The sequence below is a fragment of the Tiliqua scincoides genome, chromosome 1 (assembly GCF_035046505.1).
Source record: "Tiliqua scincoides isolate rTilSci1 chromosome 1, rTilSci1.hap2, whole genome shotgun sequence".
NCBI lineage: Eukaryota > Metazoa > Chordata > Lepidosauria > Squamata > Scincidae > Tiliqua > Tiliqua scincoides.
This window is the reverse complement of record NC_089821.1, coordinates 14,007,855-14,079,943: the sequence shown is the minus strand read 5'-3', so window position 1 is coordinate 14,079,943 and position 72,089 is coordinate 14,007,855. Positions and strand designations below refer to the sequence as shown.

Here is a 72,089-nt window from a genome sequence, read left to right as displayed (position 1 = left end):
TCATAATGAATGGTTCAAGCAGCTTCCTCACGAGGAAGCCTACACCATGGCTTACTATATCTCCAAACTAGATGTGATAGGGCAAAACAGATGCCATTTTTGGAATCAGCACCCCAAATTCATTTCAAACCACCATAAAGTTTGGGAAAAACTTTTCTGACCCTCAATTTTGTAGGCCTATGTTACCCAACTTCAGCAGAATTTATGAACATAAACTGAAATCAATACCCCTCGAAGAGAAAGGGGGAAATTGGATCTCATCATCAATGACAGTCGACCTAGTCATACTTGTGCTGGAACAGGCAGGTCAGCAGGCCTGCGCTGTATCCAGTGCAAGTTTGGGGCCAGAATCAGCGCAACCTGAGGCAAGGGGAAAACTTTCCCCTTGGCCCATGTCATGCTGCACTGGCCCCAATGGGACTACTCAGATCTGCGATACCTCAGGAGGTGGCGCAAATCCAAGCAGAACAGAACAGCCAGAGGCCACTTTGTGCCACCCAAGAACAGGGTCAATTATGCCAGATCCTGGCACTGCCTCCCACTCACTGCCCGCCCTGGGAACACCCACCGCCCACCCTCCCCCTGCCCTGAAATGCTTCCTCCCCTTGAGTGGGAGGGGCCGCTTACACAGCAGGTTGCAGTGCCTGCAGTCCTTCGATTCCACCCCCAGCTACTCTATGGGTGGAGCTACTCTATGCAATGCCTCAATACACTTGAGCTGCTCTTGCTAAATAGTTGCACAATAAAAAGGCTCTCAGATCAGCTTTCAGATTCAGTTCTGTCTGGCAGAATTGCAAGGACAGAAACTTGGAGTTTGGTAAGATAAGTAACACTTCCAAATTACTGAAAGCTGCTCTGAGATCCTTTTTATTGTGCATCTATTTAACAGGAGCAGTTCAAGTGTACTGAGGCATTGCACAGCAGCCACGAGGGCTGGAAACTTATAGAAATAACCAAGTTCAGATCTCAAGCTTCCTCTGGCAGTGTCCAAATTCCCCTTGTGTCTTCCATGGTGCAATGAACGCAGCCAGGCAAATTCCAAGGTTCCCTTTGTGTTTACGGTTAGCCCAGAGGGAATTGAGAAATTTGCCTGGCTGTGATTATCGGTGATCATGAAGAGAATATGGCATTGAGCCCTAGTGGCCTTATCAAAATGTGGTGGATGAAGCTCAAGACAACTCCCCACTTCTCCAAAGTTGTTGTGAAGGACCATGGGGAAGTGGGGAAGCATTGCAGACTCCCTTATACGCGGCAGCAGTGACTAGTCTCGGGTACCGCTGGCAGACTGGGAAGCTATCCCAAAACAGCTCACCTTCATCCTCCAGCTCACACAGCTGGCATGTCCCGTCTCACACTTTCCATCCACACAGGAATTCCCTCTATCCTGCTGATTAGCGCAAAAACCGGTAGTCAGCCATGTGCTTCTGGGAGCTATGGCTAAGGCTACAATCTTATACACATTTTCCTGGGAGTAAGTCTCACTGAACACACTAGGACCTACTTTGAGTAGGCATGCATAGGATTGTGCTGTAAGACCACCAGAAAGGCAAATCAGCACATGTCCATTTCGATTTCATAGGCATCTTTGTGGGAGACCTTAAAAGGAGGGTGTTCTCCCGCCTTCTTGTTTGTGTGGAGATATGCTGGCAGCTCCATGGCTGGCAGCAGCACAAAACCGTGCCAGTTTACGCAACTCAGTTTTTAATTGGACAGCTAGGAAACAAAATATAAACAAGTTGATCCTATAAGCAAAGCCTGAGCTCTGTCTCCTGGAATGCTATTTATGAACAACTAGTATAAATACTGCAGCAAAGCGAGTTGAGGCTTGTGGCCATCCCATGGAATTTGTGGGAGGACATTCCCTTCCGACGCATATGCAGGGGTTCGCATTTGCGTGCTAGGCCTGCACTGCACAGTGTAACCTCGCTCATTTTTCTCCATGTGCGGGGAAAATATCCATGACACACAAGACTACTTCTCTACGTGTGGTGAATAGGGGCCCCTTCATCCTAGGAAAACCGTTGGAGAGGCTAATTCACAGCTGTAGTATTACCACTGAGAAGACTCTGTCCGTCCTACCCACCAATCAAAGTTGAGCGAGAGGTGGGCTCGAGAGCAGAGTAGCCCTAAGATGTAGAACTGCCAGACCGGTTCTTGAGATGGCCTGTGTACACAACACATTTTTTCCCTAGAAAAACACAATGCCTGCCCAGCATTGTTCCCTGTTCACTGTTCGTGGGGTCCCAGCACTGTTAAAATGTGGTGGCATGAATGTCACAGGCAGCTGGCTCTATCTGTGTGCTTGCTGCTGTGCAGTGGTGTCACTAGGGGGGTGCGGGCCACAGAAAGAATGACACCTCTGCTGGGCAAAAAAATTTTAATGTTGGTTTTTTCAAATAATACCAACATGTTACACATCATTTGATGCAGAACCACATGCAGAGTACAATGAAACAAACCATGTTAAAATAACTCTACTCTGCCCAAAGTTATACCCAAGAAACCAATGGGGGCGGGGTGATGATATGTAACCATGCCCACAACCTGGGGCACTGCCACACCCACTGCATGGGAGGAGGTCCGTCAAGGGGATGACGTGCTGGCCTCTCACACTGGGTGATGCAGATGACACCACTGCTGTGTCCACCCTGAAATACCCATTCAACAGGATTTTGAGTAAAACTAATGAAAGCAGATCTAAGAAGGCAATGGTAAGAATTTGGAGCTGGCTGGCAGAAACAATCCCCTGAAGCTCCAGGGATTCTGCTGTTGCCTTGGGACACTGCTTTGAAACTAACACCCTGCTTAGCTGTCACTTCCCACTCACCATGTATACTTCTAAATCTATGGTTTGCTACAGAAGCTTCCAATGCCCTCTTCAAATCAAACAGCAAAAAGATGCCCTATAATTTTCCATCATTCAAAATAATGCAGAGTAGTGGTGCAGCTAGAGTGGGTGCATAGCACTAAGTTTTGCAGGGAGCCTCACCACAATGTGCAAGCGGCCCCTCCCCCTCCCCTTTGGAGCCATTCCAGGCAGTGGGCGCAAAACTGGCTCCAAAGGGGAGGGGGAGGGGCCACTTGCACATTGCGGTGAGGCTCCCTGCAAAACTTAGTGTTTTGCACCCCCTCTAGCTATGCCACTGACGCAGAGAACAAAACAGAGGGAACCAGGCCTAAGAGTTAGTTCCACACTGTTTTATGGAGGTGTCATATTTTCAGACACGAGACTTTCCTCTAAAAATAATCTTCAAGCCTATAAATCTTGCCTGACTCAAGTCATTTGTAGGCAACAGATTCAGACCCGGATACCCCCCACCCCGGAGGATCTCAGTTTTCCTGAAATGCATGTCCAAAGCAGCAATGGTCCATTGCAGTTGACTCCAAATTCAATTCTGGAAAAGAATTCCCTAGGGAAATGCCAGGGAATCCCAAATACCATTTCCTATGGAAGGGCTTAAATATGAAAAGGGTTTTGACGACTAACTGCTCCCAAGTCCCTACCATTTCCTCAGGAAATGAAGATAAATGGGATCACAAAGTCTGCTCAGTCCCTCACTTCCTTGGAACCGGAACACTGGTTCCTTTCTGCTTTGTCCAGAGCGTTGTGAAACTTTCAGCATGAATCATACCGGTGCCCAATAAAAGGCATTACCCGGAGCCATTGAGGTTGGTTCGCTATTGAGGTTGTTTCAACTGACTGAAATACAAATGTCACAGCTCCAGTCTAGAGAAGTACAAAAGACAGCCTTAATTCCACTATCAAAGCTCATTGGTTTGCAAAATATATGGGACTGAGCAGATCCTGCTGTTGGCTGCATGTAAGGTGATGAATTCTTAAGGGGCTGAAAAACCCTGTGGAAAGAACAGAGCCCTTATCAAATTAGGCTGGCCCTTCCACTTCCTAATCCTACTCTTAGCTGAAGCAATGAGGGTCTAAGGTAGGCCTAAAAAATAACAGGCATAGTTCCTTTCATGTGGGTTGGAGCATCTCACATTACTCCAGTGGCAAGAGAAGAAGCTGTTCCAGTAGCTCCTGCGCCATGCGTGGTGAGTGGGGAGGTAGGTGAGGCCAAGCCTCCCCACCCGAGTCCTGCAAAAAGCACCACACAGCAGCGGCACTTTTTGAAGGACTCCGGTGGGGAGGCTCTGCTTTACCTGCCTCTCCACCCACTGCACATCCCTGCCACAAACATATAAACTGGTCTGGTCTGCACATTTGTTCATTATGGAAGAGGGGCATTTGTAATGTGAGCCAGCATTTTGGCCGTTTTAAAGTATTGCAAATTGATTGAAGCAAGAGCCACATTAAGGCTACAATCCATCCCATATCCACTTACCTGGCAGGAAACTCCAATGAATAAAGTGCAACTAAGTTTCAAGGAAGCTTGGGAGCTTCTTGGTAAAAAAATGCACAAGAGTTAGCCAAGTCCCTCCCATATCCACTGTTGAGCCTGCATGTAGCATTCATTGTCAGCAATTCTGTGAGCCGAAGGAGATCATCCCTTGGCACAATAATACAAATCGCCCTCAGTTTGTTTCAGGTGAAATAAGAACCGCAGTTTGCTTGGAAGGCCACAGGAACGCGCCTTCCTCGGTAGCAAAGGGATGGCAGTTGCAGAAGGAGCAGCTCCTCTGCTCTTCCATGGGGCCTTGCATAGTATTGGCAACCTTCAGTCTCGAAAGACTCTGGTATCGCGCTCTGAAAGGTGGTTCTGGCACAGCGTCTAGTGTGGCTGAAAAGGCCAATCCGGGAGTGACAATCCCTTCCACACCTGGAGCAAGTGCAGTCTGTCCCTGGTCTGTCTCCCTGGCTATGGGCCTTGCACAAAACTGAAAAAAGCCATCTTACAGAAACATGAATCACTCTGATAACTTATGCAGTTTGACCCCAAGCCTGAGACTCAAGTAGGGGAGGATGGGGTGGGGCCGCAGCCATGTAGCGCAGCTCCTCTGGCCACTAGAACCACCTAGTGGTTAAAAATCTGTCACTGCAATTGATTGTTCATATTCTGGAAGCAAGGGCAGGGTGGGATGATGAAGGCCTTTTCTGCATAACAGGCACTCCACTATTTGCATACAATTCTTAAAATTCCCCTTTCTCCATTATTATTCTTTCAGTTTTTTTTAAATTCACCTTCCTTCCTGGAGAGACTCCAGGTGGCTTACAAAATGAGGCAACAATCAAGGGCATCTCTGAGTATGAACGCAAAAGTATCTCGATTGCTGGTGTCCTAGGGTCATCTGATTGGCTGAACTAGGACCACTGGGCATTCCATCCCACTCTCTTTAACTAGCCAACAGCCCAATCCTAAGCCTGGTTGCGCCCAGCAGTGCCAAATGACTTCAACTGGATCCTATGGGTGCTGGGCTAGCACCAGGAGTCTCTTCGGGGTAAGGGAGCATTTGCTCCCTTGCCCCAGGTAACACAGTCATGGTGCCAGTGGATCTCCTCGGATTTGCACCCATGTCAGGCTGCCTGGGACAGGAGGAAGAGTAGGATATGTGCTGTCTCCACCCCCTCCCAGGCCCAATCCTCCCCTCCCTCTGTCCTTCCTCAGCCCCCCTCCCCCACCGGCCAGTGCTGGAGGAGTGCCAGCTGTCTGTCCACACAGTGCTGAGGCTCAGCGCTGACTGGCCCAATGCCAATGGCCCCTCTTCCCCGGATGCCGCAGATGTACGTTATAGCATGTTTGTGACACACAGTGACAGAACTCAGTGCCTGCACTAGGCCTGGTTAGGATTGGGCCCTACGTGGAGTTGGCTGCCCAACTGGTGGGCTCATGACATGTTCAACAGGACATGGTCCTGGGGAACTCCAAGTAGGAAGACAGAGAATACGTGTAACATGTCTGGGCATGTGGCCAATGTTCCCTCTAATTTGGTGGTGATGACATCACCGCCAAGTTCTGGAGCACAATCAGTGATTGTACCATTTTAGGATGACAGCAGTCTCTGAGGAAATGAAATAACAACACTCTATAAAGATAATATAGGTGATAATACAGGTAAACCTAATGGTAAGTTGCATCTTTCTCTGAAAATGGACACAAAATGCCACACTAAGAACACGGGGCTTGGGAGAGGACTTGCAGGGGGGAACTGATGTTGGAGGGAAGCAGTGCCAGGTTGCTAGGGATCCTGAGAGAGGGCCCCACAGTGGGCCCCCAAGTGTGTGTGTGTGTGTGTGTGTGTACACGCACACATGTACACATGGGGGTGCAGTAGCTTAGCCACAAGGTGGCAGCATGGCAAGTATTGCAAGCACCACAATGCACTGTGTAAGTGGCACCTCTCATTTGCTATTGGAGCCATTCTGAGCATCAACCTAGAATGGCTCCAACAGCAAGTAGGAGGCACTGCTTACTTGGCATGTTATGGCACCTGCAATAGTTGCCTTGCCATTCCCTACAGCTATGCTACTGTGCACTTGCACTCTCTCTCCCCCCTCATTTGGATGGTACAATGGACGCTGCAATTACCACCAATACTGAGGTTTGAAGAATTGGCCTGGACAGGTCATTGATTTCTGACACCACTTCCAAGGGAAGCATTAAGCACACCCCTTGCTACTCACCAGTTCTCTCTTGCAAATCCCTGGCCACATGACCATTAAGCAACCAATCAACTGTTTGGGAAACATCTTTGCTAAGGAAATGTGTTCTTCCCCTAGGACCCTAACCTAAAAGCATAAGGTCCTTCTGCTCTCAAAGAAAGAGAGAGGTGGTGGGATGAGAGAACGCTTCTCTGAGATAAGTGGGCTGTGGTGGTGATGGTGACTGGAACATGGACCTTTGTGGGAGGCATGTAAGCTTGGGTTCATGGTGGCCACTTCACACATCCAATCGTTGGAGAACACAAAAACATCTGCTGAACAGCTTGAGCAAAACCCCCAATGGTGTGGATTGACCCTGGCCCTTTGCTTAGTTGTTTTATTCAAGAAAACTCTGACCAGACAAAAAGAAGAATGTACTCTGGCTTAATTCTGCTACACATAATTGTGCTCTAGCACCATCTAGCAAACTCCAGAGGAAGGACCGATCCTTAAATCATATCTTGGGTTTCCCTTATGCCAAGTGATATTTAACCAGGTTATCTTATATTGACTGAGGAGAAAACTGCACATTATGAGTTAAACCTGGAGTCACCAATGCTCAGCTTATCTCATAACACCAATGCAGTGTCTGAGGAGCATCTTGCAAGGGAGGGGGCAGCATTCAATAGCATGTAGCATTGTCATCCTAAGAGAGAGACTTCTGCCCTGGCCAAGTTTGTAAACATTTGTGCTTCTTTCTCAAAGTATGCCCTGTTGCATGAACATGTAGGACAAATGGTGATGGGACCCTCTCTTCACGACCCATACCTTCTAACATTTCATAAGTGAAAAAGGGATTCTTGTGAACATGTAGCACATGAAGAGTCATGGCTTTTCCTCCATATACACTCTTCCAGAAGGCACCTTCTATAAGCTGAATAGATTTACTCTGAGAGTCTGATCCTGCTGCCAGTAGTGCTGGTCGCCTGTGTGCTGCCAAGGCAATGGCCGTAATAAATGTGCCATAAGTCACATCATGGCAGTTGGAAAAGTTGCCAACAGGAGGCCAGCGCCAGTCAGAACTGGGCCACCATGCTGGTCGGATGCTCAATGGGACCTATAAGTAGTAAGTACACCGCTGAGCCCTACTGAGTGGCAGGGAGGCGTTCCAGGGCGTGGGGATGGTAGCAGAGAGGGGGTGTTTCTGGGTGGGGGAAGGGGACTGAGGAAGTTCAGGCCTGGGAGGGGGCGGGGATGGCAGCAGAAGCTGCCACTGCATCCTATTCCCCCTCCCAGGCCTTGGAGTCATACATGGGTCTCCTCAGTTATTTTGTTTAAAGATAAACTAGGGTCAGGTATTACTCTGTGTACAAGTCAGAAAAAATGGAACTTGGGGCATTTGAAATGTGTAGGAGTTTGTTGCTCAGCACGTTCAAAGTGCTGCTTTTAACTTTCAATGCCTTAACTGGACTGGGACCAGAGTAGGACTGCCTACTCCCATGAAAAACATGCCCGGGGCAGCTCGATCCTATTCAGGTTGCTGCCCCATGGTACAGCAGTACCAAAACAGCCACTACTGTATCCTGTGGGGTCAGGGAGGCAGCTGGCGGTCTCCTTGGGGTAAATGAACTTCAGTTCCCTTACCACATGTCAGGCTCCGGCATCCCCTGTGGGTCTTCTTGGATCTCCCCACCTGTGTCTTTCCTTTCCAAGCCACCACAACGTTTGTGACAGCCATTGCCAGGGCAGCACATAAGAGGCCAGCACTGTCCGACAGCAGGCTCAGGCTCTTAGTAAGATCTCCATCAGAAATCTGAATGCCTGAATCTTCTGGACTGAGTGGCTATCACTGAGAGGATCTCTTTTGTTTGGAATCTCAGCTACAGAATATCTTCCTTTTACTAGCTTCAGTTGGGAGCTCCCTCCATGAACAGGAGCATTCTGCTTATGTTTTAGTTGGTTTTGGTTCTTCTTGAAGAAATTTAGCCACTATAAATCTGCTGTTTACATTTTTTCAGTGAATATAAATCAGCAGTTACAGCAAGATTCCACACTTTAAGATACCTTGATCATACGCTATTAAAAGGTGGAATAAGTTTTTTAAACAAATGGACAACATTTTATGTAGAATAGAATACCGCTAGCAGATTGTGCAAACACCTGTTGATCTCAGGCTGCATCATTTATCTTTCCCCATCTGGCTTTCTTCCTTCCCTTTTTTGCCAAGTCTGCTAGGAGCCTCTATGCTCATGAGAGGCATTGCTGAAGAGGAAGAACTGATGACACCAAACTTGTCATGCTGAATTCCTTAGATATGCTTTAACACATCTAACTTGGTGACCCTTATGTGACTATTTACAGAGCACCTCAGCTGTGTGTTTCACTGACCAATCCAGATATGTGTCATTTCCACACTGAACATGACACATATGCGCAGAAGGAGAAGCATTTCAACATTTTGCATTTGGCAGTATGTATGTTTGTTCTCAGCCTGGAATTGCTTGTTTATTTTAAATACATTTTAAAGTGGAGAATGGGGATTCATGAGACTACTGAGTGCTTCACAGGGAAAAGCCCAGGGAAGAGGTGCAATCCTCAAACCATCACAGTGACTCAAGGCTTACTCTAATGCGCAGCTAGGAAAAAATGGTGCAGAGGGAACCCAAAAAAACGCATGCAGCTGGGAAAATGGGATTTGATGAGAGAAAGAACAAAAAATTAAGAGGATTACTATATCCTTTCACTCTTCATCATCTTATACTTAGTATATTACTGCAAGTAACTACCTACATACTCGCAGGATCACACCTGACCTTTGCACCCTCCTTCTATTTTGCAATGTTTGGCAGAGGTTTTTAAAACACCAGGATGTAATCCACATTTCCATCTAAAACAAAGTCCCAGGCTACAATTCAGTGCACCATTACTTATGAAAAACACCCATGGAAAGCAATGGATCTACTTCTCAGTAAATCAGGTTGCAACTAAGTGTAGCTGTGCTTGCTCATGCTCAGTCCTCATTGCTTCTCCCTCTGCTGTGGAATTGCATACACCCAGTTATATGTTATATGTTGTATGTTATATGTAGAGCCTCTGGTTTAACACACTGGGCACCTTAAAGAAGGATTTGATTAATAGTTCTACTGGTATGTTGTTTACAGTGCACTTACTCTGACAGTGTTTACAAATAGTTTGTGAAGACCAGAATTTAAAAAGTTAATGGATAAAAATGTATCTTATGATCTTTTATTAAATTTTTAATAAAATTAAAATTTTATTACTGTACAGTTTTCAGGTAACAATTACTGGTAGGTTATTTTTCAGGGCCTGGCCTCAGGTAAAATCAGACAAAATTATAGTCAGACCCCCCCCCCTTTAACCCCCTGTATTGGAATTGCGGAAGATATTACCGAGGAGATAGGGTATGGTGTCCACAGTGCCCCTTGCTCTGAGTAAATGCAGGATTAAAGCCCAGGTGGTAGCTGGAGGTGTGCTGCACAGCTGCAGTCACTAGAGCATAAGGAGATCCTCAGGTATATAGGGAGCACCTGAGGCAGAAAGGGTTTGGTGGGTGATAGAAGGAGTGCAGGTTGGAGAGGAGACTAACTTGGCTTATTGAATTGGGAATCAGACTGTGGATTGTGACTGGACTTTGGCTTTGGACTTTGATTTGGATACCCTGACGGATTGGACTGACCTACCTGGAACCTGACTTTGGACTGTAACTTGGCTTATTGGCAACTCTGACTGATTGGACTGGTTTACAAGGCCCAGTGGATTGGGATTTGGCAAAACACCGCCTGACTTATCCAAGGGTCATAGAAAATTCTATGATTTTTGGCTCAAAACCTGCCCTCAACTTATCTGTGAGATTGACTTATACTTGAATATCTATGGTATTTGACTAGTCTGAAGCATTTATTATCTCATACTGAACTCTACACAAAAAGAGTCTATGTAGATATACCACCATTACATGGCTGCACAAACACAGAAGACTCTATGATTGTGCCATGTGCCATACTGCCTCACATGACACCAATCATGTTGAAATGTCATAGAATCATACAGTTCAAGGCCATCTCGTCCAACTCCCAGCTTGAAGTAAGAAAATCTTCTCTAGAGCATCTCCAAATTGTGCCTGTGGAGTCAGTGCTTGAAGACCTCCAGCGAAGATGAATCCACCACTTCCTTTGTTAATTAGTTTGATTGCCAACCCGCTTTTACCATTAAGAAATTTCTCCCAATATTCAACCCTCAGATCCTATATCCTCCACCTAACTCTTCGTCCAATAACAACAGCTTCTATGGTAAAGGGCCTGGGCCTATTCTGTGTCATAGTATAATTACCAGAGTCCTTTGGGGCCATGTTCCTGTTTGTCAGTATTAATTTTGTCCTTCACTTCTACCTATGAAATGCAGAATTCTTGAAAAACACTTCTATCACGACTGTTCTTCTAGAAGGTTTAGGATGTAACCCTTTGCATACTTTCGGGGGAATAAGCTTCTGAGCAGACCAGAAGCCTGCCAGACTGAGCTTGGCCAAAGAGCACAAGACTCTTATTAACAATAAGATATACCTTTCTTGTCACACTGCCGGAAAGTTTCACATCCATAACAAACATGGGGGAGGAGACGGAAGGACAAGCTCAGGAGAAAGAGGGCTCCACTGGGACCCAGTTTAAGTGCCATCTCACCACCTCCAAGGACTCAAAACTCAAGGGTATAAAAAACCAAGAGTTTTCATATGTTCAAAACTCACATGGAACTCACAGAATAAAAACTGAAAGAAGAACCTGGCTTATTCTGTGAGAAAACACAGATAAGGAAACCCACGTGGGCTTTGTACATAATGTGCAGCAGTTATTCTGCGGGAAATGTCCATTTTTATGTGGCTTTTGCACATTTGGACTGAGCCTCAGTCTGTTTTGCCTCTTTAATGGAGTCTATTCAGTGGTAACAATGAAGGATGGGAAAGTCCAGTGCAGTTTGAGTCAAGTCTAAAGTCATCGCCCCCCACGACTCAACTCAAAAACTAGTCATAACGGGGGCACTTTCCAAGTCACTGAGTCACCCTTTAGCAACTCGAAAAGACTTGAGTCAAGTCACCCCCTTTAAAAACCCAGCCATGGAAAAAACAGGGATGGTGCCATGTGTGTGTGTGTGTGTGTGTGTGTGTGTGTGTGTCACACACAGCAGCTGCAAGGCTTACCAGGATGACCCAATCCTTTGTAGCTCTGTTCAGAAGCTGTAGCCAGTCATTCAATGAGGGTTCCTTCCCCCAAGTAACTGTTGGAGGAAATTAAAATAGTTTCCTCTTTGGGGAGAAGCAGAGTAGCTGAAGCAGCAGACACCCCCCCCTTTTTAGTATCACCCTAGCGTATCTCCCTCACCCAGCTGACTGCTAATCAATAAAAAGACACAGAGGCAATGGCTTGTTAAAGTTGCAAAGAAGTTATTTACTTACAGTTTCATTGAGTATATATTTAAAGCATCTGATTAGGATCAGAGGTTCAGCTAATACTTAGGGATAGCAAGTCCTAGAGCTGCCTCGCCCTGCATGCCTTGTGTTCAAGATGGCATGGGCGTCAGAGCCCTGGTGTGCACATCTTAACAAGTTGGTGATCAGAGGACAAAGAGGAGGTGCTCAGAGGAGAAGGGAAGGATAAAGGGTTAGGGCCACACCCCACACGGATCACAGAGAGAACAGATAGAAAGTTCAGGGTCACCGTACCATAGTTTGACCCCTTTTTAGACAGCATCCTGCCCCCTCTGGACTGCAGGCGGAGTTGCACCAACTCCAACAGTAACAATGGAGCCATGCCTTGCGGTGGAAAGCATGATCACTATGCACTGTCTCCCCCCTTTCCTGTGCTTCTCCAGCCAATCGTAAGGCAAGAACCCTTTTGGCTCCTCCTCTGCCCTCCCTCAGCCAAAGAAAATATCAAACCTCCCATGCTGCATCCAACGATCATAGGTTCCTTCCTTCCTATCAGAGGGAAAAAGAGCCCACTCCTCCCTCTACCCCTCCCGCTCCATGCAAAAGGAAAACATTAACCATTCCCTGCCTCCTGGCCAGAACTTCCCTGCTGCTCAGTCGATCTGAAGGATGACCCCAGGAGGTTCTTCACGCTGCGGAAAAACAGTAATCAAGCACACAGAAAACAGTAATCGAGCACACCCAGACACAGACAGACTCAACGCTGCATGCATCAAGGGGCCCTGACTCCAATGTTTTTCCAAGCCTTCCGATGAAAGTGATGAAAGTGTCGGCCCAATGTGCGGCGGCAGTGAAGAAGGCCAATTCTATGCTTGGGATCATTAGGAAGGGTATTGAGAACAAAATGGCTAGTATTATAATGCCGTTGTACAAATCGATGGTAAGGCCACACCTGGAGTATTGTGTCCAGTTCTGGTCGCCGCATCTCAAAAAAGACATAGTGGAAATGGAAAAGGTGCAAAAGAGAGCGACTAAGATGATTACGGGGCTGGGGCACCTTCCTTATGAGGAAAGGCTACGGCGTTTGGGCCTCTTCAGCCTAGAAAAGAGATGCTTGAGGGGGGACATGATTGAGACATACAAAATTATGCAGGGGATGGACAGAGTGGATAGGGAGATGCTCTTTACACTCTCACATAATACCAGAACCAGGGGACATCCACTAAAATTGAGTGTTGGGCGGGTTAGGACAGACAAAAGAAAATATTTCTTTACTCAGCGCGTGGTCGGTCTGTGGAACTCCTTGCCACAGGATGTGGTGCTGGCGTCTAGCTTGGACGCCTTTAAAAGGGGATTGGACAAGTTTCTGGAGGAAAAATCCATTATGGGGTACAAGCCATGATGTGTATGCGCAACCTCCTGATTTTAGGAATGGGTTAAGTCAGAATGCCAGATGTAGGGGAGAGCACCAGAATGAGGTCTCTTGTTATCTGGTGTGCTCCCTGGGGCATTTGGTGGGCCGCTGTGAGATACAGGAAGCTGGACTAGATGGGCCTATGGCCTGATCCAGTGGGGCTGTTCTTATGTTCTTATGTTCTTATGTTCCATGTGCGCAACTCACGAGACCACGAGTCAGTGAAAAACACACATTTTTGCAACTCGAATCCGAGTCATCCAAGTTGAGTTCTCAACCCTGGTCAAGATATCTCTGTCTCCCAACTTTATAGGGAAGTGCCTGGCTTCTAATAAGTTCCCTATCCATTTCTGGCAGATTTGTTCCCAAATGTTTTACCATATAATATGAAAATTAATCCCTTTGTGTACAAACCTGATCTACTCTGCTTAGTGCACCAATGGTTCCCAAGCCCTTGCAACAGACTTGCAGATAAAAGTGATTAATGCAATAACGATGCCGCTTTTGAGCAGCTGTTTTGTGAAGATCCTCTGTTCTGGGATGGCTTTAGAACCTACTTTGCTGACCAGATCATACATTCTATAATACCAACAACTCTTGGTTATATACCACTAACTGTCACGGCTCCCCCCCCCCGAATCCTGGGGGTTTTTATCCTCTAGTTCAGTGGTTCTCACACATTTAGCACCGGGACCCACTTTTTAGAATGAGAATCTGTCAGGATCCACTGGAAGTGATGTCATGGCCGGAAGTGACATCATCAAGCAGAAATTTTTAAACAATCCTAGGCTGCAATCCTACCCACACTTACCCAGGAGTCCCATTGACAATCCTTGTTAAAAGAATATACTGTACATAGTAGCTTGTTAAAAGTACAGGTCAGTCACATTTCCCCAAATGCATACCATGGTAGCATCAAGTCTAAAATATTAAAAATAAAATATTGAAATGAATGGGGACACACCTGAAATTGGCTTGCGACCCACCTAGTGGGCCCTGACCCACAGTTTGAGAAACACTGCTCTAAAAATATGTCCCTGGTAGTTTTGCTCAACATTCATCCTGAAAATGAGTACTGGATAACTCAGAAGCATCTTCACAGTGATAGTCATTACTATTAATTACATCTTCATCCTGCCCTTCCTTCAAAAGCTCAGAAAAGTATACAAGGGTCATCCCCATCTCCAATTTTTATCCTCATGACAATATTGTGAGTTATGAGTCATCAGTAAGTCAGACTAGAGGCAGTGACTCACCCAGTGTTAGCCAGCAAGAATTGTGGTTGAGTGCAGACTTGAACCTTGGTCTGTCCAGTCCTAGCCCAAGGTTCTAACCATGATGCAACACTAGGACTGAATAAATATTGGTTTGATAAGCACATTGCTTTGCAGTGTCTTTTAATTTTTTCCCTTGAATTGACCAACATGGCTACCTCTGATTTCTTAGAATTTTCTCTCAAATATCCCTACCCAGATATTATTATTTGCAGGAATCCTTGAGAAAAGGGAATGACTACCAAACCATTTGTAGTGTGGATGTGCTGGCCTAGACAGCATAGATTAGTTCACTTACTAATTCCTGACGAATCTGTAAACAATATTTCCAATCCATCGCTTAAAGCTAAACATATGTGCAACGCACAAAGATCATTGGGCTTTTCCCAGATATTTTAAACCTTAATCAGTTCCTGCTCTCAGCATTATGAAGAGCTGCACAGAATCTTGCCCAATATCTGAGCAGTTTACAAACATGATTCACCAGAAGAAAAATAAATAGGAACTGGAAATGGACACGGGCATGACATGACATAGTCCATATGTTGAAGAAGCAGCTTGGCTTGTTGAAAGAGTAAGCCTGCCACACAAGTCGTTTTAAAAAAATAAGATCTTCTGCTAGGAAGGGATATTGCATAATGGAGTTGGTTGAGTTCTAACCAAAATATCCAGGGACTTCAAACAAGGAAGACCAGATGTCTTGGGGACACATGGAAGCTCTCCTTTCGTGACCAAGAATATGTTCCCAAGATTACTTAATCTGAACTAGAAACAACTACCCCTTAATACTTTTCAACCACTCTGTTGTATTCACAGTCATGGTGGTGAAAGAGTTTTTAAAAAAAGAGTTGTCAGGAAGGTTTCTGACAGTGCAAAGAGGAGAGGTCTACTACAAATAAAGGCAAGCAGAGAAGTGACACCAATGAAGTCAGGCCAGTGGTGTAGTTATGGGGGGGTGACATGATAAGTACTGTAGGCACCGCAATGAGCTGTGTAAGCTGTCCCTCACACTTGCCATCAGAGCCATTCTGGCAGCAAAGGCAATGTACAGGTGCACCTCATGGCTGTCTGGGAATTTGAACCTGGATCTTTCCCCTGGCAAAATCATAGAGAGTTGGCCCCTGCTAACTGGTTAAGAGGCACTTTTTCAAGTGGGTGCTCCTCTTTTATTTAGCAGGGGGAGAGTAACTGGCCCACCTCACCCCAGCAGTGTCTTTTCTAGTGGCTGTCTGCTGGTATTCATTTGCATCTTTTTAGATTGTGAGCCCTTTTGGGACAGGGAGCCATTTCGTTATTTGATTTTTCTCCTGTAAACCGCTTTGTGAACTTTTTTTTGAAAAGCAGTATATAAATACTGTTATTAATAACAATAATAATAACAACAACAGACATCCTAATTAGAAAATTATGATATATAGATATTAGGGCACCAGAACTGAGTGCTTTTTTTAACCTGCTTGATTGCATTTACCCATGTCTGACTTTCTTCAGGGGTTCTGACAGCAACCCAGTGTCAGGTTTCTTCAGCAGAACCAAGTGTTCTGGATGTCCTCGGTCATCTCTCTTTCCTGACGTAACAGTTTTTAAAAATGAACACATGTGTTTGATACGAGACATGCCTAATGCCAGTTCCCACCCACAAATTCATACTTGTTACTTGATGACTACAGAACCAAGAGATAACTTACTTGACTAAAGGGACTGTCACAAATCAAAAGCTACAGGCATAACTTTTATTTCACGTCACATAACCTCACATGCTTTTCAGATGCAAATCATCAAGTGTTAATGTATCAAGCGAGGAGATGCCAAGCGTGTATGTGAACCACTCCAGAATGGTTTCCATTCAAATATGCAATATTTGACAATAAAGCTTTAATTAATTAACAATAACAATAAGGCTTAAAAATAAAGCTTTTAAAAATATTTTTAAAATTAAAAATAACAATAAAGTTTTAATTAATTGAATAACCTGACCCCAAAGTGGCATAACTTTTTTTACCTCCCTATGTTATTATTAGCAGACCTCTCCTGTTTACATATAGACAAAACTCTTCCTGATTTCACTTGCTTACATAGACCAAATTGGCAAAAGGGAGTGTGCAGAGTTTTCAAACAGATTAAAGCTATTGCAGAACATTAACTTTTAGTTAGTCAAATCAATGATAACTACAGTTGCCTTTTTTCATGCCAGGGCTCCTGTGTGTTTAACTGTGTAGCTGCTTCACAGGTAGGAATTTAGCAGGATAAGCTTTTCCAAAAATGATGTAAAATAAATTCTGCCTTCCAACTGGTGGATGTCCCTACATGAACTCAAATATCACAGAAAGTCTTGTGTGTTTGTTTCAAGTGACTGCACTCTTCCAAGGGAGCTCTCTTTCCACCCTTGCTTTGCTCAAAAGCATCTTCCTTGGATGCGGGTGTTTGTGTGAGTGGCATGAGAGGACCTGAACTCTGGGTGAAGGGGCTCCTTGCTGTTCTTTGCCTTTGCCCCTTTGCTGCTGATGCCTCCTGTAGGAGGAGGGGATACTGTGGCATCCTTGTGCTATGTGTGTGTGTGTGTGTGTGTGTGTGTGTGTGTGTGGTGTCCTTGAGGCATCTACCCACAGTAGATGATTTTGAAAAGAAAGCAGGAAAGTTTGTAGGCAAAACGTTAGGAAATGAAACTCTTCATAGCCCATGGCCAATAAGCCCAAACAGTTCTTACTGCAACACTAAAAGCAGGAAAGCATTCAGAAGAGAAGGTGTTGCAACAGTGATAAGAACATAAGAACAGCCCCACTGGATCAGGCCATAGGCCCATCTAGTCCAGCTTCCTGTATCTCACAGCGGCCCACCAAATGCCCCAGGGAGCACACCAGATAACAAGAGACCTCATCCTGGTGCCCTCCCTTGCATCTGGCATTCTGACAGAACCCATTTCTAAAATCAGGAGGTTGCGCATACACATCATGGCTTGTACCCCATAATGGATTTTTCCTCCAGAAACTTGTCCAATCCCCTTTTAAAGGCGTCTAGGCTAGACGCCCATCACCACATCCTGTGGCAAGGAGTTCCACAGACCGACCACACACTGAGTAAAGAAATATTTTCTTTTGTCTGTCCTAACCCGCCCAACACTCAATTTTAGTGGATGTCCCCTGGTTCTGGTATTATGTGAGAGTGTAAAGAGCATCTCCCTATCCACTCTGTCCATCCCCTGCATAATTTTGTATGTCTCAATCATGTCCCCCCTCAGGCGTCTCTTTTCTAGGCTGAAGAGGCCCAAACGCCGTAGCCTTTCCTCATAAGGAAGGTGCCCCAGCCCCGTAATCAACTTAGTCGCTCTCTTTTGCACCTTTTCCATTTCCACTATGTCTTTTTTGAGATGCGGCGACCAGAACTGGACACAGTACTCCAGGTGTGGCCTTACCATAGATTTGTACAACGGCATTATAATACTAGCCGTTTTGTTCTCAATACCCTTCCTAATGATCCCAAGCATAGAATTGGCCTTCTTCACTGCTGCCGCACATTGGGTCGACACTTTCATCGACCTGTCCACCACCACCTCAAGATCTCTTTCCTGATCTGTCACAGACAGCTCAGAACCCATCAGCCTATATCTAAAGTTTTGATTTTTTGCCCCAATGTGCATGACTTTACACTTACTGACATTGAAGTGCATCTGCCATTTTGCTGCCCATTCTGCCAGTCTGGAGAGATCCTTCTGGAGCTCCTCACAATCACTTCTGGTCTTCACCACTCGGAAAAGTTTGGTGTCATCCGCAAACTTAGCCACTTCACTGCTCAACCCTGTCTCCAGGTCATTTATGAAGAGGTTGAAAAGCACTGGTCCCAGGACAGATCCTTGGGGCACACCGCTTTTCACCTCTCTCCATTGTGAAAATTGCCCATTGACACCCACTCTCTGCTTCCTGGCCTCCAACCAGTTCTCAATCCACGAGAGGACCTGTCCTCTAATTCCCTGACTGTGGAGTTTTTTCAGTAGCCTTTGGTGAGGGACCGTGTCAAATGCCTTCTGAAAGTCCAGATATATAATGTCCACGGGTTCTCCCACATCCACATGCCTGTTGACCTTTTCAAAGAATTCTATAAGGTTCGTGAGGCAAGACTTACCCTTACAGAAGCCATGCTGACTCTCCCTCAGCAAGGCCTGTTCGTCTATGTGTTTTGAGATCCTATCTTTGATGAGGCATTCCACCATCTTACCCGGTATGGATGTTAGGCTGACCGGCCTATAGTTTCCTGGGTCCCCCCTCTTTCCCTTTTTAAAAATAGGCGTGACATTTGCTATCCTCCAATCTTCTGGCACCGTGGCCGTTTTGAGGGACAAGTTGCATACCTTAGTCAAGAGGTCTGCAACTTCATTCTTCAATTCCTTAATAACTCTTGGGTGGATGCCATCAGGGCCCGGTGACTTATTGATCTTTAATTTATCAATGAGGTCTGAAACATCTTCTCTTTTAACCTCTATCTGACTTAACTCCTCACTGTGATGACCCCAACTACCTTCTCAGCAACTGAATAAGTGCTTATTCACTGTTCAGGTTGTGCCAGAGACAAAATGTTTATATTCCAGGGATGGCTTTGCCTTAGGGCTGCTTGTTCATGAACTAACTGGGGGTGGGAGGGGGATAACTCATTTAGATTTACCGTAATTGTGTTTTTAATACTTTTGTGCTTTCCTGCATGTGCATTCTCAGAAAGGCAGCTAATACGTTATTTGCATAAACAAACAAACCTGGACTTAATAATAAATGGTGCCAAGGACCTGGTCCAAGAAGTCGGCAGTGTTGAATCAGTTGGGAACAGCAACCACACCACTGCCAAACTCAACATATTTGAAAGTGGGAAAATCCTTGGGAAGTTCAGCACATAAGAAGAGCCCCGCTGGATCAGGCCAAAGGCCCATCTATTCCAGCTTCCTGTATCTCACAGTGGTCCACCAAATGCCTCAGGGAGCACACAAGACAACAGACACAACCTGCGTCCTGGTGCCCTTCGCTGCATCTGGCATTGTGAGGTAGCCTACCTTTAGAATCAGGAGTTTGCACATACCTATTGTGACTTGCAACCTGTGATGGATTTTTCCTCCAGAAATTTGTCTAGTCCCCTCTTAAAGGCATCTAGGCCAGATGCCATCATCTGGCAGGGCGTTCAACACACTAATTACACACTGGGTAAAGAAATATTTTCTTTTGCCTGTCCCAACACTCAATTTTAGTGGATGTCCCCTGGTTCTGCAGTTATGTGAGAGGGAAAAGAGCATCTCCTTATCGGCTCTATCCATCCCCTGCATAATTTTGTATGTCTCACTTATGTCCCCCCTCAAGCGCCTCTTTTCTAGACTGAAGAACTCCAAACACTGTAGCCTTTCCTGGTAAGGGAGGTGCCCCAGCCCATTAATCATTTTAATTGCTCTCTACTGCCCCTTTTCCATTTCCGCTCTATCCTTTTTTGAGATGTGGCAACCAGAACTGGATGCAATATTCCAGGTGTGGCCTTACCTTCGATTTGTACAATGGGCATTACAATATTAGCCGTCTTAATTTCAATACCTTTTTCAATGATCCCAAGCATGGAATTAGCATTCTTCACTGCCACTGCACACTGGGTCGACACTTTCATTGAGCTGTCCACCGGCACCCCAAGCTCTCTCTCCTGATCTGTCACAGATAGCTCAGAACCCATTAGTCCAGTGGTTCTCACTCATTTAGCATCAGGACCCACTTTTTAGAATGAGAATCTGTCAGGACCCACCAGAAGTGATGTCATGACCAGAAGTGACAGCATCAAGCAGGAAAATTTTTAACAATCCTAGGCTGTAATCCTACCCACACTTACCAAAGAGTTAGTTCCATTTACTATATTGTTAAAAAAATATACATAGTAGTTTGATAAAAGTACAGGTCTGTAACATTTCCCCAAATTCAGTCCCATACCATGGTAGCATCAAGTCTAATATATTAAAAATAAAACATTGAAATGAATGGGAATATTAGCTGAAATTGGCTCACAACCCACCTAGTGGGTCCCAACCCACAGTTTGAGAAACACTGCATTAGCCTATATGTGAAGTTTTGATTCTTTGCCCCAGTGTACATGATTTTACATTTACTTACATTGAAAAGCAACTTCCATTTTGCTGCCCAAATGAAATGGAGACCCAAGCGCGCTCTAGACAGCCACCACCTCCTCCTCTGGAGAAGGGGGCTTTTCTCCCCTTCCCCCAGGTAAACTTAGCAGCCCCACAATGGGGCTACTAGCTTCTACAATGACCCGAAGGTCGATGTACGAGAATGAATGAAGAGCCTCCATGTTGGGTAGCCAGCCCGACACGGAACCTCTGGATCCTGTAGAGCAAAGCTCCACCAGTCCCACCTCCCTCTCACCCCACTCCCTCCCCTGGCACATCTCCTCCCCACCCTCTCCCCACCCTTCCTCAGCCTCCCCCCACCCCACCACCTTCTCTGCTGCTCAGGGGTCCATGTGACTGCTGAGAGGCGGAGCTCCAGCGATCCACCGACACTAGCTGAGCTTGCACTGGTGGAGCACCTGTGCTAGGGTCCACAAACATGCCTCACAGCACATTTGTGACAGTGCACGCCTGCGGTGAGCTGGCACGCACTGAGTAGGATTGGGCCCAAAATCTCTCCTTGGATAATTTAAAACTATGATAATATAATCTTATATGTGCTATACCACAGATTTGAACAGCACAAGTAAGCCCAAGCTGGTGCCAGTGTGGTTAATGAGTAGAGTCAAGAAAATTAAAGAGGCTTATGACAGAGAAGTCACATTTCAGACCTCCCATAATAACTGTTTCTTGTACTAACCCAAATAATCAACTTAAATTCTTATGTAATTGATGACCCAGTCCTATGGGGCCTGTCTGTTGGCAGAACTCGAGTTCTGCCAGTGGAGACTGCAGTCATAAAAGGGTCTCCAACAACCTGCAAAGTCGCATACTGGCCAAGTGCCACAGTGGCTCCATGTGCAGTGACATAGTTGTGAAGGCCCACCAACCCGGGTAAACTGGAAGAGGGGGCAGGATGGGGCAGGGATAGGGTGGAAAGGGGTAGGAACAGGGGCTGGGGAGGAAGGCAGGTCAGGTCAAGGAAAGGTTTGGCAGCAGAAAATCCAAACCCCCTTCCCAGACCCAAGCCCACAACCTGGGTCCAGGCAGACCTGTGATTTTGCTGGCACAGGTCTGAGTAGACCCCTCGGTTCTATAAGGGAACAAATGTTCCCTTGCCCAGAGAAGAGCTCTGGAGTTGCACTTAGTGGCTTAGCTAGAGGGGGTGCAAAGCACTAAGTTTTGCAGGTGCCTGAACGCATTGTTCAAGCAGCCACTCCCCCTTCCCTTTGGAGCCATTCTGGGCAGTGGGAACAAAACGGAGGCATTCACCTCCCTGCATTCACCTCCATTTTGCTCCCACTGCCTGGAATGTCTCTGAATGAGGGGGAAGGGGCTGCTTGCATAGATTGTTCAAGCACCTGCAAAACTTAGTGCTTAAATTCTAGTACCTTTTTTACCTTCTCTTGGGTCCAGAGGAGAGCAAGCCTGGCACCTCCCCAAGACCTCTGCAGCAACAGCCCTCTGCTTTAAAGACACAGGTCCTAACACCCCACTGCAGAAAAGGGAGGTCTTGCCAAATGAGGAGAACAAGAATGAGCACAAGCTGCCACAAAACAGATGTATTTTAATGATAAGGTAAGTGAGAAAAGTATTTGAGGGGCCTAGTTCTGCAAACATGACTACAAACAATACGCATATCTTTAAATATGTCAGAAACAGGAAACCAGCTGGGAAGGCAGTTGGACTGTTAGACAATAAAGGAGTGAAAGGAGCACTACCAGAGGAGAGGGATACTGCCAAGAGGCTGAGAATTCCTCACTTCTGTCTTTGATGCAGTAGATGGATAGCTGTGCCGAGGGAGGGAGGATAAAGACCTGAGGGCCCAATCCTACGCAATGCAGTGTTACAAAGCTAAGTTTGTGGGGCTCAGTGCTTGCCAAGTGCCGTTCTAGCCCAGCACCAGCCATAGCTGGTGCTCCACTGCTTGGCAGTTGCCCAAATCGGCAGGGCAGAATAGTAGATGGGGCGGCAGAATAGTAGATGGGGGCATGCGGGGAGGTGGGTAGGAGGCATTCTGTGGGCGAAGGGCGAGGAGGAGGTGTGGCAGGGGAGGCAGTGGGTGGGCGGAGGGCAGGAACTCAGCTCCACCAGATGCTTTGCTCAATGTTGGGTTGCACAGCCGAACCAGGGCTCTTTGATTCTGCGCCAGCGCAAGGGTTGCCACAGAATCGAGTAGCCCCATTGCGGGGCTACTTTCCTTACCCAGGGGAAGAGGACAAACGTCCCCTTCTCCCAAGGAGCCGCTGGTGGCTGCCCAGTTGCTCGTCGGATGCTGTGTCAGCCATATTTGGTGCCATGGCAGTCCCGTGCTCTGGGCAGCTCAGGGTTGGGCTGTAAGTCAATAGAGAAGGTGAGACAAGGCTCTGGGGCTTATAGATCAATTAAAACTTGTCTGATGGCATCTGCCTGAGAGTTCTTAAAGTGCTCTAGTGAGTTCTTAAAGAGTTTACATTGAGAGGGGCCATTGCTTCATGGTACAGCATCTGGTTTACTAAAGAAGGTTCCAGGCTCCAGTAGTGTAGCCAGAGTGGGGTGGGGCACGGTAAGTACTGCAGGTGCCGCAACACAGCCTGTAAGTGGCCCCTTCCACTTGCCTTCAGAGCCATTATGAGAAGTGATGGCAGCACACACTGTGCGTTGACGTCTCTTCCTGGAATGGCTCCAAGAGTGAGTGGGAGGGGCTGCTACACTATGCGTTATGGTGTCTACAGTACATACTGCGTTGCGTCCTCCTCTGGCTATGGTACTGGTCCCAGGTTCAGTCTCTGGAATCTTCTGGAAGGTCAGAGGAAGTTTTTGCCTGAAACCTTGGAAAATCACTACAAGTCCGTGTTGGCAATGCTAAACTAGCTGGACCAATGGACTGACTCAGTATAAAGCTTCCTATGGTTCCTAACTCAAAGGTGAAAATTACATGTCTATGCAACTTGCCTATGCAAAACTATGCAACAACAGGTCCCTGTATACGGCATCCCTATCATAATATTGCTTGCGATACCCCATATGGAACCTTCAGATTCAGAGGAAGGATGTTGCAGTTTAGCAGTTGCTAGGCAACAATTTGCTAGGCTTCCCAGATGTCTCTGAGCACAAGAAATAGAATGATAGACTTGGTGGTCTGATCCAGAAGGGCTCTTCCTAAATTCTTAAGAAGGGCTTGTCTTTGCTCTCTTCCTTCATTAGGGAGCCTTTTAATTTTTTTATGTTGATGCTGAATTGTGCTATTGTATGTTTCCATCCATACACCAGAGATACCTTGCTAAGGTATTTCAGCAGAAGCTAAATCTGGCTGTTTCACAATCTGGTCTCAAGGTCCCTCCTGTTGGAAGAAATTAAAAATAGTTTCCTCTTTTGGGGGGGGGGGGGTAAGCAGAGTAGCTTAAGCAGCGGACCCCCCTTTTGGGTATCACCCAAGGGAACCTCCCTCACCCGGCTGACTGCTATTCAATAAAAAGACAAAGAGGCAATGGCTTGTTAAAGTTGCAAAAGAGAAGTTATTTACTTACAGTTCCATTGAGTGTATATTTACAGCATCTGATTAGGATCAGAGGTTCAGCTATTACATAGCAAGGCCCTAGAGCTGCCTCGCCCTGCATGCCTTGTGCTCAAGATGGCCTGGGCATCAGACCCCTGGTGTGTACATCTTAACCCCTGGTGTGTACATCTTAACAGGTTGGTGGTCAGAGGACAAGAGGAAGTGCTCAGAGGAGAAGGAAAGGATAAAGGGTTAGGGCCACACCCCACAAGGATCACAGAGAGAACAGGTAGAAAGGTCAGAGTCACAGGGTCATAGCTTGACCCCTTCTGGACAGCATCCTGCCCCCTCTGGACAGCAGACGGAGTTGCACCAACTCCAACACCTCCACCATTGCCTATATAAGTTTCATTGGGGTAATAACAGAAATTCATCATTTATTACTGGACACACACACACAAAGAAGTACATATATCTTGGAAAACATGGAAATAATACTGTGATCTCATACTGGAGTGTTGGAGTTTGGGGATCAGTGATGTCCAGATCCAACTACAGCTTTGTCAGGGGTCTTCCTACTGGATGCATCCTTTCTGGGATGCACTCGTACTCAGTCCACCGTTGGCAACCTTCAGTCTCGAACGACTATGGTATTGCGCTCTGAAAGGTGGTTCTGGGACAGCATCTCATTTCTATATTACAAGTGACACAAATGTTTTGTGTGTTTAGTAATGCCTCTGGTCTCCAAGTTCTATTGCATCATTATTCTCCCTAATTTTTAGATACATAAACAGCAAAGGGTGGGTTGATTCTCCCTTTTTCCTTCCTTATTCCTTCCAAGTTCTGCATTTTTCTTGAGCAGAGTCTTTTAATGACTTCCTGCTGTTTGCAGAGTTTCTCTGTAGTTGCTTCTGCTCTGGGCCTTTTCTCTAGAACTGGTAGCATTTGTTTGCATGAGTTATTATGGTGAGTCACAGATCCCACTCCAGATGGGGAGTTTTGTCTGGGACTGTCACCTTTTCATCCATTCACTCCTGGGGGGCAGGCAGGGTTGGCTCATTCATGAGGTGAGGCAGGCTTCTTCAAGCAGTGGATGAATGCAGGTGGCACCCTGTGCCCATCAGCCACCTCCGCAGCTGCTTCACCTTGCTTCACCCATTTCCCCTTGCTTCCCTCCGCCATCTGCACTCTGCAGCTCTGTGGGTTGAAATAGCTGTCCCCTTGTGACCACGCTGCCACCATCACTTCCTGCCTTCCCTCTGCTCTGACTTAAGAATGGAGGTGGGGCAGGGGTGTGTTGGGGCGAAGGGTATGGTTCAGGCATAGGAAGGGTTGGGTTTGGGATCAGCGGAGGGGGCCTCCACCTGAAAGCCCTACACGGAACTTCTCTGACTTGCACCAGTGATTTTGCTGGAGCAGATCCTAGTAGCCCCAAATGCTCCCTTATCCCAAGGAGACCTCCATCCTGCTTAATTTCAGCATTGAATACAGCGTGGGCTGTGCAGCCCTGGATAGGATTGGGCTGTTAGTGGAGAAAACTTATCTCTGCTAAGATTTTAAATCCCCCACTAGATGATGTCCCTCACTAGATAATGCTTGCATCACCACCACCACCACCATCATCAATAATAATATGTATGTGTCACTTTTTACACAAAAGTAATTCACATAGCAGTTTGCACAGCAAAATTAACAAACCTTGCAGATCCCCATTTCTTTGTTGAATAGAGTGGTATAGCTAGAAGGGGTGCAAAGCACTAAGTTTTGCAGGTGCTTGAATGCACCATGCAAGTGGCCCGCCCTTCAGAGTCATTCTGGGAGGTGGGATGAAAATGGAGGCAAATGACTCCATTTTGCTCCCACTGCCTGGAATGGCTCTGAAGGGGTGGGCCCGCTTGCACAGCACGTTCAGGTAAAACCTGAACCTAGTGTTTTGCTCCCCCTCTAGCTATACCACTGGTTAAATCCATTCTAGTTACTACTGTAAGATGGAATATAATCAGGAGTTACTACAGCTCCAAGAAGAGAAAGAAAGCTGAAGCACTCCTTTCAGTATACTTTCTTTGAATCAGAGCATTTTCTTGAAATTAGTCACAGTCACTCCTCTTACTGTCCTTTTTTCACCATCTTCCTTTTTGTCCTTCATTTCCGGTCTCCTGACATCCAACGTGTCATGCCTTCCTCCATGCCTTCTCTGGATGAACTTTCCCAAATTGCGGCACCAGCAGCAGCCAGTTCACAGAATCCTACTTTGGTCTCAGAGATTTTTGGAACGTGTTCTTAAAAGGCAGTGACCCTTTCACTTCTTCGTTCTGTCTATAGTAAATTGTTTGTATTCTTGGAAACACAGTAAACAGACTTCTGGTAATACTCATGCATTCAGATTTAACTCTGGCTTGCATTTCCAATAAACCAGGGGAGTCAAACATAAGGCTTAGGGGCCGGAAACGACCCCAGAAACCATTTATCTGGCTCTCAGGCTCTCCCACTACCAACATTAGCTGCTCTCAGCTGTTAAGCTGTGCTGTCACTGCTGAAAGGGAAGCCCACATGAAAATTAGACTTTCCCATATCTTGAAAATATAATATTTTCTGTTCTCCAGCTAATGAGTTCCTAAGTGAGGAAAAAGGTGCTTATTTCTGGGCTAACCTGCTTAATGACATCATTTCCCACTTAATGACATCACTTCCAGGCCTCAGCAGGCATCATGAATGCTATTCGGCCCATTGTATGAAATGAGTTTGACACCCCTGCAAGAGACCTTCCCGGACTTGGACAGAAAGGACTGCCAGGTCACAACTGGGAGACTCTGAGTACTTGATTCCCCAGCCAAGCAGGAGATGAGTTTTCTTCCCCTGGTTCTTTGTCAGCCCGCTTTTGCCAGCCATAGGTCAACAGGTAGAAGAGGCATGGGAACTGGGTGTGGCCAGTGGCTTGATCTCACTTTAAAAGGAATTCCTTGTCACCCAGGTCACAGCCTGTCAACCCAGGGAACCTGTGCTATTTGATGTAATGTTCCACCTACACTGCCCTATCCCATGCCCTCCAATTCTTCACAAATTGATACTCTTGAGTGCTTGTAATAAGGTCGGCCCATTCATGAGGCCAATTGAAGCAGTCACCTCAGGTGGTGCATTGGTTGGAGTGCACTCATCTCTGTCTGCCTACTTGGCTCCCCTGCTCCCCCTTCCACTCCCTGGACTGGAAGAGGAAGAGGGGGACAGTGAGGAAGAGGAAATGTGGAGGGTAAGAGAGTGCTAAGCAACAACATTGGAGAGCGTGAGGAGAGGAGGCTGGCACATTGTTAGGTAAGGGGGGGGCGGCATTTGGCAAGAAGTCTTGGGTCAGCCTATACACATACAAACTGTATGTCCATAGGCTCTTACAGCATGCAGTTGGGTGCCCTGTATATACAAAGTTTTCCTGAACAAATGGACAGAGCCCACACAATACACATATACACAATATACACATGTAAACGCTTTCATACCTTCCAGCAAATGCACATATAGGGCAGAGCTAACAGGCACAAACTTGTTCCACCCAGATGTGTGCTCAGGTGAACATGCAACTCTGCATTAAGCAATTAAGCAGGTCTTACGCTGTGCACAGGCCACCCACTACACACTGATTTCCCCTGCAGTAGCCTGGAATATGATGGCTCCTGAAGCAGGAAACCAACCAAAAGAGCTCTATTATTTGAAATGTACTATTTATTTTTAACTTTATATCTTGCTTTTTTAGTTTTCTAGGGATTCAACCTTTTAAAAGACTTCAAAGAGGTTTAAGGCCCAATCCTAATATAAGTTAGCGTCGGTGGTCACAAATGTGCCATTACGCATGTCCACAACACCCTGAGAGGAGTTAGTGCCAGAGCCAGGTGGCACCGAGGTCAGCACCAGATGCCGCCCAGAGCATGGTAGGAGCTCTGAGTGGCGGTGAGGGCCTTAGGGGTGGGGGAGAATGGGGTGGGAGGAGGAACTGGAGTGGGACTGGCAGAGCTCTGCTTTGCCAGATCCTATGCTCTGTGTTGGGCTGAAAAGCCTGACACGGAGCTCCTCCAGTGTGTGCTGGCAAAATAGACCCACTGTGGCATTGCACCCTTACTTGGGGGAAGGGCACAAATAAGTCCCCTTTCCCTGAGGAGTCCTCTAACAGCCCCGGTGCTGCTGCTGGATGCAGCGGTAGCCTTTTGGGTGTCACTGTACATGACAGAGACATCAGGGACAGGATTGGGCTACCCACCTCATAGTGGGTCTGGTTGTGCTTATAGAATAGCTGGAACTCAAAGGCATTCAGCAACATTGGCTACGGATGGGCAGTTAAGGAAGTGGTGGAAGAAGGAGAATAGAATGCTAGCAAGAGCAGACATTCTTGGCTATGTGCATGTCTGGTGAGTTAGCAGCTTTTTTAATGGAACCTCCAAAGACTCCCCCAAAAAGCAGACTGGAGTCAACAATTTTTGCCAGGGATGTCCTCAAGAAAACAAGGACTGTTCCTGAGAAGTAAGGATTGTGTATTATATTATGCCCTGCCTTTTTGCATCATAAGGCAGTGTACGTGGGGGTCCCCAGATGGTCTCCCAGCCAGGCACTGACCAGACTAATGGTCCAATTCTATTAAGGGCCTGCACCAGTGGAACACAATGCAGGCTTTTTGTTCTTTTTTCTCAAAAAAAAATTTTGTTCCCAAAAGTCAATCCAGGCAGGTAATGGAGAAAGACGCAGGCAGCCAGCCTAAGATGGAGCAATATAATCCTGGCTCTGTCCAGTAGCAAAGAAGAGACATCAGGTTCCAAGAAGGTGTGAAGCCACTAACTTGCCAGCACAACACAAGTGTTTTTTTGGGTGTGCACAAACTCTGCCTTACTAACTTTTTTTACAAAGACAAAACAGAGTAGCAGTCGGTCTCAGTGTTGGGCTGTGGGAAGCCAGGCAAAAGGCTGGTAATGATTCTTATGTCCAAAAAGACCTCTGTTTTTTTTCTGCATACAGCAGGTCAAACAGCACAGCTACAGGCTGTTCCCAGAAGGCCTGTGATTTGAGTCGACTTGTGGCTGAAACCCCTGACAATAACCGTGCAAGCCAGCCTGTGCAGATGGCAAAAGAAAACAAGCATTAAATGTGGGAGCCCTGAAAGTAGTCGCGAAAGGAAGCCAAGGTATAAAGAACTAATGTTGGGGAGAAGTCCGCTGTGTAGAAAGGAGACAAGACTGAGGACCATCTGCTCCTGTATCTGCTTGTTTTTCTGCCTTTCCTCTTTTCCTCTCTGTCTTCTTTTCTTTTTCCTCTGTTCTGCCTGTTTTGCCCATTTGATTTTCTTTTTCACCGTACATACAAAGGTGTGACTGGGTCAGAATGTACAGAAAATTCATAAGATGATCTAAAGTCTTTGATAGGTTGAAAATTCTAAGGACATCACTAAAGGGAATTGGAAGTGGAAGGCTGTGGAATTCAATGTGGATGAGAAAGCATGTCTTTGCCTAGCAACTTTTCATTGGCTGGAACATTTATATTAAAATTAATAAGTAAAATTCAAAAAGGCAAATGAGTTGAATTGGATACAATCCCAAACTACATGAAATTCAAATAAGAAATTTTGATTATCTTGACCAGGGGTGCTCAAACTTTCAACTTTAGGGATGCTGGACCTTTAACGTGTATAGAAGAGAGAATTGCAGCAGGTGCAACTTGTCATCCCACAGATGAAAAGCTGCACCTGCTGCAATTCTCTCTTCTATACACTTGTTAAAGGTCCAGCATCCCTAAAGTTGAAAGTTTGAGCACCTCTGATCTTGACCATACCACTGGTTACCTCTTGGAGAATACCATTTAACGTTTTGTTTCCCTTCCTTATCCCATTAGTTCTGAATGTCTGTGTCAAATTCATCGTTCTCCTTCATTTGCTCTTATCACATCACCTCCATAAGACTAGTTGCCTGCCATGGTCTGCGTCCAGTGGCGTAGCTAGAGGGGGTGCAAAGCACTAAGTTTTGCAGGGAGCCTTACTGCAGTGTGCAAGTGGCCCCTTCCTTTCGGAGCCATTTGGGGTGGTGGCAGCAAAATGGAGGCAAATGCATGGAGATGAACGCCTCCATTTTGCTCCCCCCACCTGGAATGGCTCTGAAAGAGGGACTTGCTGCTTGCACACTGCGGTGAGGCTCCCTGTAAAACTGAGTGTTTTGCACCCCCTCTAGCTACGCCACTGAATGCATAATGTCAAATATATTTGGTCACCTCTTTGCCTTTAACGGTAGGTCAGTTCCTGTATTATTAGAGCAAAATGGCTGCCACTTCTGCATGGCTGTTTCCCATGCAGTGGAGGTGACATTTTGAAGCAGTGTGGGAGGAGCAAATAACATGGTGATGCATGCCAGCACAGCATAGTGAGAGCAACCATGTCTTACTCCTTCTCACATGGTTTCCGTGTCTCAAATGTTTAGTGATGTGATACAGCAAGTACTCTGGCAAGTACAGTTAAAATAACAAAGCAGGATAACGGCTAATGCAACCACAGCCATTAAAAGGGGAGTTGTTCCCATGAGTCCCTGGAAATAATTGTCTGTACATAGCCGTGGAGACCTTTTTCTTCCCATCACAGGGTTCTTGTCGTCCCTGCTGCTGCTGCTGCTGCTGGATATAAAATAGATGATGGGAAAGATGAAAGATCTGAGCAAGAATGACCTAGAATGCAATAGTGCATGAAAGCCTCAGGCCTTCTAAAGTCAGGCCAACAGTTATCCCAGCAACAGCATTAGGGACACGGCAGGATTCTTTGGCACAAATGGCCAGTAGATGCCTGAGAGTCCTGGCTGAAGCACAGAAGGGAGAAGGTGGCCAAAGACCAAACAACAAAATGTACAGTAGTGTTCCTTGGGACCCCAGTTCTCAGAAAAGATTCCACTGGAATCCACTGAAGATTCCACTGCTACTGAACAGGGTTCCATTGCTCTGGAAAGGCCTGCATAAATATAGCCTCCACTCTGCTACAGGGTGAAAAGGTGGGAGGTTGGGTTTGGCTTCCTTGCTTTGGGAACTGGTCAAATAAAATGAAGGAAAGAGAAAGGCAGGATTTTGCTTTGGTTCATAGTCTTCTTATTGTACAGTGAATAGCTTCTTGCTCTCTAGCAAACACGATGGGCTTCACCACCTCATAACCAGACCACAATTCAAAAAAGAAAAAAAGAAAAAAATTACTCATGCTGAAGCTCATGGATGTCAATGAGTTTATGGGCAACTAGCTCTGTGTTTAGTTGTGTGACTTTATTACAATGAATGTTTTGCTTCCCCTGAAACACTTGAATGCGGAAGCAAAAACAAAAAACAACTTCTAGCCTTTGTGGCAATTTTTAAATGTTGTGCTTTAATGAGGCCATTTCCATCAGTTCCACAAGAGATCTGTGAGGCCAAATCTTGGCAGGATGCAATTGAGGGGAAGGAGCAGGTGGCCATACCCTGAAGCTCTGTCATTTCCCTATTGTGATCCTTGGAGAATGGGTCGAGTCTTGAGGTTGGCTTTGAAGGAAGTTTACTTGTCAGCAAATCGGATCAAACTCCAAAGCAGTTCCATTTCCAACTTCACGTCAAATGAATCAACTATTAAACATTTAATGGCTTGGAAGATCTGCCTGGCTCTCTCACATTGTTCAGTAACTTTTTATGCTTGTCATCATCAGACAGGATTTTGTGGTGGTCTTGTAGCGCAGCCATTGTCATTTCATGTCCTGCATAGGACCCAACAAAGATTATATCCATCACAGAATCTCCCACTCCTTCCCTCTCACATTGGATGGAAAAGGTGGGAAAGAGGGAAAGTATTTTGGGCTCTTCCTTAATGGGAGATTACATGTCCAGCAAGTGGAGCTCCCATGGAGCTTTGCATTCCCCCCCCCCCGCCCCCACAATATAATACTGCCTTCAAGTCTCTGAAAAGCTCTTGTCAGTGCACAGCCTTAGAGCCAACTTGATCCCCCAGTGTCAGTCTGTTTCATTAGAAGCAACTGTATAGGCATCCAATCTGGATTAGGACCATGGTGTGAGGGGGGTGTCATTTTCCTCTGCATTATGCCCAATATTGCCAGAAAGAGAGGTGGAGAAGAAGCTGTTCTGTGTCTGTTATTTCTATTTTTATGTAAAGAGTATGTGATATTAGTGGTGAGACTGCTAGGCATAGGGGAGATCCAGGTTAAAATCCTCACTCATCAAGAAGCCATCAAGAAGTGATGATGGGCCACTCAGCCTAACCCACCTCATAGACTTATTGTGAAAATTAAAAAGGAGGGGGGAAGAGCCAAATATGGTATCCTTAACTCCTTGCATAAAGGGGAGAATTTATGCTTAATAAATAATAATTGCCTTCCCCTCAAGTAGCAAGTGCAGTCCATGAACTTAACCAACACAGACCAGGCCCTTGAAAAGTTTTAGCTTGTTTTGCAAAAGTTGCCCAATTTTCATGGATAGGCAAAAAGTATCAGGAAATCCAGGAACTGTGAATACCGTGTGTGTGTGTGTGTGTGTGTGTGTGTGTGTGTGTGTGTGTGTGTGTGTGTGTGTGTGTATGTGTGTGGCTGGATGTGGTCATCTATCCTCCAAAACCGATTTCACAGACACTTAACCAGGCTGTCAACTTCACCCCAGCCTCTAATTGGGCTACTCATACCGCCGTGTTAAATTGAAACAAAGCCGCAAGGAGAGAACAGTTGTGAAAGGAACAAGAGCTGTGTTCTTGGAGCCTCAAAAAAGTTTGCCCGCTTGAGGTGCCAAACAAATGCCAGCCGTGATCGTTTACGGCCATGAATATTCAAGCCCAGCTGCCAGCAAGAGGGAGCAGCTGTGCGGGCAAAAACTGGCATGTCCCCTTCAGGGTGCCCTTGTACACTGACCCCAGCATCTGGGTCAACTGAAGAAGAAAAGCCCTCTCTGTCCCAGGCTTTTGGAGTTGATAAAAATGGATGCCTCAGGCCAACTCTTCCTTACAAGTAAGAAGTTTTTTTTCAAACCCACCCATTGCTGCCAAATGCCTCTCTGGAACTCAGGTGTACTGTGTGTCCCTGGCATATCAGATCATCATGGGTAGAAGCGGAAGTTTTGGCAAAATGAGAGCAGAAATCTGCAGCTGAAATCTAACATCAATGCCAATTCGAGGATGAAATTCTGGTTTTTGCAAAGTCTCCTAACAGGTATGGCTCTCAAAGGTATGGGGATGATTTGGTAGCTGAGCAGGTTGTGATGTTAATACTGGTCACTAATGGGATATACTGGAGGATTTTCACTGCCGCAGTAGTGTTGTCCTCTTTGACTAACTAATTGCACTACCAAGAAAAGGAGCAGATGACTGAGGCTTTGTCCCTTGAACAACAAAAAGCATCTGGGAGAGATGGTCCCACTCACTGCTTCAGATGGCTTAGGACCCACAGAGAGTAACAGGCAGACAGTGGTGAAAGTGAGTCGCTATGGACAAATAGTATTTAGTACCACATTTCAGTCATGTTCAGCACCAGGGTGGTTCATGCACACATGACTCCACAGCTGCAGCATCATCGGATGGCCTGCAAGTGTGAATGAGCTCTCTGTCACCCTAAAGGCAGAACTTCCATATGACCTCAAATGCTTTCCAGTGGAATTAATTCAAGTGTTCAGCTACGAGGCGTGAAGAGGCAAACTGGCCCCAACTTGAATAGTTCTGGCAAAAACATCTAACTCGTTTCCAATGCTTTGGCAATGAAATCTTCACAACTGAATATTTAGAACTGAAGAGATTGTATCACCTCAGTCAAGCAGATGTTTGAACTGGGATCTGAATACAAATTGCTGTGATGGAAGATCGAGTAGGACTCAGGCAGGAAACTTCTCACTTCTAAAGGCCAGACTTTGTCCTGAGATATTTTGGGGTTCAAATTTATGCTCACCTTGGGTGGCCTTGGACCAGGTACTATTTTTCCTCTGGTTCCGCTGTAAAACAAGAAAATGAATGGCATGACTCACAAAGTGGGCATGAGGATAAATGCTGAGACTGCCACAAAATAGTTAACTAATTAAATAATAGCAGCAAGAGATATAGAGCTGGGCAATTGATAGAATTTCTTCACATGACACATGATCTGTTTTGCAGGGGAGGAGATGATGAATTCGCTGCCAGCGTATTTAAACATCGTCACCAGCATAGATGACTTTAAAAAAAAAAAGATTAAACAAATTCATGGAGGATCCTTCTGTCTGTGAGCCAGAATAGCTAAGTGGCACCTCCACATACAAGCAAGGGTTCTTCAGGATACCAGCTGCTGGGCAAACAAGGAAGGGCCATTTAACTTTCATGCTTTGCACCTAAATGGATCAGTTGTCCTCTGTGAAAAGCATAATGCTGGACTAAAAGGTTAGTCTGACCACACAAGGACATTCTTATGCCTCTCTCCGTTGCTTGAACAGGATGTGAAAGACAATTACTGATACACTAATACACTTGAAAAACTTATAGTAGGTGGGCACAGAAAACTATGAACTGCAGCCCAATCCTGAGCTGCCTGGTGCACAGGGCTGCAGCAGTGCTGAAAATGACTGTCACTGCATCCAGCACACCCCAGGCAGCTGCCGCCTTCTCCTTGGGAGAAGGGGACTTTTGTCCCCTTCCCCCAAGTAAAGTGAATAGCCTCGCAATGGGGCTACTCGATTCTACAATGACCTGAAGGTCAGTGCAGAATGAAAAGCCTCTGTGTCAGGTGACCAGCGAAGCACCTCCCTAGGCCCACTAGGCCCTCCCCCATCCCAGAACTCCTCCCTGCCTCTTCCCATGGCCCCACCTACCTCTCCACTGCCCGATGCTCCACGCGACTACTGCACAGAGGAGGTCTGGTGCTCCACTGGCACTAGGGTCCACAAACGTACCTTATGGCATGTTTGTGACAGTGTGTGCTGGCTCCTAGTTATTAGAGTTCTTGAAAAACATGTATTTCATGGTGTATTTTACAATGGTAGAGGAGGGAAATGGTGCATTTCACATTTATATATTTATATATAAACAAACAGATTTATGATGACAAAGAAAAGCATTTTCAGCATGTGAAAACTGCTTTTCCTGCAAGCTACCACAGGTGTCTGAAAGTGGAATTGGAGCAAAAAGGGACATGCTAGTTGTCTGGGGTGGCTCCCCACCCCCCTTGGGCACTCCTACACTTAAACCTGTGTCACTCGTGCAGTGCAATTGTTCCTTTTTTGAAATGATGCCCAAGTGTTTTACCACAGCAGGGAGGAGAGCTGAAAAGAGGATGACATAAAATACCATCACAGTGTAGGAAACCAACCTGTGGTTTTCATCAGGCATGAAAATGCCCAGGTACTTCTTTTGCTGTACAGTTGGAAGACAACAGTCAACAGTCAGACAGGACAGCATGCCCAGGTTTTTCTTGACTAAAAGAGCAGATACATTTATCCAAATGTGTTTATGGGCATTGGGATTAGGTATTTAGAAACAGAGAAGTGCTTTTAATATAAGTGGCGTAGAACATGAGACCATTCACACACAGGCATTCAGAAAGGATTGCCATTTGCTGAAACTGAGGAACGGGGTTCTCGTACTGTTCAAAGAGAATTCAATTTAGTTAACAGCATTGCTGGCTGGTTTGTTATTTTGTTTGATCTTGTATTTCATTCTTTTGGCTCCATTGCTGGACATGTTCCTTCTGATCTCATTTCCACATTGGTGCAATGGCATTTTCAGGACATCCAGTTACAACAGCTAAGGCAACGTTGTTGTTACAGTTAATTTGGGTTTCTCCAGCTGAGCCTGGACTTGATTAGTTCTTTCCAGAAGAGTGAAAATACAGAACAATACTGATGTGTCTGCCAAAAGCCCACTGGTCTGTTATTGTACTTGTTGTCGTGTGACCCACGAAAGCCATGGAAGAACGGGACAAGCCTGTGGCTATGAGAAAGGTCCCCATCTGAGTGCACAATTCACATTGAATGCAAACACTTGACTAGCTGCTTTCCCAAGTGGTTTGCTGGCCGTGGCAGACTTTGCTGGGCTAACCCCAAGAGACCCTATACACTGGTTTCATCTCATCCTAATTTTCTTCTTTATCCTCCAAGACCAAACACTACTTGCATTTCACCTTCTACATCAGTCATTTGTCTGATCACCTGTGGTAAGAACCAGTGGTATAGCTAGAGGGGTTGCAAAGCACTAAATTTTGCAAGGAGCCTCACTGCGGTGTGCAAGCAGCCCCTCCCCCGCAGAGCCATTCCAGGGGGTGGGAGAAAAACATGCCTCCGTTTTGCTCCCACCCCCTGGAATTGCTCTGAAGGGGAGGGGGAGGGGCTTCTTGCACACCGCAGTGAGGCTCCCTGCAAAACCTAGTGCTTTGCACTCCCTCTAGCTTAGCCAATGGTAAGAACGTCCTTCAGATAGCCAGGCAAGGGTGCTTTGGGAAAGACTTTTTTTTCCCTTTTAGGCATCAAAAAGCACTCTGCTGAAGCTAAGCAGGACTGAACTTGGTCAGTTTCTGGCTGGAAGACTACTTACTGTAGGACACTGAGGTCTTTTATGGAAGAAAGGTGAAAAATCAAATGCAGTCAAAGCAGCATGTCCCTACTGCTGTGTGAGCTCTGTCATTTACAGAACAGCAGCCCAGTATGTTTGTGCTGCATTCTACCAGTCAGTGTCCCCATCTGAGAGAGCTGATGAACATGATGCTGTTATTGTACGAGATTATTGGCTTGAACAGATGACACTGCTATGACCATCTAGCACAGGGCTTTTCTTCTTGCCAGAGTCAAACTGAGAGATGGTGAACCTGTCATGACTGGGTTACCACTCAAGAAAAAGAGTTTGTGAGCACTCACGCAGGGCTGCCATTTCTTACCCTTAATGGCATAGCTGCACACTGAATGGACTGCCTATTCAGCTTAAAGACAAATAAGAAAGCCATTTCCACTATTTCTTTTGAATAACATGGAGATGTCTTATTCAACATGCATGGAATTAGAGTTCGTACCCTTTACTGGACCTTCCAATAGTTTAAAGATGCTGCTACAAGCATTTACATGAACACTTATTTGAAGCACATATATTCTGTCACTCCATCCCACAGAGATCAATAAGGCAGTTAACTTCAGCACAAAATATGCCATTCAGACCTTGAGTTCTGCCTAGACAACTGGCTGGCCATTGTTGGTAGCAAAATCATTGATCAGATGGAACTTTGACTGCATCCTTAAGGTTGTTCTTCATATAAAAGGCAGCTATCCCGAATCCAGTCACTGTTCATGGAGCCATCTGGACAGGTGACCGGTTTCCACATCATGATTTCACACTTCTGTGATCCATCCAGGAACTATGCTAGGTGACTGCAAAACCTGACATCAGGCTTTGTCAAAGGTAAATGAAAACAGGTGCAAAAATGCAATACAGTACAAGTCCCTTCTGAATTGGACAAAATTCCTCTTAGTATTGGAACTGATGTAATCAACATCACGGGAAAGCTATTCCTCCCTATACATTGGGTATCTGAGTGACAGAGATTTGGGACACGTGTGCACACACACAAAAAAAACTGTGTGCCCACTCACCACAACCTGCAGGTATGTCACAGTTCTTATGTCCTAATATTTGATGCTGCACAAGAAGGAAGAAGGGAAATGTTATCCAGAACTCAGCGTTTACTCAGCGTGTGGTCGGTCTGTGGAACTCCTTGCCACAGGATGTGGTGATGGCGTCTAGCCTAGATGCCTTTAAAAGGGGATTGGACAAGTTTCTGGAGGAAAAATCCATTATGGGGTACAAGCCATGATGTGTATGCGCAACCTCCTGATTTTAGAAATGGGTTATGTCAGAATGCCAGATGCAAGGGAGGGCACCAGGATGAGGTCTCCTGTTATCTGGTGTGCTCCCTGGGGCATTTGGTGGGCCGCTGTGGGATACAGGAAGCTGGACTAGATGGGCCTATGGCCTGATCCAGAGGGGCTGTTCTTATGTTCTTAAACTACAATTCCCAGGAGGCCTTGCAGGTCTCTTGTTATCTGGTGTGCTCCCTGGGGCATTTGGTGGGCCGCTGTGAGATACAGGAAGCTGGACTAGATGGGCCTATGGCCTGATCCAGTGGGGCTGTTCTTATGTTCTTATGTAACTAACAGTCACATTACACACAGATAGAGGATTCCTCCCTTCTTTAGGCCCTTGTGACCACATCAGAGCTGGAAACAGATGCTTTGCCCTTGAACATTATTGGACAACTTGCACTTGGGGGGATGCCATACATTGCATCAATAATGGCGCCCAACAGGGCTTTGCTCCTGAGCACTAGGCTCCGAGCCTGCAAGAGCAGCACGGTGCCTCTGTTCTGATCCTTTCCAAATGAAATTAGGAAAATGGGCTGCCTCAGTCGCATCTGCTTTTGCACCGCACGAAACGGCATTACAAAGAGGGCTTACTAGCCGGAGAAAGTCATAAATGTAATTTCCGACATGAATTAGCTGTGCCAATCTGGCAACGATTTTTATTTCTTTGGGGGAGGGGGCTACAAGTATAACATTTAAGAATAAGATCTGAAAACAACAACAAAACAAAACAAAAAAACACCCACCACAGGATCAGGGAAAAGTTGCTTTTGCAAATACCAAACCCAAAAGCGCAGGACCATTAATTGATTTATTTTGCTGTGTAAATCATTTTGTGAACTACTTTTTATTGGAAAGTGTCATATAATAGTCTTAATAACTATAATATTAATGGGAATGTGATTGTTTTTAATAACCAAAACGTTCATAACCAGAAGAAGTATTTCCAGATTTAAAAGTCAGAATGTGAATCAAAGATTAAGATCTAAAAGGCTCAATTTTATTTTATGCAAAGTTTCACGGGTGTGTCTTAATGCTGGTATATCCCACAGTGCAAACCAGGCTGATTCATGCAGGTAAATGTGTCAAACAATTTCTCATCCACTTGATGACTTGTATGAACTGACTCCACTGAAAAGCTCTGACGGAGCTGATATGAACGAGATCTCTGTGATGTGAAGTTCAGTCTTAATATGTAGTAGCTACATTAGAACATCCATGCATGAAGTGGGATTTAGAGTGCCACCACGGTGTAGTCAGAGTTTTTGAGAAAGGCCACACCCCACTATTGCTCCACCTAATCCACCTCACAGGGTTGTTGTGATAATAAAAAGTAGGTAATCCATGTGAACTGCTCTGAGCTCCTTAGAAGAAGGGCAGGATACAAATGGGAATGCACGTAAACCTCTGTTGTCTTCCCCAGAAACTGGGACAAGATCTAAGGGTCATTTATTAAATGACAGAGGATAATGGTTTTGCCTTATATTGCCTTTGAACATCAGCTCGGTAAGCATGAGGAATGATGAGTTGAGGATGAGCAAGTCCCTTAACAGAGGCTGCAAATTGGTGATTAAGTCTGCCGTCCCTCACTCCTACTGTTTAAGCAGTAGGGAAGCTCTCCAGTGTAGACCACAAGATGAAGTCATCCACCAGTCTAAACTTTGTATCATTGGATTACATTAATTGAAAAGAAGGGAGCAGTTTCTGGCTAGAGTCAACAGGCAGCCTTTTAAATTTGGGCAGAGGCTGCTTATCAGGACTGGAGCAGGAAGGAAAAGCAGGTGGTGGCAGTACTCAGGAAAAACAGTCTGTAGGAAGAACCATTGTATTGCCTCTTAAAAATAGGAAAAAATGTACTGCACAAATCGCAAATGGGGGATTTGGGCAACCATGAGATGTGATCGTGACTTATAAAATTAAGCATAGCATGGAAATAGAAAAAGTTTTTCTCCGTCTCAATACTAGAACCCAGAGTCATCTGATGAAACAGACTGGTGAGAAATTTAGGGCAGGCAAAAGGGGGTATTTCTTTACATGATTCACAATTAGCCCATAGAACTCATTGCCACATGATGTGGTGGTGGCCACTATCTTCAATGGCTTTAAAGGGAGATTGGACACATCCATGGAGGACACTATAGATCGCTTGTAACTGTGGTGCTTGTATGCAGCCTCTGGGTTCAGCAGCAACAGTATACCTCTGAGTACCAGTTGCAGGGTGCAATGGCAGGAAAGAGATGAGCCTTTCCTGCTGGTGGGCTTTCCAGAGGTAGCTGGTGCATCACTGTGGGGAACAGGTTGCAGGACAAGACGGGATTTTGGCCTGCAACAGCAGGTCCTTTCTCAGGCCTCACCTTTAGTGCAGGGGTGCCCAAACCCCTGGGGCCACTTGCGGCCCTTGAGACCTCTCAATGCAGCCCTCAGAAAGCCCCCAGTCTCCAATGAGCCTCTGGCCCTCTGGAGATTTGTTGGAGCCCACACTGGCCTGATGCAACTGCTCTCAGCCTGAGGGCGACTGTTTGACCTCTCACATGAGCTGTGGGATGAGGGCTTCCTCCACTGCTTGCTGTTTCACGCCTGTGATGCAGTAGTGGCAGTGAAGGAAAAGCCAGCCTTGCTTTGTGCAAGGTCTTTTATAGACCTTGAGCTATTGCAAGACCTTCATTCATTCATATAAGTTCATTTTTAATTTATGCATTTATGTAAATTTATTCAAATTTTAAATGTAAATTAATTCTTCCCCCCCCCGGCCCCCGACAGTGTCAGACAGATGATGGGGCCCTCCTGCCAAAAATTTCGGACACCCCTACTTTAGTGGATCACATTATTTCCAACAAAACAAGAAAACTGATATTCCATCTGCCAAAAACCTGCATGTGTCCTTGCAATGCTTCCATCATGTCAGCCCCAAAGGACAAAGGTGTCATTTTTCCTCTCTGACCCTAGAAACCTTCCCATGTAAACCTGGGAAGGTAAACTGTAATTTTTTTTTATTTTTATCTTACATTTATCTTTAGTTTACAAAAATAAAAATAGATCTTCTCAATAATGCTATAAGCTACTAGAGGCTCATTCCCCCACCAATTGACACCCCACAATATGCCAGAGGTCTTCATCATTCAAGAGCATAGGTACTTGTCAGAGTGTTTGGGGCTTTCTTTTTCTGTTCATTGGCTGTGCGGTTGGTGTCCCTGTTTCACTTCAAAACTTCTCACCACCAAACTCACCACTCTTCATCTCATTTGTACTCTGCACTGGCCCTGTACTCCCCACTCCCATTTTACGAACAGAAGATCTTGAAAGTTTGTGACTTGCCCAGGATCACACAGCAACTCTGTGGGTTCTAACCGAAGTCTCCCACTCCCAGAACTACTGCCAGGACCACAGAGATGCATATTTTGGGAAGAGACAAGCCTGTGAATGGCAATGGTCTATTTTCCCCCTAAAATTGAAGGCTTTTACGTTTTGCTCCCCCCCATACATACAGCTCCGTTTTGCTCCCCCCGCCACAAATGGCTCCAAAGGGAGGGGCTGCTTGCACGCCGCACTGAGGCTCCCCGCTGAACTGAGTGCTCCGCCCCCTCCAGCTACGCCACTGCTACCTCATATGCTTCTGTAAATGCCCATAATCCACAGGCCTGCACCTCCTTTCAAGCTGGATTTGCTGCATCTGTCTGCACTGATGTGTGGCGCATGAGAGATGAGAGCAGGCACCTCCACTCGCTGCGTGCATGGTCACCCCAACAAGACGGCTGGCTGGGCAGAAAGCAACTGCAAGGCGCTAATGGTGGCTCAGCTGCTTCTAAATTTAGCTGCACTCCTAACAACTGGCCAGGCTTTAGACTAAGCCTAAACGAACAGAAAATCCACAAAAGCGAAAGGTCTTTGGCGTGAGCCTCTTTCTCACCTTTGCATCTTGCCAAGCCTGATCCTCAGAGTGATCTCTAACCACATAATTACAAGTCCAGCCAGAGAGCGCATGTGAAACCCAACATGGCTCAGATAGAGTTGCTTGCTGGTAATACTTCATTGTTGCTGAAGATTTCTGAAACCATTTAAAATGTACTAGGCTCCGTACAACACTTAAAAAGCAACAATACCTTCTCTACCTGCATCCTGACGATCTAAGCAGATACCTTGGGCAGATACCGCTGCCCAAACAGCCCCTCCTGACCAAGGAATTATGTCAGATAGAGGTTAAAAGAGAAGATGTTTCAGACCTCATTGATTAATTACAGATCAATAAGTCACCAGGCCCTGATGGCATCCACCCAAGAGTTATTAAGGAATTGAAGAATGAAGCTGCTGATCTCTTGACTAAAATATGCAACTTGTCCCTGAAAACAGCCACAGTGCCAGAGGATTGGAGGACAGCAAATGTCACGCCGATCTTTAAAAAGGGAAGGAAGAAGAAGGCCAATTCTATGCTTGGGATCATTAGAAAAGGTATTGAGAACAAAACGGCTAATGTTATAATGCCGTTGTACAAATCGATGGCAAGGCCACACCTGGAGTATTGTGTCCAGTTCTGGTCGCTGCATCTCAAAAAAGACATAGTGGAAATGGAAAAGGTGCAAAAGAGAGCGACTAAGATGATTACTGGGCTGGGGCACCTTCCTTATGAGGAAAGGCTACGGCGTTTGGGCCTCTTCAGCCTAGAAAAGAAGCGCCTGATTGACATGATTGAGACATCCAAATTATGCATGGGAAGGATAAAGTGGTTCTCAAACTGTGGGTCAGGACCCACTTGGTGGGTCGCGATCCAATTTCTGGTGGGTTGCGAGAAGCTGGCGGCAGCCATCTTGGAAGATGGCAAAAGACCTAGGCGGCGCCATTTTGGAAGTGGGCAAAGCCTGGGCATTGCCATTTTAAACTTCCCAGCAGTTTAAGAGACGTAACTAAGAGCGGCTTGCACGTGTGCAAAGAAAGCAGTGTGCTGCTTTTCCCCAGAAAGCGTGCTGCTGCCTTCCAGCTGGACCTCCCTCTGCACTTGGAGGCTTCCCTCAGGGTGGCCAATTGCAGAGTGCAGGCTTGGGTTGCAGGCAAAGAAGGACCAAGAGAGATGTAGATGAGCCAGCCAGGCTTCTCCCCACCAACCTTTGTCAGCTTGGCTGCCTTGATGGGATGGGTTGCCTTGGGGTTGCAAGACAGAGCAGCTCCCCCCTCCCCGCAGCTGGACTGGGCTGGAGAATGTAGGCGGAGACCTGAACACAGGACTTGGGTGGGTAGAGGCAGACCCGCATGATCTCCCCTCTTGTGAGCCTGGCTTGAAAGCAACATCGAAGCCACCACCACCCCACAGCTGTTCTTGTCCTCTGCATCACAACCTCTCTCCCTCTCTGAAATCACCTGGAAGCCAGGATCCTTTCCTGCCCTGGCTAGCACGTCCTCTCTTTATATCTTTGCTGGGGTGAGGGGGGGATCCCTGGTTGCCAAGAGAGCAGCCAGGAGGGGGAGGGGGAGGGAGGGCAAGCCTGGCGTGTGGGGGGGAGAAGCACCCAGGGAGAGTGCTCCTCCCCCAGTCGCTTCTCTGATGTGCACCGTTACCCTGATACCGCTACACAGATACCGTTACACAGATACCGCTGCCCGAACGGCCCCTCCTGACCGAGGAGTTAAGTCAGATAGAGGTTAAAAGAGAAGATGTTTCAGACCTCATTGATAAATTAAAGATCAATAAGTCACTGGGCCCTGATGGCATCCACCCAAGGGTTATTAAGGAATTGAAGAATGAAGTTGCAGATCTCTTGACTAAGGTATGCAACTTGTCCCTCAAAACGGCCACGGTACCAGAAGATTGGAGGATAGCAAATGTCACGCCTATTTTTAAAAAGGGAAAGAGGGGGGACCCGGGAAACTATAGGCCGGTCAGCCTAACATCCATACCGGGTGAGATGGTGGAATGCCTCATCAAAGATAGGATCTCAAAACACATAGACGAACAGGCCTTGCTGAGGGAGAGTCAGCATGGCTTCTGTAAGGGTAAGTCTTGCCTCACAAACCTTATAGAATTCTTTGAAAAGGTCAACAGGCATGTGGATGTGGGAGAACCCGTGGACATTATATATCTGGACTTTCAGAAGGCGTTTGACACGGTCCCTCACCAAAGGCTACTGAAAAAACTCCACAGTCAGGGAATTAGAGGACAGGTCCTCTCCTGGATTGAGAACTGGTTGGAGGCCAGGAAGCAGAGAGTGGGTGTCAATGGGCAATTTTCACAATGGAGAGAGGTGAAAAGCGGTGTGCCCCAAGGATCTGTCCTGAGACCGGTGCTTTTCAACCTCTTCATAAATGACCTGGAGACAGGATTGAGCAGTGAAGTGGCTAAGTTTGCAGATGACACCAAACTTTTCCGAGTGGTAAAGACCAGAAGTGCTTGTGAGGAGCTCCAGAAGGATCTCTCCAGACTGGCAGAATGGGCAGCAAAATGGCAGATGCGCTTCAATGTCAGTAAGTGTAAAGTCATGCACATTGGGGCAAAAAATCAAAACTTTAGATATAGGCTGATGGGTTCTGAGCTGTCTGTGACAGATCAGGAGAGAGATCTTGGGGTGGTGGTGGACAGGTCGATGAAAGTGTTGACCCAATGTGCGGCGGCAGTGAAGAAGGCCAATTCTATGCTTGGGATCATTAGGAAGGGTATTGAGAACAAAACGGTTAGTATTATAATGCCGTTGTACAAATCTATGGTAAGGCCACACCTGGAGTATTGTGTCCAGTTCTGGTCGCCGCATCTCAAAAAAGACATAGTGGAAATGGAAAAGGTGCAAAAGAGAGCAACTAAGATGATTACGGGGCTGGGGCACCTTCCTTATGAGGAAAGGCTACGGCGTTTGGGCCTCTTCAGCCTAGAAAAGAGACGCCTGGGGGGGACATGATTGAGACATACAAAATTATGCAGGGGATGGACAGAGTGGATAGGGAGATGCTCTTTACACTCTCACATAATACCAGAACCAGGGGACATCCACTAAAATTGAGTGTTGGGCGGGTTAGGACAGACAAAAGAAAATATTTCTTTACTCAGCGCGTGGTCGGTCTGTGGAACTCCTTGCCACAGGATGTGGTGCTGGCGTCTAGCCTAGACGCCTTTAAAAGGGGATTGGACAAGTTTCTGGAGGAAAAATCCATTATGGGGTACAAGCCATGATGTGTATGCGCAACCTCCTGATTTTAGGAATGGGTTAAGTCAGAATGCCAGATGTAGGGGAGAGCACCAGGATGAGGTCTCTTGTTATCTGGTGTGCTCCCTGGGGCATTTGGTGGGCCGCTGTGAGATACAGGAAGCTGGACTAGATGGGCCTATGGCCTGATCCAGTGGGGCTGTTCTTATGTTCTTATGTTCTTACCCTCTTCTTACTTCTCTCTTTGGCTGCAATTCTGTCTACTCTTACCTGGCAGTAAGCCCCATTGCCAATAATGGGAGTCAATTCTGACTAGATGTGCTTAGGCTTGGGGGAGATGAGGGAAAGCATCCCTGCTTATCTTCCTTCTGAGGGGGATACTACTGTTTTTATTTCCTTTATTAACAAAAGCTCAAGCTACTTCTTGTATTGAGGTGCCTGAATAGGGTGCACTTGTTTCTGGCTAGTGCTGAGCCCAGTATCAATAGCCACATCAATGTTTGTTAGTTTCAAGCGCAATACAAGAAGTAGCTTGAGATTTTGTAAATAAAGACAGAAATAAAAACAGTAGTAAATAGATACACAAATATTTTGTTCCAGATGTTTTATTTTTTGCTTGACAGCAATGGTAGCGAGGGCAGGGAGAATTTGTGAACCGCTTTGTGAACTTTTAGTTGAAAAGCGGTATATAAATACTGTTAATAATAATAATAATAATAATTGGAAGAAGCTTCTGAGCTGGAATACTGTCTTTTGTCATTTACAGTTTGAGTTTCTAGGCAAGAACTTCCTACTTGATGACATCACTTCCAGCTCTGACATCACAGTGATGTCACTTCCTGTTTGATGTCTTTTCTGGCTATGACATCACTTCCACGTTGCTGGCATCACTTCCGATGGGCCCCAGACAGACTGTCATTCTCAGAAGTGGGTCCCGGGCTAAAAAGGGTGAGAACCACTGGGACAGAGAGATGCTCTTTACACCCACATAACACCAGAACCAGGGGACATCCACCAAAATTGAGTGTTGGGAGAGTTAGGACAGACAAAAGAAAATACTTATTTACTGAGCGTGTGGTTGGTCTGTGGAACTCCTTGCCGCAGGATGTGGTGATGGCATCTGACCTAGATGCCTTTAAAAGGGGATTGGACGAGGGGATTGGGCAGGAGGTCTGGTCTAGAGGGTAGAGCCTCCATTTGCCTGAAGATTAACATCCACAAGGTCGCCAGTTCGAGGCCACCGGCACCGTGCGACCTTGAAGCAGCTGACAAGCTGCAGCTGAGCTGTTCCATCTGCTCGGAGCGTGGGAGGATGGAGGCCAGAATGTCAAACCAGATTGGAGTGTAACACCTTGAATGTAGTGGTTCTTGAAAGAAAGAACCTTCTTTCAATTTGTAAAAATCCCTGCGTGGATTTAATAAGCCTGCCTATGTAAACCGCCTTGAATAAAGTCTTGAATAAAGACCAAGAAAGGCGGTATATAAATACTGTATATTATTATTTATATTATATTTCTGCAGGAAAAATCCATTACAGGTTACAAGCCATGATGTGCATGTGCAACCTCCTGATTTTAGAAATGGGCTATGTCAGATGCAGGGGAGGGCACCAGGATGCAGGTCTCTTGTTATCTGGTGTGCTCCCTGGGGCATTTGGTGAGCCACTGTGAGATACAGGAAGCTGGACTAGATGGGCCTATGGCCTGATCCAGTGGGGCTGTTCTTATGTTCTTAAGCATGTAGATCAATAGCTAAGAGCCTGAGCTGTGAACTGGGCAATCCCAGGCTGCAGTGGTGTCACTAGGGAGGTGCGGGGGGGTATGGATTTACAGTTACACCCTCACGGGGGGGGGGGGTTGACACCACTACTGATAAAAATTGTGATAATCTCAGCATTTTCAAATACCATCATGTTATATATCAGTTGACGCATAATTTAATGCAGAATGCAATGAACGAACTGCGTTGAAGTATCTGTATTCTATCAAACATTATGGGCAAATCACCAGAAAAGGAAAACATGATTCCCTTAATGCAGAGGTGTCCAAGCTTTTTGGCAGGAGGGCCACATCATCTCTCTGACACTGTGTTGGGGGCCAGGATAAAAAAGAATTAATTTACCTTTCAAATTTGAATAAATTTAGAGTTGGAACTTATATGAATGAATGAATGAATGAATGAATGAATGAATGAATGAAGGTCTTGGCAATAGCTCAAGACCTGTAAAAGGCTTTGCACAAAGCAAGGCCAGCCTTTCCTTTGCTGCTGCTGCAGCATCACAGATGTGAAACAGCAAGTAGTGGAGGGAGCCCTCATTCCACAGCTCACGTGAGAGGTCGAACAGTTGGCTGTCATGCTGAGAGCAGTTGCATCAGGCCAGCGTGGGCTCCAGCAAGTCTCCAGACGGCCAGATTCTCCCTGAGGGCTGTATTGGGAGTCCTCAACGGCCACGTGGCCCAGGACTGGGATTTGGGCACCCCTGCCTTAATGTAACAAAAAGTGGATTTCTTTAACTCAGAATTGACCAATGAGACTAATTGTTCTGAGAGCCAATGATGTCTTATTATGATACAGCAGGGAACCAATAAGGTGCTAGTATGAGTCAGCTCTTATTTCCTGTATCAAAACTAATACTAGAACTTTTATTCAGTTGCGTGTCATCGTCAGTCAATGATTTTTTGTTTGTTATTGATTTATTGATTTTGTTGAGTGACCTGTGCTGCTATATACTGACATACATACATACAGTTAATGGAAGTTACACCAACCCTAGTGATGCCACAGCCTTTAGGCTGTGCGTATGAATTTATTCTGTGTGGTCTAATACAGGAGGAGGTCCGTCATGGGATGACACAATGAGCTCTTGCATCGGGTGACACAAACCATAGTGACATCTCTGCTAAGATCAACTATGGAATCCCCTTCCAGGGAATGAAGAGCTATCCCCCACCCACTGTGTGTGTGGGAGGGGGAGAAAATAATTATTCCAATATGCTTTTAAGATCTGTGCCGCTTCTCCTTTTTTGCAAAAAGAATGCCATGCTTAAAATATTTCATTGGTTCTATGATGTCAAGGAAAGTCCTGCCCTTTCTAGGCCTCAGAAATCCAGGCTCAAATTGGGCAGTAACAGCAGACTGTTCAAGGTCCGCAAGCTGGTGCAACGCATCCCAAAGAGCAATAAGAGAGCTCCAGCAATGTTGCTTGCGATCAATTATTTAATGTTAAGAGTTGGGAATTTGAACGCCTCTGCCACTCCCTGCTCCATAGCTCCTGTTGCAGTGGGTCATCAACCACCATTGACTTGCTTGTGCACGTTTATTTCTCTCCTTCAACATTTGCTTTGGTGAAATCCTCTGAGAAGAAAGTGTCCAGTTCTCTCACAGTGCAAGCCCTAGAAATGCAGGCATAACTTGAAACCTGTTCACGAGCTGATTATTATGCAGATCAGACAATGTGATCCTTTCACTCATTACCTCAAATGTTTTCTACCATCTGTTGGTAACAAACCTGCATCTGGCAGATTACCCATTGATTAGGGCTCCTCTGGTAATTGGGATAAAAGCTTGTGGAGACAGTCCTGGCACTGGGCAGGAAGAAGACTGCCACTGTGAAGGAGAGAGGCTTTTTTTATAGCTGAACCCTTCAGATCAAGATGCGACATCCTATTGTGGTTTCTACTTGGTAAAAACAAACAAATTAGAAATGAGATACTCAGGTATCATGTCGTCCGTCCGTCCCCATGTGTCCTGTATTCCCAGTTTCACTTATCTGCAGTTCACAAATTTCTCCATTGTGCAAATGACTTATCTTTGTCTGATTGCAGCCCTCCTGTCACTGTCTCTACTATCTCTGTGCTACCTGCAAATACGAACAGGAAGCAGGAAGAGCTCACAGGAAGCAGGTTGGAGGACTGAAACAACAATGCTAAGGGTATCAAGCAAAGTTTGTATCAAGGAAAGTTTTAACTTTCCTTTGGCAATGTTTCTTTGGAAACAACTTTCTCAATGGCAGCTCAACATAGAGCACACTCATCGTATCAAGGATTGTGCCCTCAGTCTGTACAGAAGGTGTGCGTATAAACTCCTATGGGGATTCACTCCTAAATGTTACAAGCAGTAGTTGTGTAATTAGCACGATCCACTGAGAAGTTTCATATCGAAGATATCAGTGAAGAGTATCATAAACAGAGAGACGTGACCTAAGAATACCAGACTGGGAGGGGACAGTTAATCTGAACTGATGAATCCAGAATGAAACTTAGGGATTTTGGGTGCTCGCCTTATCAGTCTCTGATGAGCCATGAACTTCTCCAAGCATGAAGATTCCCAAGCAAGAGCCCAGGCTATCTGGGAGCAAGCTATGGAGGGGGGTTCAATCACCTTTCCCCTCAGCTCAAATTTTCAACTGAATCAATACAGGGCACCTGCAGGCCGGAACACACAACTCTCTACATCAGCACATAAAGCCCTCAATTCACCTCTCTATTTGCGACCAACAATACAACCACAAGGAAGCCAATAGGCCTCCCCTCTCAGGCACACCCTCTCTGAATAATTTCCTTCTTTTCTTCTCCACTTCCCAAGTTCAATTTCAGAGAGTTTCACTCTCTGCCCCCACCTGCTCTTCCCATATTAAACATTTATGCCAGAGTGGAACTCGATAGGGGTGCCGTTCTTCACCCAGGCAGCAAGCGGAGGCGCAGGGGGAAGGACTGGTGCTGGGGGTGGGAAGGGAGAGGGAACACAGCGGAGATGGGCGGCTGGTGAGCCTGCCTCTGACGGAGCAACAGAGAGGAAGCGGGGAAGAACATCTGGCAGGCAGAAGCTGGGCTGAGAGTGGGGTCACCACCAGGCCCCTGCCTTGGACGAGGCAGGTCATTTTATATGCACTTTGAGCTGGAACAGTGGAACAAGAAGAGTGTCACGTTACGCACGAAGCCTGCTGTGGCAGTGAGCTTGCTACGTAGTTGCAGGGAGTTCAGCAAGCTTGTTCTGAGCATAGCACGAGCCTCTTCAGCAGGTGCAATACTTAATATCATCAGGTCTTGGACGGGATCGGAAGCCCACACCGCCAGCCTCAGTTCACTGCTTCTTTAGAAAGTAACTGAAGATAGGCAAAGACCCTGCACAAGTTGAAAAGCGAAGCCAGGGCCTTTGCTCAGGTATCATAGTATCCAAGAAGTTTCTGAAATCAAAAGCTGCAGGGGGCTGAAGCTACAGGAGAAGCACCAACAAAGCTCCCGCCCATAAGTTGATATTTATTAATGTTACTGCAAAATTCAGTAGGCAATTTTATAAAAACTGCCAGATGTTTGCTAAAATGCATTATTTCTTTCCACTGTGGTCTCAAACCAACAGCCATGTAATACTCAATGTATACACATATATTCAGTGCACTTGCAATGTTATTGCTGCATCCAACCTAGAATTATATTTTAACTTTACAACCACCTGTGAACTAGGCTAGCTGGGGGTTTGTTATTTGACCAAGATTACTCTTGTTGGCTTCACAGGTCTTGACTACCATCACCTTGACCCAAAACTTACATTATACGCGCGCTGGTGAAAGCAATATTTTGCACACAAACCTGTGCAAAACCTCTGGAATTAGGCTGCTTTATTATCTTCAGTCAAAAGATCAGCAAATCATTTCACTACTAGGGAAGATAGTGACATCTGGTGGCTGAACCCAGTATTTATTTTCTGGTGTACAATTTCTGGAACAAATTTATATACTGTACTGTACTAGTGTAGTTTTTTTTTTTGGGGGGGGGGGACAGAGATATTCTGATTCTGAATACATGGATACCAAGTAGTTGGCAACCTTCAGTCTCGAAAGACTATGGTATCGCGCTCTGAAAGGTGGTGGTCAAGTCATATGTATGCATTCTTGCACTGGAACAGTTTTAATGGTTACATTAGTACACAGTTTCTCAAACTTTTGGTCAAGACCCACTAGGTGGGTCACAAGCCAATTTCAGGTGGGTCCCCCATTCATTTCAATGTTTCATTTTTAGTATATTAGACTTGATGCTAACATGGTATGTGACTGCATTTGGGGAAATGTGACAGATCTGTACTTTTAACAGGCTACAATGTATATGCTTTTAACAATGATAGTCAATGGGGCTTACTCCTGGGTACATGTGGATAAGACTGCAGCCTAGGATTGGTAAAAAAATTTTCCTGCTTGACGATGTCACTTCTGACCATGACATAACTTCCAGGTTAATGACCTCACTTCCGGTGGGTCCCGACAGATTATCATTCTAAAAAGTGGGCCCTGGGCTAAAACGTTTGAGAACCACTGCATTAGTATGTAATTACCCAGCCCTCTCATGCTGTTATTTTTGGTTATTGCTTAGTAATGCTTTGTGAAAATGCTGCCATGTTTTCTGAAACTTTTTAAATTGCATAATGTTTTGAGGTTATAGACTTTTTATCTCTTCACTAAGTTGCAGGAAAAGCCAGCAACTAGAACGTTTTTTTAAAAACACACATTACTAGTCATCTTTGAAGAACACACTCAACTTTCCTGAATATGCTGATCAGCTGTAGTGCTGTTTGACATGAGGATTGCAGGACAGTCCTTGGTGCACTTACTCAGAAGTAAGTTCTACTGTGTTCAATGGGAGTTACTCGCACATAAGTGTGTGCAGGATTTCAGCCTTAGTTAAACTGTATTTGGTCTGATCAGGACATCTACTACATGCCATTAGACCAGCAGTTCCCAAACTTTTTATGATCAGGAACCACCTAAAAAACATTTCACTTTACCAGCCGCTCACGCCTCTGTGGCTATAATGGTGATTGGACAGCAGTGTTCCCCTACCCCCAAGTAGCAGATTGTTTAAGTCTTGATGCACATAGCCTAATTGGCCTTGTCAGTTTCATGACGCACACACACACCCCGTAGCCCGGTGCATTTGCTACCCCCTGAACCCCCTTAGCTACGCTACTGGGGATGCTGAAAGGAAGCATCAGAGAGTCGAATCTCTCCAACGTGCATGAAGTTAATTTAAAACAACTGAAGCTCACCTAGAATGTATTCCACTGAATAGGAAAGGCACCGCCAGGACATGTCAGCATAGCTCGCATGTGGAGGAAATGAAACTATAAAAAGGCAAGGCTTCCTTCAGGTAACAGAAATCTTCTCCTAAGTAAGAATAAAAAGTTACACAACCAATGACAAAAGAAATATAAGCCGATAGTAAGGGATGGAAAAAAGGGGGGGGGAGCACACAGCTAAGCACATTCAAGGTGCAAAAGAACTTCTCTAAACACATCAGAAGCAGGAAAACTGCCAGGGGGACAGTTCTACCATTAAGCAATAAGGGAAGCTTCAAGAGGATATGAAACTGGCAGAGAAGACAGTTTTGTTCTTTGCATCTGTCTTTGCTACAGAAAAGGAAGGGCCATGTGTAAATTGTCTTTCTAGGGAGGGAGTGTGGAGAACTTAGTGAAACAGAAGTAACAAAAGGATAAGGTACTAGAGCACCCTGACAAATTAAAAATCAACAAATTGCTGGTCCAGGTGGTATGCACTAAGAGTTTTTAAGAAACTCAAATAGAAAATTGGTGATATTCTCATAAAGACATGTAACTTGGAAGACAGCTGAGGTAACACCGATATTTAAGTAGGGGCATCTCTACTGAGTAAACTGCATAACTAAAGATAATATTAAACATATAGAACAGGGGGTGCCCAAACTTTTTGGCAGGTGGGCCACATCATCTCTCTGACACTGTGTCAGGGGCCAGAGGAAAAAAAGGAATTAATTTACATTTCAAAATTTGAATAAATGTACATATATTTACATGAATTTATACATTAGAGACAGAATTTATATGAATGAATGGATTTTACTGAGGCAATGTTGCATATGGGACAAACAGGGATCTATCTGCCTTTACCAAACATACAGTCCAAACTAGAAAAGGGAGGGTTAACAACTCCTGACCACACACCTCTTGAACAAAAATAAAATACACAGAGACATAAATTGTTCAGAGGGAATGGTCAAAACAACACCAATCAGAAGACCATCAGGAATGTGCTTCAAAACTAGTGAGACTCACTATTCTTCTGTAGCTGGGTTAAGGGTGGCGGACAGGCAGGAGGCCCTGGGAAGTCTAAAACGGCAGCTGCAGACACCTGAAGGTTTTCCAATAGCTCAAGGCCTATAAAAAGCCTTGCATAAAGCGAGGCAAACCTTTCCTTCACTGCCACTACTGCTTCACAAATGAGAGAAAACTTGGCCCGCAGCTCATGTTGGCAGTTGCATTAGGCCAACACGGGCTCCAGCAAGTCTCCGGTGGGCTAGAAGGTCATTAGAGACTGGGGGCTCCCCATGGGCTAAATTAGGGGTCCTTGTGGGCCTCAAATGGCCACTGGGCAGGGGTTTGGGCACCCCTGATCCAGGAGAATAAGTTTTACTGAAGGAGAATCAGCATGGCTTCTACAAAGGGAAGTCCTGCCTCACTAACCTTCTGTGAGAGTGTCAGCAGGCAAGTGGATGGAGGCGTCCCAGTGGACACGATATATTTGGACTTACAAGAAACTTTGGACAAACTCCTTCACCAAAGGCTCTTGAGTAAACTTAAGTTATGGAATATGAAAACAAGTCTATTTATAGATTGGTAACTGGTAAAATAACAGGAAACAGAGAGTAGAAATAGACAATTTTCCACAGTGTAGGGAAGTACAACATGGGGTCCCCCAAGGATCCATACTGGGACTAGTGCTTTTTAAATTGTTTGTAAATTACATTCCAACTTCACACACACACTGATGAGATATGAGCTGTGGATGATGAACCAGGAAAGAGATCTTGGTTTTGTGGTGGACATCTCAATGAAAATATAGACTTCACATGTGGGCAGCTATAAAGAAGACAAATTCCATGCAAGGGATAATTAAGAAATGGATTGAGAAAGCTAATATTATAATGCCCCATACTACAAATCTAAGGCGCAGTCACATTTTTGAATACATTTTATAATTTTGATCACCACACTTAAGGAGGGACATGATGTTTATAAAAATTATCCATGGTGTGGAGGTAGAGATGTTTCACCTCCACACACAATACTAGAACCAGAGGTTTTCAAAAGAAAACTGATTGGCAAGGGATTTAGGACAGACAAAAGGAGGTACCTTCTTCAAAAAGACCATAATTAGTCTGTGGAATTTATTGCCACAAGATACGGTGATGGCATGGAAGCAAGGAAGGCTTTAAAAAGCATGGAAGGCTTTAAAAGCAGATTGGATATATTAATGGAAACCAGGTCTATTAAGGACTATAGGTTTCAGCTGCAGTATATTGGCTGAATACCGGCTGCAGGGAAGAGAGAAGTGAGGGAGAAGACTGCTTTTTTCTCTCCTGATTGTAGGCATCCCAAAGGCAGTGGTAGACCACTGTGTGAAACAGGATGCTGGAGATGTGCCTTTTGTCCAGTCTGGCAGGGCTTGTTAATGTTATGTTCAAGTTAAGCACTTGCAGAAAACAAGAACAACATGACTCTTCACTAAATTAGAGCACAGAAGCTAATTTCTGACCAATGTGTCCAGTAGGTAAGATCAGTTGTTCTAATCTTAGTGTTGCATGTCAATCAAGTCTGGCACAATCAGGTTTGGTACCTGTCAAGTGCCAGACTTGCTGATGATTCAAGTATCTGCTGTTGTTTTCACAAAGTTAATGCTTCAAGAATACTTCAGCTCTATTTGATCAGTCGACCAAATGTCTGGTAAGCCAGATAATCATTAACTACCTTAACCCTATTCATAAATGCAAATTGGATTTTTGCAAGTTAAGGAATTCCATCTTTATTGACAACAATAAGGACAGGAAATGCTGAGGATCAAAGTTAATACACCATCCTGGAAAGCTTAAAATGAGCCCTGGATTTTGCCACGCATTATTCCTGCTTTTATGTTGTATGTACATGTATATTAGTGTGGCAACAAACAATACAAGTTAAATATGTCCAATTAAAATTAGCAGGTACTTAATTGTTCAATACCAGCAACGTCCCAGAAGCAGACAGATACATATTCAAAGCATCTAACAAAAACCCTCAGTCAGCCAACCACTTCAGGATTTTTAATGTGCAGTAAAAATAAAATCAAAATCAATAAGTGGGGCACATCTCTCAGGGATTTCAACACAGACACCTTCTAGTTCAGATATTCTTTAACTCATTATAAAAGAGAATTCAAAACCAGAGTCAAAAGAAAACAAAGTTCAAGTCATAATGGGTCTCTGACACATAATTAGACTAGGTGACAAGGCATGCCCACAAAGACATAATGTTGTTTCTCCAGTGTATAAATAAAGTTCTCCTGGGGGGGGGGGAGGAATCAGTTTTCAGCTCTGAACAGGAGCTCACCTGTTGCTCCAACTCCAACATTTCCCATTGGCCATTTAAGAATCACTAAAAATGAGTCATAAATTGTTCTAATCCAGGGAGTGCTGGCACACATACTTCTAAGTATCTGTTATAAGACATTAAGCCCACAGCATTGTGCAGATGGTAGTGTAAGAGGGATATGATATTAGCCCAGGGGTTCCCAAAAGTGTGTGTCACGGCACCCTAGGGCACGTGGCATCTTGCCTCATAGTGCAGTGTAGCCGTTTCTTCCCAGCTCACCAGGCCAACACTGTGTACAATCTTGTGAGAATAGCACAAGCTCTTAAGAGATTTCATGTGATGTCAGCCCAATGAGCAGGGAAAAAGAGGCTGCATAGTGTCACGCAGTGCCCCTGTGAGTGCAAAGGGTGCCATAGTCCTGGTGAGTTTGAGAACCACTGTTTTAGTCCGTTTGTGGCCAAGTACTGCACCAGCTAAGGAAATAAAGACAATCAAGTGAGATCATACCTGCTGTACAAATATGCTATAAAATCAGCATGGATTTTGCACAACTGTTCTCAGTCATAGTGTCATAATTTACTGTGAACAACATGAAGAAATCCTACAGGGAATGTTAACATTTTTCCAGCAACTGAAAATGACCCTTCAGGTGACTAAAAAACCAAAATGATACAATCCCAAAAAATAAGAACAAAAACATACCATTTACACCACTTTGCCTGAGCACTGCACAGCCTGAAGCTTCCATACCATGTTAATACAATGGATATGTTTAGTAACAGAACGTGTGCATAATTTCTTCCCTTTTCTGTTTCTGACACAGAACAAGCATTCGCATTACTAAGGATAACAAAACAAGGGGCCCCATCTTTGAAAACACCACTTTTATGCAAGTGGACATCCCCACCCCATCTTGTTTACAGAAATATGGATACAGCCCAGATGTGATACGTGCGCCATACCCTTTCAGTTCTCCCCCAACAAACTACACTCCCACTCAAAACTCGTGTTAAAGAACCTTTTACAGAAACCTCCTGAAGACAGTGGTCAAAGGATACTTTGCAGAGCTCCAATACAACTGTTTGAGGTCAACATGCCTCAGTATTAATAGCCATCGTTGATATCCCCACCCTGCAGAACTGACTCACAGATAATAAGAATCACGTAATACTTGTTCAAACATCTTTAGAATCCATTTGGTTGAAGCCTGGAACCTGGCTACCTGGAGACACGCTTTGCAGGTCGTTTCATGACCCACTGAACCCTACAGCCAGCTCTGCATCTCCTCTTCATACTGCTTTGGGTCAATGAAAGGCTTGTCAATTGACTGGATCATTAGCTCCCCACAATATACACATTCAGCTGCCACAATATCATCAATGTCCGCTTTCATCTGTTCCCGACTTGGCTGGCCTTTTCCTTGGCCAGTGGTATCGATGTCCTTAGTGCGATGGTGGGATTTGGAGGGTTGGCTGGTGGTTGAAAGCTTCTTCTGAAGGTTCTCCAGCTTGGCCTGCTTATAGCTAGGCAAGTTTGGATAGACCGCCTGAAGAAGGCAATCATAGTGGAACATGTGACCACACAGGAAGAGATAAAAGGGTCTGTTTAGGAGCGGAAAGTCACATGCGGCACATTTTTCTTGGGGCTCCACTGAGCCATATTTATTTCTCATCTCTTGAATGTCCTCCCGAATCCTTTTGGCACTCTGTGTTGCTTCCTCCATCTCCGTCTTCAGCTCTTCTATATGCTTGTTGTAGGCCTCTAGAGAATTGCAGATGGCTTCTTTGAAATGGTCAATAGTGACAAAGTCTGGGAAAAATGGCAGAACATCTTCAATCTTCAAGAGATTGCAGCTAGAAAGACAGGCCATGGCTTTCTTGACATCTTTCTCTTCTTGGACCACATGCCGTGCAATTTTCAGCCAGAGCTTCTTACGCAACTCCTCATCCTCTTCAGGGAGGTCTGCACAGGACTTTGCCATATCTACATCCACCTGAAAAATAATCAAAAGAGAAAAAGGAAAGAGTTGCCATTTCCTCCCAAACCAGATAATATGATCAGGGAAGAGGAAGCCATGCTAAGTACAAGATCAAAATAATGGTACGAGGATTCAAAGTCTGCCAGGCTCCAGAAGCAAATGTGCCTCTACTGCATCCCCCAATCCCAGCTGAAGTCCAGCTAGTCAGGGCTTTTGGTACCACTGAACAGGAGGCACTAACAGTACCTTGTGATGCAATGTACCCCAGGCCCTGTATTCCCTGCTAATCTCATGATACACCCACACACCACATACCCAGTGTAAGGAAAACACCCATGCATTTTTCTTCTCCAATGTCCATTGCATTAGAGCAGGGGTTTCTAAACTTTTAGGCCAGAGGGTCATATCAAATATCTGGCATAGTGTGGAGGCTGGAAAAATAAATATAAAATTTAAATAAATACATTAGAAAGGGTGCAATCCTAACCCCTTATGTCAGTGCTTTTCAGCACTGACGTAAGGGCAATGCAGCTCTGAGGTAAGGGAACAAACATTCCCTTTCTTTGAGGAGGCCTCCGTGAGTGACACCCAACTGCAAGATGCAGCACACATCCCATTGGCACAGCTATGCCAGTGCTGGAAAGTACTGATATAAGGGGTTAGGATTGCGCCCAAAGTCTCAGAAAGCCTAAGGCCTTCAGATGGTCCAAAAACGTCACTTCTAGTTTTTCAGGAAAACCAGGGAGTGATGCTTTTAGGCCTTTAGAAGGCATTCTGAGGGAAGGCACATGGTCTCCCTGGCTCACAAAACACCCTCCAGACGCAACTGGAACACAGCTCTGGTCACCTTCAGTTGAGCGGACAAGAGACTTATAGGGGACAAGAGGCTTGTCGCAGGCCGCATCTGGCCCTTAGGTCAGGGTTTGCAGACCCCTGCATTAGTCACCTATTGAAATATACAGTACTAGTTGTAGGCTGAGGACAGATATTGTCCTTAACATAATTATCTACAGAATTTGCTGGTGCAATGTTGCCAACTCACTTCTCAGGCTGTGTGACTTTCGCCTGAATGGAGAGGGGGCAAAGTCTGCATTGCTTGCTGGGGGCAGAAAGATGGGGCAGTAGAGCAATTCACATTGCAGCTGTCCTGACTGGGATATGATGCCAACTTCTACAGCACAAAAGGGCCAGTCTTGCAAGAGCGCATGACCAGTCAAGGCACATGTGAGGCTTGCCACACCTATTTAGGGAGTGGGGAACGCAAATGGCCAAGGAGGAGTGGCCAGACAGTCCAGGGAGGCAGGTAACCGTGAAGGAGGTACTTGTGGGGGGGGGGTAGAATTGGGTTTCAGAAAACCCCACCTTTTCTGAGAACTCAAAGAAAGGTATGAGTACATGCAATGCCACACAAAGTGTAGCAAGGTTACTAACTTACAGGGCTTTTAGAAAGGATTAGATGAATTAGAATAGTGCTTTTCAATCTTTGTACCTCTGTGACCTACTTCGTTGGGTGCAGAGGCTGCACCATGCCCACAATGCCTCATGGCTTCCAGGTAGCATTGGCCTGCGACCCAGCAAAAACTGAGCCATGACCCACAGTTTGAGAACTGCTGAATTAGAAGATAGGTATTAAGTGCTATTATCACGATACCTAATATCACAATATTATCACAATAGCCCAGGGGTGTCGAACTTGTTTCATACAGAGGGCCGAATAGCATTCATGATGCCTGCTGAGGGCCGAAAGTGATGCCATTAGGCAGGAAGTGATATCATTAGGCAGGAAGTGATGTCATTAAATAGGTCTTAACCAAAAATAATCACTTTTTCTCACTTAGGAACTCATTCGCTGCAAATGACAGTAGAGAAAACACACAAATCTTGATCATATTTCAAGACATGAGAGAGCCTAATTTTCATGTGGGCTGCCCTTTCAGCAGTGCCACCTCAGCACTGCTAAGCAGCTGAGAGCTCAAGGGTCTGATAAAAAGCTTCCGCGGGCCGCATTCGGCCCCCGGGCCTTATGTCTGACAACCCTGCGATAGCCTATCTACAGTTATCCATGCTCTGATGGCTTCCAGAACAGACCACTGTAGTATACGGATGTGGGGCTGCCTTTGAAGACTCTTCCGAAACCACAGGTAAGACACTAGTAGCTGTAATTCTGAACTAACTGGGGCCAAAAATGGGACACTCTCTCTGGTGCTTAATGAATTTTACTGGTTCCCAGACACAAGAACTGGCCGCAGATGGAAAGAATGCTTGCTAGACAGACCTTGTTCTGATCCAGCAAACCAATTTTAATGTTAGGAAATGCTGTACTAACAGCTCAGTCCCTACACTGAATATGACTGGTTTTCCCAATTCAGCATCACCCTTTCATAAGCATTAAATAGTCCCCCTTCTCTCCAGTCTTAAGAGGCATTGCAGGCTTTGAATTTTCAAGATCCAAAGCTCACTGACCACATGGCACCACACCACACCTACCTGCAGAGCTAGATCCACAGCCTCTTCATACATCTCCATAACTTTATACACATGGACACAAGCCCGGTGGTGGCCATGCTCTGCACACAGCCGAAGTGCATACTTCAGGTCATAGTGGATGCTGTCAGAGGAGGTACCAGCTTGTTCCAAGTACGACAACAGTAAGTCAGGGCGACACGAAGCATAGAGCGACAACAGGTAGTTGTGAATGGCTTGCTGAGTTTCCTTCAACTCATGCACACAAAACTCCATATATCGAATGGCCTCGCTGAACTGCTGGGTGCTCCCACTCTGACTGTAGTTGACAAGGGCAGGGATGAGGTTCGTGGCATCCAGCTTCCTGCCCATTTCAATCCAAGCATCTACCACCTTCTTGGGGATGTGCTGAATCAAGACTGGCGAGAACTTGTAAAAGAGCGTCACATCCTTGATTTTGGACAGGACTTCCAGCGCTTCATTGTAGTTCTCATGTTGGCAGTAATGGGCTATCACCCGCTCATAATCGTGCATGATGACAGCAAAGTGCACCATGTGCTCAGTGTCTCCGTGGCTTGCCAACAGCTCGTGAATGGTTGCACGGTTGTTGAACAGACATTCTTTGTTTTTAGGGCTGCCCAAGAAGCTGCGGAACTTGTCCCGGGTCTTCTCATAGAGGTCCCGTTTTGAAGAGTCTCCTTCCAGCACTCCAAGGTGATTTAAATACAGCTCTGTCAGCCAAGTGGTCAGCAGGGTTGTCTGAGTGGTCTCAGAGAACTTCAGGCTAGCCAGTTTCTTAAGCAAAAATTCCATCAGTGCCTCTTCCTGCTTGGCTTCGATAAACTTAAGAGCAATCTCTTCAAAGTAATTTTGAGTCAATGCGTAACACTTAGCGCTATCCAGGTATCTCTTGTTCTGGAAGCAATATTCAGCCTCCTTGGCTAGCACAATATCCAGACACTCAGGGCGGTCCTTGCAGTACTCCTTAGCTAGATCAAACTTGTTAACATTCATATACATTTTCCACACATCTCGGGATTCACGCTGTACATTGTATCGAAACACAACCTTCTCAGTGTGAATCCAGACTTGTCCAAAGGAGGGATCTTTGATCATGCGCTTTAAGGAGCCAAACTTTTCCAAGAACACATCTTGGAAGACGACTTGTCCGTTCAGCGTGCACACTGCCTTCACTCTGTCAGGAAACAGCAGCAGGAAATGAAACTGAGTGAGCACAATGGAGATGGGCTTGTTGGCTGCTGCATCTACATCAGAAGGATATTCCCAGACCTGCTCGTCACTCAGAACAGAGTCGGGGCGTCCATAGTCCAGCGATCCATACAAGACACCATTTCCCATCATCCAAGCAAACGTACTTGGAAAGGAGCGAAGCTTGGGAGTGTAGAATGCGATTTCACTGTAGCCAAGGTTGGCTGGAAACTCACGGAAGCCGGGCAGGTGATCTGGCGACATGCTAAATATCATGCCAAAGGCCTGCTGCTCTGCTCCCTCTGGAATCTTGCCAACAAACTGGAAGAGCCTCTTGCGAGTGGTGGCGATGATGAAGTATTTCCCATCAACTCCTCGTTCTACCTCCAGACAGCAGACTGGGGCAGGTCCTGCTTCCTCCTCCAAGACATATATGAGGCGGAAATATTGGTCAGGATTAGTACCAAAGAGGCTGCTGTCACTAACAGAAATCTCAGCCTCATATACGTGGCCTTGGGATGTTCCAACCAAAATGGGGCCCGTGTTCATCTCTGAGCCAAATGACTTGTTCCAGCCCACACTCTCAATCAAGTGACCTTTCCAGCGGGATAAGAGCCTCGCCTTCTGAGCATTTCGGTTCAAATAGAGGCATTCGCTGGTGTTCAGGGCAATGATGAGATGAGATCCTACAAGAGAAAAAGGGAAGAGCAACGGAAATGAAAATCATGAACACAGAGCCGAAGCATGAACCAGACACCCCTTCTTGGGTACAACCTCCGATGCTGAGAAAGGTTTCAGAACACTGTGAAATCACACTTGACAAACGCAACGGTGATATTAAAAAACCCCAAAAGCATGAGATGCGTCAAGCTAACGATCTAGTGCATGTTCATATAATGTGTCTTGAGCTTACTTCAGTAGAAACAATGCCATTAAAACAGGGCCTGATTTCTTCTTAGAAAAGTCTAGCTGTCTCAGGGCCCAATCCTATCCAACTTTCCAGCACCAGTGTAGCCTTAATGCAGCCCCGAGGTAAGGGAACAAATGTTCCCATACCTTGAGAAGGCCTCTGTGACCGCCTCCCCATCACAGGATACATAGTAAAGATGAAAATGAGTTATGAGAATAAGGTTGCAATCCTAACCACACTTTCCTGAGAGTAAGCACCATTGAACAAAATAGGACTTACTTCTGAGTAGACCTGGTTAGGATTCTGCCCTAACTCATATACCAGTTATTCTGAAAAGGCAGCAAATACACAAATTGCTGTTCTTTTTTGTCATTATCAAAAACGGGGTGGCTAATCTTTCAACTAAGGGATCAATCCAGAGGTGCCCATGTTCCTTGCGCTGGCCCAGGAGGGTTGCAAACATGCCGCAAAGCATGTTTGTGCCTCCTCAGTAGTAAGCCACATCGGTGCATGCAGGTGAATCCAGCCTCCATGGCAGCTTACTCCATGAGCCTTACGTCGGCCCGGCAGAAAGTATGTCTTTCCCAAGACTCATACAGTTATGCCGGATCCCAACCCTCATTCCCGGGGATATTGGAGTGGCTTCAAGCCACTCTGCTCTCCTCAGGAAGTGGCACAAGTCCGAGGAGACCCATAGGGGCCAGCATGCTTTACCCAGAGGTGAGGCAAAAAGTTTCCCCTTGCCTCTGGCTGAGCCACTTTGGGCCACTACCCAGCTCTGGATACCTCTTGGCTTGCCTGTTCCAGCACAGGGTAGGATTGCACCCCAAGTCTCCTGGGCCTTTAACAATTGTGCAAAAGAGGGAATTTCAGCAGGTGTGACTTGCCATGTCACAGGTGACAGGCTGCACCTGCTGAAATTCCCTCCTCTGCACATCTGTTAAAAGTTCCAGAAGCTCTAAAGTTGAAAGGTTGGCCACCCCTGATCTAAAAGCTCACTGATTTGTGGAAGAGGCAAGAAATTTATCACCACCATGTTAAGACCCTATTCAATCAGCATAAGTTTACCTACGGAATCCCCTCATATCTATCCAGAGTGGTTTGACTGAAAATGCTGGCAAAAGTACAAAATACATGTCAGGTTAACTAGGAGGACAAGATGTTCAAGGACCAAAGCTGTTTAATCCACCTTTCACATGAATATGCACTTCATAAAATTCTCTCAAAGAAAAAAGGGGATAATTTGATAACATATGGTGATAACTAAGGGTAGATGTTTTAGAGCAGGGGTGCTCAATAGGTGGATCGCGATCTACCGGTAGATCGCGAGGCAAAATGAGTAGATCCCGGAGCCCTGTCTCTCCGAACAGTTAATATGTCAGTTTCGTCTAGTGACTGACACCGAAACTGACACCGAAACTGACACTTTAGCTGCTCTTCAGGCATGCAGCAACAAAACTGCCGAAACTGACTAGACTCCAGCAGGGGCTCCATACATTAAAGGGGGTGTCTGTCAGATGCTTCCTTCCCCCCTGGTAGATCTCCGGGCCTTGCTGGGTTTCAAAGTAGCTCTCGAGCCAAAAAAGTGTGAGCACCCCTGTTTTAGAGAGTAACATTCATGTTGCAGACACATTTTATTTATTTGTTAGATTTGTACACTGCCTTTTTGTTCAAAGAGTACTCAAGGCAGCTAGCAATCCAACAAAAATATCCAGAACATAACCGCCTATCCTCACCTCACCTGTGTGATCCAAAAAGAGTTTGTAAACTTTGGCTTCATCCTTTCGTCCGAGTTCTACCTGGTTAGGCTCATCTGCCTTGGCCAAGTCAAGTCTACACAGAAGGGGAAAACACAAATTTACTGAAAGGTAGGAAGAAACTGGACTGCAACTGCTGCTGCTTCCAGGTCTTCCTAAAAGAGATTCACTTTTTTCAAATAAGTTTCTGTTTGTGTCTCAACAAAGCAGTCAGAGGCATTCAAATACTGTAAAACTGACAACAGTAAAATGCATTTAGTAGCTTGCTTTAGCTAAGCGAGCAATCATTTTGCTGTGATATGAGAAAACTGCAGTTAGTGATAAGTGGGGGCAGTCTAAAACTGCTATAACATGGAAAACTGGGCTGATAAAACATGGTATCCTGCTCAATGAACAAAATAACACTGACATGTACCTATTAAAGTGGCTGCGGAGCATCTGTGGGTTGTCCCAAGTGGTTCTGACAGTGTTTCTAAGCCCCTAACACCCCTGGAGCTCTGCTGCTTTAACTGGCTGAAGTCTTCTGAGCATGCTCAGTAGCTGCCAAGGAAAATGCACTGAGCCCCATGGAAAAGTGAAACGAGCCACAGTGCGCATTTACTCATGAACAGGTGGCCTGCTTTAGTCCAGTGGAAAGGGCAGGCCAAGAGAAATGAAACACCAGAACCGTCCCAATTCAATGAACACAGGCTCCAAAAACACTCGAGAAGGCAGTCCCTCCCTCCAAGCTGATATAGACCCTATAGAAAGTGTAAATGAGCAACAAGTTCACATTTATTCGCACGTAAGAAAATGTTTAATGGTTCCTTGCTATGTTTCCTTCCTGCACTTTAAAACCAGTTTGTTTCCATGGGAATTCAATATCATGTTCAATTCTGTTGGTTCAAGTTGCTATCTTCTCAATGTTCTCATTGTCAATGTTTGAATTTTTTGGATTTGGCAGCATTAGGTTCATTGTAGTTGTTTATACAAGTAGCAGGCAAATCTTAAAAGGCTCCTGTAAGTTTAATTCATGTAGTTGACTATGTAGTTGTGCTCTTCAGGTTGTGTGTGTTTTGTGTGTATATGTTATGCCTGTGGCTATATTTGCTGATAGACAAAGGCATGAAACACATACATACTGCATATATAACAGAGCAGACATCCACAGATGTAAAACACATCTCTCACTCACCTGAAAAGTATGTCTTTCCCAAGACTCATACACAGCTGGTTCGAGGAGACCACCAGGCTGTTAATTGCTTCAGGAGGAGTGAAATCAATCCTCTGTTTGTTAAAAATTGGTGTCTCCTTTTCAAGTCGAGCATTCACATATCCTTAAGAAAGAAAGAAACCATTGGTTTAAAACAATTAAAATCAAACAGCAACATAATATGATTAAAAAAAATAAAACCACTTTGACCTTTGAAAATAGAACCTCCATCTCCCAAGTATACAGTGTATTACTAAAAAGTAGATATTTGGGGACAAAGACCCTTCATGCCTTGCTTATGAGCTCCCAGGGACATCTTGCCAGCTATTACTGCATGCTGAACTGCAATGCAAGTGTTCTAACATTCAATGGCCATCTGTGCTGCTTTAGGATAACTAAAAGCAACAGTTCTCTGCCCCAAAGAAAGTGCAGAGCAATATTAATTTATTTTTCCATTCTCTCCTAAATTACCAGCAAGTAGTTTTGGCTAGAAAACACACAAACACCAGAACAAGCCTAACAACATGAATATAAAGAAAATTCAACAGCACACAAAAAATGGACCAACACAGGGCCCAATCCTATCCAACTTTCCAGCACCAGTGCAACTGTGATGCAGTCCCGAGGTAAGGGAACAAAAGTTCCCATACCTTAAGGAGGTCTCTGTGACTGCCTCCCCACCAAAGGATGCAGTGCATGTCCCACTGACACGGTTGCACTAGCACTGGAAAATTGGATAGGATTGGGCTGACAGTTTACTACATACATTGCAAAAGCAGTACTTGGTACAAATTAAAAAGAAAAGAAAAAAGGAGACTAGAACTCTTTTAAAGGATCTAGGTATGAAAGGAGGGTAATTTAATAATAACTGGTAGTATAAACTACTCCTAGATACTCCTGCTGATACAATTATGTTCTCCCATTCAGCATGCATCTATCATATACAAAACAGGTGAAAGTGAAAGTGTTGATGTTAACAAATTAGTATGAATACCCTATCCCACTTTTTTCAGTTAGTTGCAGGAAGTTACTGCATATGACAGTTAACTGGGAAGCAACTTCACAAGGCATATTCACTGGGCACTTTAATCCCTAGTTGTGTCCAGTTGTTTCCCAAACATGGCTGGATCACAATGCACTGGCCAACAGAGGAGCAAGAAACAGATGCAAATGAAGATTTATTTATTTAATATATTTTATACCCTGCCGCTAACCATGCAACAACTAAAACAATGAAAGCAATCATAAAAACTACATTCACAACATAAAAATACAATAAAAACAACTGTATACAGTTGTTTATACACAACATAAAAAGCCCAGCTCTCACAGAATCAAGAAAAGACAGTGGTACAACCCTCAGTCAAAACCAACAGCATAAGAGAACTTGGAAAAAATGGCTGTTGCAGTCAAAATATGTTTAGTGTGTAGGAAAAACAATCAGGGTGGCTATAAAGGCAGAAAAAACATGTCAAAAACTATGAACACAACATACCCCCAACCTATCCTAATTTTCAGGGAAAGCTAACCGAAACAGAAAGATTTTTAGTTCCCTCTAGCACACAGCAAGGAAGGGGGTAGCTCTTAGGAACCCAGGGAGGGTGTTCCATAACTGCGAAGCCACTACAGAGAAGACCCTCCCTTTTATTGTTGCTTCCCCCCCCCCAGCTTGGTCAGGGATGGCATATAAAGAAGGGCCCATTCAAACAATCTGAGGGGGAAGGCTGGCATATATGGAAGAAAACAGTCTCTTTAGGCAGGTATTTTCACAATATCCAAGTACAGTACTGTAAATTTTTGATGCTATTTTACTGGACAAATGAAAAGTCTTCTACAGTTTGGGAGTCTTTTAAAGTTAAACAAGCATTCCAATGTCTGCCCAGGGCAAAATTTGCCATTTCGTAGTTTGCCACTGAACTAGAAAGTATCATAATAGACTTGTGGGGAAAAAACATAAATATCTTTAGCAGAATAGCGCTTATGCGGCACCAGCAATAGATAATATCAGAGCTTTCTCACATCTGTCCTTCACAGATATCCATTCTTCTTAGGCCCGTGTATCTTATAATCTTAGAGGATCTGTCCGCATCACCTCCGGCTAGAGAGCAAAAAAGGATGAGCAGTTGTGGGTCTCTTCCTATGTTAATGAATAACAGCTTCACTGGCAGAGGAGAAAAAGCCAAGGCCACCATAGGGATTTAGCTAAGCAGCATGGTAAGCCTGGGAAACTGTTTACCGGCCACTTGAAAGAACTGACACAGAAAAGAGGAACCGTTCATGATTAACATAACGTTCCAGAGCATACCATAAATATATTTCAAAACAGAGCCTAGATACAATGATACTCATCTCCTGCAATGATTTTCTATATTTGAAAGATTTTAAAGTGACTTAGGAGTGTGTTTGGTTTTCCGTATTACCGTATCTAGCTGCCAATGCTGGGCAGGCAGGTAGACCTGAGCTCTGCATTGGGAAGACTGGTAGACCTGAGCTCCAAAGACCATCCAGCTGTTGCTACTTCCCCCCCCCCGCCTATTTTGTCCCCATTCTGGCCACTCCCCCACTCTGTTTCACCCCTCCCCCTTTGCAAAGGGACCCAAAAGAAACTTTGTACCCCCTGATAAAATTCCTCTCAGGGGCCCTGTCAGTGCAACCAAATAATATCCTAAACCGTCAGATTAATTTCATCTCAAACGCTGTAGGAGAAAGGAAGCAGCCAACGTATTTTGCTTTAGAATACTCAAATGATTTTATTTCTCCTCTCTGAAAAGAAAAGAAAAAAGCTATTTGAAGGAGGGAAGTGATCCAGCAACATCTAGGAAATTTAATAGAGGATACAGTCCTGCACACAGCACAATGTTTGGATCTTCTTCACCTTCCTCCCAGTTATTATTTATAAGTATATAAAAGGTATATATGCAGAACCACTCCACCATTGTATATGTCACTTTTAGAACAGAGGTCTGTCATTTACAAAAGTGAATGTAAATATAAGAGGGTTCTCTTTGAAACAAGAACTTCCCAGCATATACAGTGCTCTGGGCACACCTGAAGGTGGTATCAAAGTAGCAGCCAGTCATAAAAAAATCTAACAAAGTGGTATGAAAATTCAACCCTCTCTAGGGACCATATTATGCCTTGAAAACAAGGGCCTCAACATAAAATAGCTGGTGTCATGAGCAGATTATGACACCAGAATTGAATTCTGTAGGGAGGGAGTATCCCTGCGCACATCCCATCACAGAGAAGATTTTTGTTTTCTAACAGGGCAAGAAAGATTTCTGCTGCTGTAACAGATCACTAAGCAAGTTTTACCGCTTCAAAACTTCACTGCCACCCAAAAAACATATCTGCAGCACACTTCTGCATTATCTTGAGTGTTCCTTTAACTACTGCCTGATGCAGGACAGCAAGGAATTTTGGGGCTATATGTTGTACAGCCCTGCGGAATTTTTTTCTGTAACGCAACCCTAAAAGAATTAAAAGAGAAGTACAAATATGATTTCTACTCAAAGGTCTGCCAGCCCAAAGAAGACTCAAAAATGCATTCAGATACTACATTCTCTTTCAGTTCAAAGACCTTAGCAGAATTTTAATCTGGACCATCGAGATATGAGATAGTCCCTTGATAACTGGGCAAAAAGGCCCTTTTAAAGTGGTGACCTCCTATATTTAGCACAGTTAGGAATTGTTCCTCCCCACCCTGGCATGGTGTCTTTTCCAATGACAGTTGCTGGGTTCTCTTTTGTGACTTTTTTCAAAGACTATGAGCCTTTTCAGGGACTGGGTACCTTGGGTGGCTCCCATAGAAACAGATTTGCTACAGAAACTGATATGCAAACTACTTTTTTAAATTGAAAAACAGTATATAAATATTATCCATAATAATACTGTGTCATGTGATCAGGCCTTTGTGCAATCAGTTCTCAAGTTACCACCAGACCCAAGAAGCTCTTTTTGAGATGCTTCCTTATAACTAGTGGTAACTTGACGATATACTGTCATTCAGATCTGGGAGAATTAAGCTCCATGGGACCAGAATATTAAGGGGCATGAACAGAATGAATTTGGGCCTTTGTATACTTTAAATCCTGGGTAACTAAGACTGCACTAAAATCTATCAAATTGAAAATATATCTGAATAAGAACATAAGAAATGCCCCACTGGATCAGGCCAAAGGGGGCCCATCTAGTCCAGCTTCCTGTTTCTCACAGTGGCCCACCAGATGCCTCAGTGAACACAAACGATAACAAGAGACCTGTATCCTGGTGCCGTCCCTTGCATCTGGCCTTCTGAAGTAGCCTATTTTTAAAATCAGGAGGTTGCACATACCCATCATGGCTTGTAACCTGGGATGGACTTTTCCTCCAGAAATTTGTCAAATCCCCTTTTAAAGGAATCTGGGCCAGACGTCATCCCCACATCTTGCAGCAAGGAGTTCCACAGACCAGTTAACAATAAGAATACTGTAAGAGCAGGACAAAATGTTGGGAAATGGCTTTTTTCTAGATCCTCTAGTACTGCAGATCAAGTATTATTATAGTGCACTTACTTTCCTGCAGCTTTGCACCCAGGCACCACAATCTTAACCCATTTCCGCCCAGCCCACAGGTGTACACATTTGATCCCTGTTGTATACATGCAACATTGAGCAGAAATGGCTTAAGAACGCTAGTTCAGAAGTGAGCCTGGATCAGCCAAAGGGAATCACTCAAGAAGAGCCCCACTGGATCAGGTCAAAGACCCATTTATTTCAGGTTCCTTTATCTTTATCTCACAGTGGCCCACTAGATGCCTCAGGGAGCACACAAGACCTGCAGCCTGGTGCTTCCGTGCAACTGGCATGTCATAATAACATAAAAGCGTGCTAGATCAGGCCATAGGCCCATCTAGTCCAGCTTCCTGTATCTCACAGTAGCCCACCAGATGCCTCAGGGAGCACACAAGACCATCACGTTGCCATTCCCATGCACCCTTTCTCAGGTAACCTAAAACCAGGAGGTTACACAGACCCATCACGGCTTGTAACCTTTGATGGAGTTTTTCTCCAGAAATCTGTCCAATCCCCTTCTAAAGGAATCTGGGCCAGATGCTAGAATGGAGAATGTCCTGTTTGCACCAGAACTGACTTCTGCAGCAGCTGTGTCCCTGAGCTCCTATACACCCTTTCATGGCAAGCTGATCTACGCATCCAAGAGCTACTGTAGCCAGCCAGTCTCCTCCCAGATTTGACACTGTGTTAAGGAGTGTGGCCTGACGCCTATGGCTTGCAATAGCAGCTGCCGCCGTGCGCCCACAGTAGTGCCCTCAACATCCTGCACTGGCAGTGAGTCTGAATGAGAGCAGAAAATGTAAGATCCCAGAAAATTTCTGGGTTCCTCCTTTGGCTCTTGGGCCCACCTTTTTGACCCTGGGCCCAGGTACAAATTACCCCTTTACCCCACCCTCCTCATGGACCCTGGTTTCAGGGGTCCTGGGAGTACCACCAGATGCCATCTTAAGTACCTTTGGTGGTACCTGTACCACTGGCTGAGAAACACTGGCTTAGGGTGAAATGTGTGTGCCAATTGCTGGGAAGGGAACAACCTCTTGCTATCAGCACTGAATGTCAGGCAAGGACTCACACCCTGCCACTCCAGGCTAGGTTTCCCCTACAAAGCTAAAAGGAGGGACTTGTGCCTGATTCAGCAGGAGAGAGCCCCAGGAATGAGAAGGGTCCAGGTGGGAGGCCCTGATCTGCCAGGGGCCTGGCCGGACAGCCAGCCACACAGACCCCATCCTCTCTTCTACTGGTGGTGAGGTATGCCCAGGCTGATGGGGCTCTGCTGCGAAGAAGCAGAGTGGGAGAGTGGCACTCAAATCTGGATGGCTACCCCCTGCTTCTCAACGCTTACCTGGGAGTATGCCCCACGGCAACAAGAACATAAGAAAGGCCCCAGAGGCTTGTAACCTGTGGCAGGGAGTTCCACTGACTAATGACACGTTGGGTAAAGCCTGTGTAAGCCTAGGGCGAAATGTGTGTGCCCAGCGCTGGGAAGGGAAAACCAGCCCCCTGGCTATCAGCACTAAGCGCCAGGCGAGGCACTCCCACCCTGGCACTCCGGGCCGGGCCGGGCCGGGCCAGACTCCCCCTACAAGGCTCCAAGCGGGGACTGGTGCCCGACCCGCCAGCCAGTCCCCCTCCGGCCCTCTCCTACCGGTGTGCGGGATGCCCAGGCTGGTGCGGCTCTGCTGCGAGGAGGCGGAGTGCGAGAGCGAGTCCACGTACTGGTCCAGGATGGAGGCCATGGCTGCTACTGGGGCTGCCGCTCCTCCTCCTCCGCCGGCGCTCAGCTGACCCGCGACAGCCCAGCAGCCCTTCCTGTTTCCGGGCGCGGAGCGGGAGGAGAGCGCAGGCTGCGCCCCGCTGGAGCCCGGTCGCTGCTGGGCGGTGGGCAAAAGCGCACGTGCGCCCTGCGCTCTGCTGGCAGTGGGGCTGCATCACCGCTCAGAGGGGTTGCCCCCTCCCTCTGCGCCACCGCTGCCTGGCAGGGGAAGCAGCTCCTCGCGTTTTGTGCCGGAGCAATAGCCGCCTGGGGTGAGAAATGGAACCAGTGGCGTAGCCAGAGGGGGGGGCCAAAGCGCTCGGTTGTGCAGGGAGCCATTCCATGGGCCGCACCTCCTTTCCCTGCGACCTGCTCTCTGGATGCTCAAGCAAAACTCAAATTCAGTGGCGTAGCTGGAGGGGGTGCAAAGCACTGAGTTTTGCAGGGAGCCTCACCACCGTGTGCAAGCAGCCCCCCCTTCGGAGCCATTCCAATTCGGGACTGACAATCCCTTCCACACTGGGAGCAAGTGCAGTCTGTCCCTGGTCTGTCTCCCTGGCTATGGGCCTTCCACGTGTAAGATCACATCCTTGCATCACCATTGAACTAGTCTGTGGAACTCCCTGCCACAGGAATTGGTAATGGCATCTTGCCTAGATGTCTTTAAGA

The 72,089-nt window shown here is 45.7% G+C and overlaps 1 protein-coding gene across 1 annotated transcript; it reads right to left on the bottom strand.

Moving 5' to 3' along the window:
• Positions 1-55,044: 55,044 nt before the first annotated feature.
• VPS18 (VPS18 core subunit of CORVET and HOPS complexes) lies at positions 55,045-71,425 on the bottom strand. The gene is made up of 5 exons (XM_066632932.1): positions 71,313-71,425; positions 65,097-65,238; positions 63,907-63,998; positions 60,071-61,941; positions 55,045-57,598 (listed from the first exon to the last, which is right to left on the bottom strand). The coding sequence occupies exons 1-5, from the start codon at positions 71,401-71,403 to the stop codon at positions 56,870-56,872; spliced, it is 2,925 nt and encodes a 974-aa protein (XP_066489029.1). The 5' UTR covers positions 71,404-71,425; the 3' UTR covers positions 55,045-56,869.
• Positions 71,426-72,089: the final 664 nt, after the last annotated feature.

Excerpts from the sequence above, each read along its gene's own strand:
- VPS18 (XM_066632932.1), bottom strand. The coding sequence starts at position 71,403 with ATGGCCTCCATCCTGGACCAGTACGTGGACTCGCTCTCGCACTCCGCC. Across the intron at positions 65,239-71,312 it reads CCTGGGCATCCCGCACACCG|GATATGTGAATGCTCGACTT; the intron begins GTAGGAGAGGGC and ends TTCTTTCTTAAG. Across the intron at positions 63,999-65,096 it reads GGGAAAGACATACTTTTCAG|ACTTGACTTGGCCAAGGCAG; the intron begins GTGAGTGAGAGA and ends CCTTCTGTGTAG.